Below are 72,089 nucleotides of genomic sequence, written 5' to 3'. Positions count from 1 at the left end.
CAGACAGCCAAAGAAAATTAAAACAGTTGCATAGTTAAATAAGATGATTGACACAATGATAAGGCAGAGAATTGAAGGTTAAGCCCTTTATTTTGTTCTGCTGTTAATCGTGTGTGTGTTTCCCGCAGGCGATCGATGTGTGTCCGGTTGCCCGGCGCTTGGGAACAAATAGTGTTCAGTGATAGAGCTCAGGACAGTTGCCCTGGGTTTTATGAAAGTATTTAGCTGTGCAGGTAATTGAAATGTGTTGTGTGGGTAAAATGTACGATGGCTTAAACCCTTACCTGTACCTCTCTGTCTCCACTCCCAAGGTGCACATGCAGCCTCTTTATCATGCTGGGAAGGTTCCATCAGGTAGAGATGTGCAGGAGGTGGTTAGTGCCATAGGGTGGTAAATTATTTAATTGGTCAAAGTGTAGGTAGAGGGATAGCAATATATATTTTAGGCTTCTGGGGTGATATTTAACGGTTTCCTAAGCATAAGCATCCCTGCACTTAGTAGCATCCATTTAGGGAGGGTATTTAAGTGAGCATTTGTCTCTGAGAGGGGGTTGGTCAGTCCAGTGCATGTTGCTTTTTACATGGTGTTTTTACGGTTGGTGTTATTGTGCACTGTGAATAAGTGCCCACAGCGTGGGTTTGCTCAATCTACTGCCTCTGCCTCTTTATATGGTTGTGACCGCTTTTAAGGTCTTTCTCATAGTTACTCAGTGCCTTCAGTGCTCAGACAATGCCAAAGTTCAGTCCATACAAAATGGTTCTCCCTCAGGTTTTTTATTACACGGTTATGCTCCAGACTCCCAATGGGTAAGTATAGACGATTTTCCTCCTTCTAGCTAAGCAGACCCACTTCACACAGCAGAATGCCAGAAAATGTTCTCCCATTTATTGGGTGGTGCTGTCATCCACTTCCCTGTGCAAAGCAATTTTGGGATATCTAGTGACATGAGCCAGCTAGTAGCACCGCCTTATAACAACCTTTTTTTCCCTTCTATCAAAATTATCGATACAAAGGTAACTCTAATATACTGCAGCCGAGGCCACGTGACGCAAATAGGGAAATTGTTCACTTGTCAGTGGGTCCTCACCTTAAGTAGGGGAGTCATCATGTAAGTCATCTTAACCCTTTTTTTGCACTGGCTGGCCCATGTGGTTCTTGGCCATAAGACAGTTTATTGACCTTGTATCAACAATAAGTCTAGATTTCTAGAAAAACGTCCATGGTATAAAATATAAAGAGCTGATACACCTCTGGTATACTTTTCCAAGTTGAAGCCCAAGCAGTTATTCTGTTGTTGAGAGAATGCCCTTATTTTCCCATTTTGATTCTGAATTTTGGTCCAAGACTGTTATTTGAAACATGAAGTCACTTGTCAGCTCTTTATTCCAGTCTCTTAATAATCACTGGTTCTGACCGCACCAATGTCATGCCGCTTACTGCGGGTACACATGGACACCTTTATGAGCCTGTGTTTAGTGAGGAAAAGGAGATTCTTTTTACCCATTGTCCCGCTGTACTCCTGACTTGTAATATCTCCTGAATATCTGCCTATATCACCTTGATCCCAATCAAATGAGTGTTCCTCAACTTCGATGCAGGAAATATGTGTTGTGAGTCCTAGCAGCCCAACAAGACAACGACATCAATCAATCAATCTTTATTTGTATAGCGCCAAATCACAACAAACGTTATCTCAAGACGCTTTTACAAACATAGGAGGTCTAGACCACTCTATGTCAAATTATGAACAGAGACCCAACTTCAAGACAGGGTAAGACTCAGTCTGACCCCACCTTAATCCACCATGAGCATTGCACATCACAGTATTTAGCTAGTTACAGTGGTGAGGAAAAACGTCCTTTTAACAGGCAGAAACCTCAGGCAGAACCAGACTCATGTTAGACAGCCATCATGCCTCGACTGAGTTGGGTCTAGAAAGACATAGAGGGGAGTAAGAGAGAGAGGTGATAGTGATGAGACGAGTCGTAGAAGCTGTTGCCGCTGGAGTCCAGCACGTCCGTATCAGCTGGAGTCCAGATCGTCCACAGCAGGAGGACGTCTACGGCAGCTCAGAGGAACCTACGAGACATGCATGCACATCACTCTACCTGGCGTATGCCAGCTCTTTACTGTGCATCGCTCTGTGAAGCTTGCTGTCAAAAATGACTGAAACAGGCCCAAAGAAGAAGAAGAGATATGCCTCCAAATTTAACTCTGCGTGGTGCGAGTCATTTACTTAGTTTGCTGCTAGCCATGTAGATATTTACCATGCATTTTGTAAGGTTTGTAGGTCAGATTTCAGCATAGAACACAGCAGTAAAAATGATGTTAGAAAGCATGTCAACTGTGCTAAGCATAAACAAAATGTTGAGGTACAGAGAGAGACACGGCGCGTTGACAGTGACATCACTAAAGCTGGGGTGAAAATGACCATGCTGGTGGCTAAAAACAACATTCCCCTTTCCTTCTGTGATGAATCCAGCAAAACCCTTACTGATATGTTTCCAGATAAGCAATAGCATGGAAATATTTGTCTGGGAGAACAAAAACAACACAGCTTGTAAAGGTAAGATTTTTCTTTTGATCATAAGTGTGGATAACTGTAGTTACATTCATGTATGTAATTGCTAATAGGCAGTATGCTGCTCTAAACTGTATTTGCCTATTTTAAAAGGGAAGATAATGATTGGTCTTCTTTTATAGCTGACTCAATCAAATACACCTCTCGGATCTTATTAAACATTTCCAATCTCACTAAATGCAGTATTTTCTGTTTCTGACCCTTAGCTCAGGAACTAGATGACATGGTTACCAGAATTGCCTACATGCAACACTGGAACTGCTGAGTCTTTTTTGAAAAGCTGTCCTCAGCCCTGATGTGTGTGAACTGACTATTTGGTCCCACAGGAGATTAAAGGGTTTAAATTAAACAATGGCATGATTGCTGTCAACTTTATGCATGTTCTCTGAATAGCAGCATGCTTTTTATGTTTTTATGCTTCTGAAGAAAAAGGAACATTCTGTGGGATAGGCTGATTGCATTCAATTCAGACAATACCAGCTTCATGAAGGGCAAGCACAACTCTGTCATCACCAGACTGCGCAGCAGCAGCCAGCCATATCCAGGACTTTGACTGCATATATCATCTCGTGCAGCTTGCCTCTGATTGTGGTCTAAAGGCGATTAAGCTTCCAGTGGAGGATTTCTTACGTGGTAGGAATTCTGACTTAGTATACAACTACTTTGACAAGAGGTAATTGTTGAGGAAAGTATAATGAACATCTACCTATTTACAGTTGCTGTATTTAAATGATTACACTTACTCAAGGACACAATCAATCAATCTTTATTTGTATATCGCCAAATTACAACAAACGTTATCTCAAGACTCAGAGACCCAACTTCAAGACAAGGGAAAGACTCAGTCTGACCCCACCTTAATCCACCATGAGCATTGCACCTCACAGTATTTAGCTAGTTACAGTGGAGAGGAAAAACTTCCTTTAACAGGCAGAAACCTCGAGCAGAACCAGACTCATGTTAGACACACATCTGCCTCGACTGAGTTGGGTCTGCAAAGAGGGATAGAGGAGAATAAGAGAGAGAGGGAGCGGTGATAGTGATGAGACGAGTAGTAGAAGCTGTTGCCGCTGGAGTCCGGCACCTCCATATCAGCTGGAGTCTGGAGCGTCCATTTAAGAGGTAACTAAACCACACTTCATGAACATTGACAGGGCTGGCGAGGGCGGTGAAGCAAGCATGCATCATACAGACAAACAAATATCAGCGGAGCAGGGCTTAGAGCTCAAGCCTGTAATTTTTCAAAGCCACATATATTTTTGACTATCAAAATAACTGTGTGCCAATCCCCTTATTCTCTGAATTGAGAGAAAAATCAGTTTTTTTGTGGAAATATCCCCATCTGATGTGTGGGAAGATATACACTATATTATCAAAAGTATTCGCTCACCTGCCTTGACTCACATATGAACTTAAGTGCCATCCCATTCCTAACCCATAGGGTTCAATATGATGTCGGTCCACCTTTAGCAGCTATTACAGCGTCAACTCTTCTGGGAAGGCTGTCCACAAGGTTGAGGAGTGTGTTTATAGGAATTTTTGACCATTCTTCCAAAAGCACATTGGTGAGGTCACGAACTGATGTTGGTCGAGAAGGCCTGGCTCTCAGTCTCCACTCTAATTCATCCCAAAGGTGTTCTATCGGGTTCAGGTCAGGACTCTGTGCAGGCCAGTCAAGTTCATCCACACCAGACTCTGTCATCCATGTCTTTATGGACCTTGCTGTGTGCACTGGTGCACAGTCATGTTGGAAGAGGAAGGGGCCCGCTCCAAACTGTTCCCACAAGGTTGGGAGCATGGAATTGTCCAAAATGGTTTGGTATCCTGAGGCATTCAAAGTTCCTTTCACTGGAACTAAGGGGCCAAGCCCAGCTCCTGAAAATCAACCCCACACCATAATTCCTCCTCCACCAAATTTCACACTTGGCACAATGCAGTCCGAAATGTACCGTTCTCCTGGCAACCTCCAAACCCAGACTCGTCCATCAGATTGCCAGATGGAAAAGCGTGATTCATCACTCCAGAGAACGCGTCTCCACTGCTCTATGTTCCAGTGGCGGCGTGCTTTACACCACTGCATCCGATGCTTTGCATCGCACTTGGTGATGTATGGCTTGGATGCAGCTGCCCGGCCATGGAAACCCATTCCATGAAGCTCTCTGCGTACTGTACTTGGGCTAATCTGAAGGCCACATGAAGTTTGGAGCTCTGTAGCAATTGACTGTGCAGAAAGTCGGCGACCTCTTTGCACTATGCGCCTCAGCATCCACTGACCCCTCTCCGTCAGTTTACATGGCCTACCACTTCGTGGCTGAGTTGCTGTTGTTCCCAAACTCTTCCATTGTCTTATAATAAAGCTGACAGTTGACTGTGGAATATTTAGGAGCGAGGAAATTTCACGACTGGATTTGATGCACAGGTGGCATCCTATGACAGTTCCACGCTGGAATTCACTGAGCTCCTGAGAGCGACCCATTCTTTCACAAATGTTTGTAAAACAGTGCATGCCTAGGTGCTTGATTTTATACACCTGTGGCCAGGCCAAGTGATTAGGACACCTGATTCTGATCATTTGGATGGGTGAGCGAATACTTTTGGTAATATAGTGTATGTATCGGACATGATGAAATGAATGTTGGGATTTTATTAGCAAAACCTCATCATGTGGCATCCAAAGGAATGAGCTTCTAGCAAAGAGTGAGTGAATTGATTATTAGCTTGCCAATGCAAGCCATGGTTAGCTCTCCTGTTGCGTTTGTCTGGCAATGTACACTAAAACAAACCATGCTAAAGGAATAATCCAACTTCTAAATCACTAAAGTCACAGTCAATATCAGTCCGTGTAATTCTCGTAGTCCATTTCACTTCTAACAGTGTATAGAGTTGGGTGAAATGTGTTTTGTAGTGATGAAAGCGTGTACCAAATATGTCATCAAGCACCAGGACAGCCGAAAAATGCAGTAGCCAGGATTTAACCTGTAGATGGCAGTCGCTACACACATTTTAAACACAATTTGAGTCATTTTAACTCTCTACATTCAACTGCCAGAATCAAGACCCAAATTGATTAACAGCACTACTTAATACCCATATAAATACGTGTTTAGTTAAAAACAGTCCTGTAGGGGTTTAGATTCTCTTTAGCTTAAGTGCACAGAAAGGCGCATATTCATCTCCTTCTTCTTCTGGTTTGAGTGTGGGTGGCTACCAGCGTTAAATTGCATCACTGCCTTCTACTGCATTGGAGTGTAGAACGGAGTAAACAGAAAGGCACAAGTAGCATTTGCAATAAAACATGCAATAAACACACTGCAATTAATTCAACAAACTGCAATAGACATGTTAATGCTCACAGCCCTAGTTTTAAGATTCATTTTTACTATATTTTGGTAAGGAGGTTTGGTAATTGGTTTCATTTAAGTGAGGGTTTCACAGACTGTTGAAAGTTAACACATTTTTATAACAACCACTTCTTTAAACAGTAGCAAATATAAAGCTATGTACCATTTAGATGGCATTGTTTCTGTATCCAGCTGGATGGGTGCTCCAATAAAGCCAGGGTACATGTTCCTCTTTTGCAGCTGGTCAAATCTCCATGTGTTTCCTCTTGGCAACCCCATGGCCATCCGTCATCAAGCAGTGCAGCGATATTTACTCTGCCTTATGCCTGGCTTGACAGAGTTATCCATGTGTGACCTTGAATTGCCATGTTTCCCTTTATCAGACAGGTGTCTGATATTAACACTTCCTTCTTATTGATCCATGCTTGATATCTCCCTGTTGTTTTAAAGAGCAAGCACTGAAAGCACAATAAAGCATGACTGCATCCGTTAGCTGTGCCTTATGGGTGTATCAGCGGCGTCATCCCTATGTTCCCACAGCCCTAGGTTCCTACATTTCGAGGACATTTTCGAAATGAGGTCTTGTGTACCTACATTTCCCTTCAATTTAAGCCCTATCCTCCCACAAGATTTTTTGGAAGCACTTTATAAAAAATGAATGAATGAATGAATGAGTAATTTCATGGAGCGTTTTAAACATTAACATTTAACGTTTTGAACACCGCAATACGCAAACGTGTTTAACGGATCTCGGCACCTATGTGTCCTCTCCTGAGGTATTGTAGACTGCCCTTGATATTGCGTTTAAATACACTTTATCAATCAATCAATCAATCAATCAGACTTTATTTATAAAGCGCTTTTCATACAATGACATTGTAACACAAATTGCTGCACAAGAAAAACAACTTAAAATAGAATAAATTAAGAAAAAGATCCCAGCCCCAGCCCCGACCCCAAACCCACCCCACAATCCTAAGGTTAACAACACAATATGCAACAAAAGTAATAAAAACAATACAAATAAATAAATAACAAATCTAAATAATTTGCTGAATGAACTGAGGAAACGTTCTCATATTATCTTAATGAGGAAACACTGGAGGTAAAATAAGATGTTAAAACTCAAAACAGGAAATTAAAATCACCAAAGTAAAATACATTTCTAAGCTAATAAAAGACTAAAATATTAAACCATTAAAAGAAAATAAGATGTGAGACTTAAAATAAATAAATAAGTAAATAAATAAATAGAGTAGAATTAAAGTGACTAAATTTGAAATAATAAATAAATAAATAAATAAATAAATAAATAAATAAATAAATAAATAAATAGATAAACTGTTAAGAATAAAAATAAAACTTAGTTAAAAGCAAGACTAAAAAGGTCGGTCTTGAGTTTGCCTTTAAAAATATTTATGCTCTGTGCAGCCCTCAGATCCTCAGGCAGGGTGTTCCACAGGCGTGGGCCGTGATAATAAAAAGCTGCTTCACCGTGGGTTCTAGTTTTTACGTTTGGTACAATTAAAAGTCCACTACCTGAAGACCTGAGGGCTCTCACTGGCTCATATGATAAAAGCAAATCTGATAAATAAGAAGGGCCAAGACCATTAAGAGCTTTAAAAACCAATAAAATAATCTTAAAATCTATTCTAAAAGATACTGTGTTGTAGACCGCTGTCTATTTCATGTTTAAATACACTTTACTGTGTTGTAGACCACTGTGTCTACTTTATGTTTATGTTATTCCTGAGAAAGACAGTACTGGAAAAGGCACCTGCCTGTCGCTGTCCATCGGCGTCGATGCTGAACCTTTCATTAATCAATGCAGTAGAGTGCTGTGAGCTGTCCTCGGTGCAGCTGAAACATTTGAACTCAACAAGCAACCTGTTGCCTTTTATGGGCTGTCTTGGATCAATAAGTGAGAATTTGTTTTTTATTGACAAGTAGGGGAGCAAATATATCAGCTGTTTTACAGTTGTGAATTTGACTATCAGAAGGGCCCCTTGAGGATGTTCTGCCCCCTTTGCGCTGAGAGTCTAGCTCTGCCCCTGCCTGAAATGAAACCAAATATTTAGCCTCTTACAGATCGCCACTTTGTAATAGTGCCAGAACACAGTTACAACAATGCTATGCCTTTGTACTTAAACATTGCACAGAAACTACACAATATTGGTGTACCAATATTGGCGTGATCTAACTTCGCATTGGAGGCACGGCTTGTAAACACACAGCAGGAGCACCCCGTAAAGCGTTAAAGTTGAATCTTTTTGCCAAATATTCAGCTAACCCTTCCCCTTGACATATACAAGATACATGTAGTGCATTCTGATGTCTGGCCTAAATCTGGTAATGTTAGGGACTAAAACAGGGATGCCCTAAAAATATCTTGCGAGTCATTCAATTTAGCAATTTAGCTGCCACCTGGAATTGCCAGGTGATTGACACACCAGGCAGCCAGTCTCTTCAAGTCTAACACAAAAGTCACCATGCATTCATGCTCTAATGCGCAAGCTACTGCAATACTTTTGCAAGCTAAGCATGACCTAGTCAGCCATCCAGCATACAGATATACATACATATATACATCATTACAGGAACTGCGTTAGCTTGGTTTAAATCGTACCTAACAGATCGATCTCAATTTGTTCACGTAAATGAAAAGTCCTCAGTGCAGACCAGGGTTAGTCAGGGAGTTCCACAAGGATCAGTGCTAGGACCAATTCTTTTCACCTTATATATGCTTCCTCTAGGTAACATCATGAGGAAGCACTCTATTAATTTTCATTGTTATGCTGATGACACTCAGCTCTATTTATCAGTGAAGCTAGAAGAAACCAATCAGTTATCTAAATTAGAAGCTTGTCTAAAAGACATAAAGACCTGGATGACCAGAAATTTCTTACTGCTAAACTCAGGAAAAACTGAAGTGATTGTTATCGGCCCCAAACACCTCAGAGAGACTTTTTCTAATAATATAAGTACCTTAGACGGCATTAGTCTGGCATCCAGCACCTCGGCTAGGAATCTAGGAGTCCTATTTGATCAAGATTTATCCTTCAACTCTCAAATTCAGCAAATCTCAAGGTCAGCCTATTTTCACTTGCGCAATATTTCTAAAATTAGACACTTCCTATCTCAGAGCGACGCAGAAAAACTAGTCCATGCATTTGTTACCTCCAGGTTAGATTACTGTAACTCCCTCTTATCAGGCTGCCCCAATAAGTCTCTAAAGACTCTTCAGCTAGTTCAAAACGCTGCAGCTCGAGTACTGACTAAAACTAGGAAGAGAGAGCACATCTCTCCAGTGTTAGCTTCTCTACACTGGCTCCCAATAAAATGTAGAATAGAATTTAAAATCCTTCTTTTAACCTACAAAGCCCTTAAAAATCAGGCACCCTCGTATCTTAAAGAGCTCATAGTGCCCTATTACCCCTCTAGAACTCTACGCTCCCAACGTGCAGGCTTGCTAGTTGTACCTAAAATCTCTAAAAGTAGTATGGGAGGTAGAACCTTCAGTTATCAGGCCCCTCTCCTTTGGAATCATCTACCAGTCAGGGTCCGGGAGGCAGACACCCTCTCCACTTTTAAGAGTAGACTTAAAACTTTCCTTTTTGATAAAGCTTATAGTTAAGCTGGATCAGGCTTGGACCAGCTTTTGTCATGCTGCTATAGGCCTAGACTGCTGGGGGAACTGGCACACTGACACACTGGGATCCTAGCTCACCTCCTCCCCCCCAACCTCTTCATCACTTACTTTAACTCTGCCTGTCCCATTAAAGTTACTAACCATAGACCTTTCTGGAGTCCCTGAGCTCCATTGTCTCGTAGATTCCTCTGAGCTGCCGTAGACGTCCTCCTGCTGTGGACAATCTGGACTCCAGCTGATACGGACGTGCTGGACTCCAGCGGCAACAGCTTCTACGACTCGTCTCATCACTATCACCTCTCTCTCTTACTCCCCTCTATCTGTCTTTCAAGACCCAACTCAGTCGAGGCATGATGGCTGTCTAACATGAGTCTGGTTCTGCCTGAGGTTTCTGCCTGTTAAAAGGAAGTTTTTCCTCACCACTGTAACTAGCTAAATACTGTGAGGTGCAATGCTCATGATGGATTAAGGTGGGGTCAGACTGAGTCTTATCCTGTCTTGGTGTTGGGTCTCTGTTCATAATTTGACATAGAGTGGTCTAGACCTCCTATGTTTGTAAAAGCGTCTTGAGATAACGTTTGTTGTGATTTGGCGCTATACAAATAAAGATTGATTGATTGATTGATTGATATACATAAGAAGGGGTGTAAAAATGAGCGTGAAAGCAGGACCAAGTAACAAAGCAAAAACTTTCCACTTCCATGAGGAATGGGTTGAGGACCTTTTTTTTGTCACCATGTCATATTTTAAGTGTGTTTGCCTTATCTGCCAAGCTAGCATTGCTATTCCAAAGAAGGGAAATGTGTAGAGACACTTTCAAACTGTTCATAAAAACTACGACACTGACTTTCCTCTGAAAAGCGAGCTAAGAAAGAGAAAGGCGAGGGAACTAAATTCACAGTTAAGTCAGACAGCAGCCACTTCTCATGCAGTGAAATTCAAAAGCAAGTGCGGCCACATATATATATATCACTTTGTGTCGTAGGTGGCAGATCATTTTTACTTGGTCATTTTAAAAGTAGCTCGCAAGCCAAAAAAGCGTGGGCACCCTTGGCCTAAAACATTCTTGAAACCTCCCTTGGCTTGAATACTCATTAGAGCCGCCCTAATAATATTGAACATAATTGTTACATAGGGTTTGAAATCTTAATTATGTCTGTACCTCAACAGACCTTCAGGGGGAAGGGGGGAGGAGACAAAGTCACTTCAGTAGGCAACACTCCTGAGGTGAGTAATAGCTAGCATAATTTTAATACAAAAAATCAAATAAGTAAAATCTCACCTCAAGCAATTAATGGATAGACAGCCTGTGTTGGCTATGTCCTCTCAAACATTTTCTCACCTAGAACTTTTAAGCTGTCAGATTGTTTACTGAAAAAAAGTAAATATCTTTGTCTGTGTTAGTTCAATTTTGATTATAACCAATAGTGAGTGGTGCACCATTATATTTATGTCCTTTTATGTGTGCATGTTTAATATAAGAAAAAATGAAATCTGTGAACTTTCTTCTAGTGCAGGGATCAGCAACCTTTAACACTCAAAGAGCCATTTGGACTCGGTTCTCCACAAAAAAGAAAACACCGGGAGCTGCAAATCCTTTTTGACATCAGAAAAAAGGCCCAGCAGAGGATGTACTTCCTGCGTCAGCTCAGGAAGTTCAACCTGCCCCAGGAGCTGCTGATCATGTTCTACACCTCCATCATCCAGTCTGTTCTGTGTACCTCCATCACTGTCTGGTTTGGCTCTGCAACCAAACTAGACAAACACAGACTGCAACGGACTATAAGGACTGCAGAAAAAATCATCGGTGTCGACCTGCCCCCCATCCAGGACTTGTACCGGTCCCGGGCCAGGAAACGGGCAGGTAGCATCACCGCTGACCCCTCACACCCTGGACACAAATTCTTCAAACTCCTCCCCTCCGGCAGGCGCTACAGATATTTCAAATGTTTTTATTGGATTTTTTCAATCAATTACAAGTTATACATTATGCAAAACATTTGCAACCCACCCACCCCACCCCCCTGGGAGACTGGCCAACAAACCAAGAGTAAAAAAGGATAAATAACCAATTACATGAGTAGATAACAGCAAAATAATAACAAATATAATAATAGAGATAGTGAAAATAATGATATACATACATGCACACACATATATAAAATGAATCACAGAAGGAAATTAAGCAAAATACAAGACAAAACGTACTAAAATACAAAAACAAAATAAAAATAAATACAATTTACTAAAAAGTCAGGATTCTACAGCAATTCTGCGTGATTATGGTCAGCTGCTACAGGCTTTAAATTACAGTTCATGTAGTATAAACGTTATTATAATAGTCCAGGAATGGTTTCCATATTTTATGGAATTTATTAACTGAACCCTGAGTGGTGTATCTGAGCTTTTCCAGCTTCAAATGGCTCATTACCTCCTCAACCCATCGGCTGTGCATAGGGGACGAGCTAGATTTCCAATTAAATAGAATTAGACGTCTTGCCAAAAGTGACGAGAAGGCAACAGCGTGGACCTGAGCTTGTGTGAGATTCAGATCTCTCTGAGCAACGCCAAAAACTGCCAAAGTTGGCTCTGGGTCTATGGCTCTGTCACACATGTACGAAAGTGTTTCAAAGACCTTAGCCCAGAATTGCCTCAGATTTGGGCAAGTCCAAAATGAGTGGATAAGGGTCGCTGGATCTCGGTTGCACCGTTGACAGGTTGGGTCAGATTCTGGATAAATTTGGGCAAGCCTACTCTTAGACAGATGCAATCTATGAAATACTTTAAATTGGATCACACTATGTCTGACACATATTGAGGTTTTGTGGATCATTGCAATAGACGATTTCCAGATTTCATCTGAGATCTTCTCGCCAAAGTCATCCTCCCATTTTGACTTAAGGTGATCTAAGGAGGGTGAGGCCACTGACAGTAGAGTATCATAAATCTGAGATATGGAATTGTATTCATCAGGGGCTTTATGAATACAGTCCTCCAACCAGTTGGAAGGAGTTTGAGAAGGGAATGAAGTAAAGTTTTTTTTAACAAAGTCTCTGATTTGGAGATACCTAAAGAAGTGATGTTGTGGAATGCCAAATTTTCTGACAATCTGGGTAAATGACATGAAAATATTGTCTTTGAACAGGTCTGTCACCTTGCTCAGGCCATATCTGGACCACTGCTGAAATGCATTGTCCAACATTGAGGGTGCAAACAGTGGGTTATTGGTAAATGGCATACTGGGGAATGGTTGTCTTAGTCCAAAGTTTGTCCTGCACTGTGTCCAAATTTTTAAGGAGCCCTTAATTACAGGGTTTCCTGCAACCTTCATATTGATAGGTAGAGGAGCACAAACCAAGGATCCTAAGTTCACCGGGCCACTAATGCTCCTTTCCATGTTTGCCCACTCCAAACCGCTCTCATCCTCCGGTACTGAAATCCAGTGAGCTATCTTTTGTGTGTTGGCTGCCCAGTAGTAGAAGATAATATTTGGAAGACCAAATCCCCCTTCCTCCTTGCGACGTTGAAGGAATATCTTCTTTATTCTAGGGGTAGTTTTATTCCACAGAAAAGTGTTAATATTCTTATCTAATTCCTTAAAAAAAGCCCTGGATAGAAAAATGGGTATTGTCTGAAATAAAAATAAAAATCTAGGCACAATTGACATTTTTACAGTGTTAATTCTCCCTGCTAAGGATATGGGGAGGGCGCACCAGCGTTGAAGGTCCGATTTAGCCTTATCAAGAGCAGGTTTAAAATTACTTTTAAAGAGGTCGCAATATTTTCTAGTAACGGTTACTCCAAGATAGGTAAAATTGTCACTGTTTATTTTGAATGGGTAAAGCTCAAATGACATTTGCTGTGCTTGATCATTAACAGGGAAGAGAAGGCTTTTTGCAAAGTTTATCTTATAACCAGATATTTCCCCAAATAGTGATATAATGCTCATTAGAGTTGGAATAGAGACATCTGGGTTAGAAAGATACAATAAAAGGTCATCTGCGTAGAGTGCCAATTTGTGTACCTGCTCTCCTCTTGTAATGCCGTAGACATGTTCCGAATTTCTTATAGTAGCTGCCAAGGGCTCAATGGCAATATTGAACAGAAAAGGGGAGAGGGGGCATCCCTGTCTAGTTCCCCTGTTTAAACGGAAATATTGAGATAACACACCATTGGTGCGAACAGCTGCATGAGGTGATGTGTACAATACTCTTATCCATGAACAGAAGGAGGTGCCAAATCCAAACTTTTCCAACACTTTAAATAAATATTCATATTCTATCCTATCAAATGCTTTATGGGCATCTAGGGCGATCAAAACTTCAGCCGTAGTTGTTGCTTTTGGAGAATAAATAATGTTGTATGTGCGACGAAGATTGCCATATAGTTGCCTTCCAGAGATAAAACCAGATTGATCTGGGTGTATTATCTTTTGGATGACTGTATCCAGTCTGGTTGCTAACAACTTAGTCAAGATCTTATAGTCAACCCCCAGCAGACTTATTGGTCTATAATTTTCGCATTTTAGTGGATCTTTGCCTTTCTTTAAAATGACTGAAATCGTTGCCTCTGTCATTGTGGGGGGCAGAGAACCTCGCTGTATTGCCTCAGCAAATACATCATTTAGCAGAGGGGAAAGTTTGGCTGAATATTTTTTATAAAATTCGATAGGGAACCCGTCGGGGCCTGGGGCTTTACCGCTTTTGATTTTACTGATTGCCCTTTGTATTTCCTCCACCGACAGCGCTCTTTCTAAAGCCCCGCAATCATCAGCATCCAGGGTGGGTAGTGTAATATTTTCAAAAAAATCTTTAGTTTTATCTTCGTTTATGACCTCCGATGCATATAATTGTTCATAGAATTTTTTAAACTGATTGTTGATTTCTCGTTGGTTAATAGTTGTGTTGCCTTCCTCATTCCTAATCTCTGAGATATAAGCCTCTGCTTCTGCCTGTCTGAGTTGGTGAGACAGTAACTTGTGCGCACGCTCCCCAAATTCATAATACTTATAGCGGGACTTTAAATGGAGTTTCTCTGCTCTATCAGTAGATAAAAGATCAAACTCGGTTTGCCATTTCACCCTTTCCCTATACAGATCCGCTGAGGGTGATGCTGCATGTTTTTCATCTATTTCTCTAATCAGGGTAGCTAGTTCATCCAAACGCTGTGCCCTCCTTCTGTTCATGCTTGCTGTATAAGAAATTATTTGTCCTCTAAGATAGGCCTTCATAGCCTCCCATAAATTACCCTTACTGGTGTCTGGTGTGTCATTAGTTTCCAAAAAATAATCTATTTGACTGGATAAAAATGTAACAAACTCCTCATTTGAGAGCAAGAGGGGATTCATCCTCCACATACGTCTAGAGAATTCATTGTCCGGGAAACAAAGTGATAGAGTCACTGCACTATGGTCCGAAATGACAATTTCTCCAAAGTCGCAGGACTTGACTAAAGGCATGAGTCTCTTATCCAATAAGAAGAAATCAATCCTCGAGTATGATTGATGGGCAGTCGAGAAAAATGTATACTGCCTGGAGTTGGGGTTATCCAGTCTCCAGGGATCTACTATCCCATAGGCTTGAAGAAAAGAGTTGATGTATTTTGTCGAGTTAGCCGTGGTTCTATTAGTGGATTTTGAGCGGTCTAGAGTGGGGTTTAACACGCAATTGAAATCTCCGCCCAGGATTAGTTGGTGGTTATGTAGATCAGGTAGCATAGAGAAGAGCTCCCTAAAAAACTCCACACTGTCCCAGTTTGGGGCATAAATGTTTGCTAAAATAACTGGTACATTAAACAATTTTCCCTGCACAATAATAAATCTGCCATTTTTATCAGATATCACTTTAGATTTAATGAATTGGACATTTCTGTTTATAAGTATAGCGGTTCCTCGACTTTTTGCATTGAAGCTAGAATGAAAAACTTGCACAAATCCCCCCCTTTTAAGCCTGTTGTGATCGCAATTCTTCAAGTGTGTCTCTTGTAAATATACCACTTCAGTTTTCAATTTGTTAAGATGTAGGAAAATCTTATTGCGCTTTATAGGATGGTTAGCTCCTCGAACATTCCAACTAGTAAATACAGTTTTAGGTCGGTTTTCTATTCCTGACATATATCAAGTTGTAATATTCCTGCATTTAGCACTGTCGCACCTGTCACACCTGACCTTAAAGCTGAAGATATGGTAGTATTGCTTGCAGATTTAAAATGAAAGCATACACATTGCCAGAAAACAAATAGCTGAACATATAAAACATAAACCCAAAACCAGTCCCCCATCCTTACCAGCATGCCTCTCCCCAACTGAGCGGCTGCTTGCCCGACCAACATCATCGTAGCAACCAGCATACGAACACCTTACTATTGAGTCTGAGCCTCATCCCAACTGTTGTAGATAAATAAAACACCTGGTATCTCTCCACCAGCAGTAACTTTGCCTCCATTCTTTGTGAGTACTTTAAACATACACCAGCAATGTCGGTAAAAGAAAATTGCACCAAGTCAGTGATAACAATGTAAACAAGAGTAGTAGTTACCTAAAGGAGTGCGGTTCCCGGGCTATAAAGACATCCTCCCTGAATAATTACAAAATAAAACAAAAATAAATAAAATGTTCCTCACACACGTTCCCAGCGGAGGGACGGTCCTTGAGTGTTTAATATTGGTCCGTAACAGTTCCTCGTCCGGAGGACAAGGATGACAGTTTGTAGACAGGTGAGGTATAAGAGAGAAACAAAAAAAAAGAAAAGAAGAGGCCGGGCATACCGTCTGACTGGACCGTTGAAGGCTGGATATCAAGTATGAAGAAAAAATAGCACGTCCTTTTTGTCCACTCACTTCATTATATTGGCCGACACAAATGCCTTTGCCTCCTCGGGGTCTTTGAAGGATGTACGAGTGCCGTTCACGGTTATCCGAAGCTCTGCAGGGTACCACAGGCCAGACTTCACCCCCTCACAGCCGCGTAGCATTCCCCTCACCTCACTGAACGCTGCGCGTTGCTCCATCACTGCCTGTGTGTAGTCGGGAAAAATGCGGATTTTATCCCCATCGGATGTTGACACCTGCTTTAGAGCTCTTGCTTTTTCCAAAATTTTCTCGCGTTCCTGGAAGTAATGGCATCGGATTATCCAGGCCCTGGGTGGGAGACCGTCCTCCTGCCTTCTCCGGAGCGTCCGATGCGCACGGTCGAGTACCGGAGCCTCTTCCATGCCGAGAGCCGCTTTCAACATCTGGGCCATGAACTCCACGGCTCGCTTGCCGTCCTCGCGTCCCTCTTTGATGCCAATGATACGCAGGTTACAGCGTCGTGAGCGGGCCTCGAGGTCATCGTTTTGTGCTTTAAGGTTGCTTATCTGTTTTTTCATCGCCGAAAAGTCCTTCTCCAGACGTGTGATAGAGTCCGAGTGGTCACCTGCCGCCCCCTCCAGCGAAGCCACCTGCCTTCCCAGAGTTAGGTTGTCGGCTTTAGCTGCTTCAGTAGCCTGTTGCAGCTCTCTACCCAGCTGGTCCACCCTAGCACTAATCATAGCATTCTGACTCTCGGCCTTTTCTTCAATTTTGGCAAGTAGCTCTTCCTTTAGTTTGTCAATTGCTCGGAGAATAGCAGTTTCCCCGGTCTGCGCGTCTCGTGTGTTAGTATTGCTAGCAAGCGAGCTAGCAATTGCTTCTTGGTTCTTTTTCTTGCTCATTTCTCCCACCTTTGGATTGGAGTCGACTGTAAACTTGACGTAGACGTGTGTGGCTCACAATAAAAAACTGTCCGTTACATAAGCCTGGTGGAAATATAAGTTAAAATTTGACAAATTCAACAGTTTGGATGAGGAGCTCAGCAAGGAAGCGTCCTCATGCCTTCGCCGGAACCGGAACCCTCCGGCAGGCGCTACAGATCACTGTGCGCCAAAACAACCCGCCATAAGAACAGTTTCTTCCCCCCAGGCTGTCACTCTGATGAACACTAAACCATAACAGTGTCATACCTGTCAGATAAATACTCTCTGTAAATATACATGTAGATACACAATGCAACAATTCTCCAAGCAGAATTCCATATTTCTATTTTTTGTATTATTTAACTACTATTTTATAATGTAAAACTACCTCTGCAACTCACCACTGCACTTTATCATATTATTTTAGCCTGTACATATTAGTCAAGCCTATTTGTTGTTTCTTTGTATTTATAGCTAAGGTTATTGTTATTATATTTTTATTTTATTTTTTATTGTAGTTCTTATTCTTATTCCTATTCTTATGCCTTGTACAAAGAGAGCACAGTTTACTAAAGTCAAATTCCTTGTGTGTTCAAGCATACTTGGCGAATAAAGCTGATTCTGATTCTGACATCCAAATGAAGATAACAGTGCATATATTGTTATTCTACCTTTATGCTATGTATAAAAACTATAGTGTGTTGCTTATGAAATCAATGAAGTGCTACAGAGAAAATGACATTTTATTTCTGTATGCAAAGAAAACATTTGGAACATTTTAAACTCTGGGGGGGAAAAAACACACTGGGAAGGTTTATGTCATAAAAAGCCAAACTTAAATTATCCATCTGCAAAACAAAAATGCTGTTTGCCGTCATCCTTCGTGTACCAGAGCGTGTAGCAGAGTGCCGACCTAAATTTAATTATTTTTTTTAAAGCACACTATTTCACTGAACAATATGAAATTCATATTTGCAAAGTATAAGGGCCGATGAGTGAGAACCGCCAGCTGGAATTTCGTAGATTGTGATGCATATTTTGAGCGACAAAAAACTAAACAAATAAAGCTGCTTTTTATTTTAATGTTACAAGTTCACAATAATCTTCAAATTTAGAATTACAATTAAAAAAAAACTAACGAACAAAAATAGAATACACTTAAATTGATTACTCATCATTTATTTTCCAAAGCCACCGGGAGCCACAGCATAAGGATGAAAGAGCCGCAGGTTGCTGACCCCTGCTCTAGTGTGTGATGTAATTAACTTTTAAATTGGTTAGCAATTTAAAACTGCAGGTAGTCTGAGTATGGCCTAAGGCGAATCTGCACACACTTTAGACAGCTTGCTGCAATCTTAGTGCAATTTTTTAAGACTGTAAATAAATATTATAAGGATGATAGTACAAAACTGTGTTATATGTTGGGTTATTTTAAGTTATATTTCTGGCCTTTTTGCCTATATTTGATAGGACAGGAAATGTGGGGAGTAGAGAGTGGGGGAAGACCTGCAGGAAATGGTCGACCTGCCAGGAATCAAACCAGCGACCCCTGCAACAAGGACTGTAGCCTCTGTATGTGGGGCGCTTAGACCGCTAGGCCACCAGCGCTGCTAAAAACTGTGTTATATGTTAAGTGTCATGTGATAACTTTTGTTCACATTCATTAAAATTCAATTTGATCTGACACACATTAGTCAATATGCTCAAGCTATGTGCTCTATACATGCTCAGAGATGGCTGAAGAAGCTAATGTATAATGCAAGCCAGTATGAACATCTCTTTGAAGGCAGTAAATAACACTGTAGAAGAGTCTTTGGCCAAGTGAGAAGTTATCTGTGTAATTAGGAATTTTTGAATTACTTCACGATCTTATAGCAGTATATTTGCCACCCAAAGTTGGTATTTGGAAGCTTTGGAGCACTTGTACAAAAGAGAATGAAAAATGATTTGAATCATGTACATTCAGAAATCCCTTTGCTGCCTCATTTTGATTTTAATATTTTGAATAACAAACAATAACTATCCTTCAATCAGGTATTTAAAAAAAACTGTCCTGTTTATATATTTAGCAGTTTACTTTTAAATCTGCCCGTCACTTTGAGTGGATGATTAATATTTTCCTTCAAAAAGTGTGCATCAATTGTTTCTGGATGAAACTCATCTGTCAACTCTCTTGTCCTAAATAAAATCCTCTCTTTGAAGTATGTGTTTCTTTGCAAACCTGCACATCTACTGAGCTGTGAAGAAAAAACAACCCTGACTGGTTTACCCGCCTATTTTGTTACTTATAACTTTAAAGTTTTAGCAGGGTATAGTTTGTGCAATAAAGCATAAGGATACATTTTTAAAAAAAAAATATTATTTTAAATAATGTCAATTATTCTTTGAAATATTGTGATGTCTGACATATAATGAGAAAGTCCAGTTTGTTTGAGTAGTGAGTGCTCCATTCCTTGGCCCTGGCATGCTCAGAAGAGGTTGGCTTCTGTCATGTTTTCAACCAATCAATGTTAATATTTAAAGATCAATCAATCAATCTTTATTTGTATTGCGCCAAATCACAACAAACATTATCTCAGTGCTTTTACAAACAGAGCAGGTCTAGATCGTACTCTGTTATATTATTTACAAAGGCCTAACATTAAGTTAGGATACTATCCAGTCCCCTCTTACTGACAGGACTTGATCTTATCTCATCTTAATCCACCATGAGTATTGCACCTTGCAGTATTTAGATAATTACAGTGGTGAGGAAAAGCCTCCTGTTAACAGGCAGAAACCTCGAGCAATCTGCCTCGACCAGTGTTATATAGCTCTACTTCCTTTTTTGTAGTTTTCTTGAAGTACTTTTCTAATTGTAACTAAACTAGGGGTGTCAAATTATCCTGTTAATTGCGATGAATTAATTACATTTATATTCAGCGCGTTATGTTTTTTAATCGTGTTCATCAAATTTTGAATCTCTAACTTTACTGTTTCTGTATATGAAATGCCTTTTTTATAAAATCCGTTTTTACGCATGGGGCTTCTTGTGCTTGAGTTGTTGGGGGTGTCAGTCACACCCTGAAGTGGACATTGATTGGCTGTCATTGTGTCTGGGCTTGTTTATCATAAGCTGATAGGCTCCCATTGTAGATGGGAGGGCAAGGTGAGGATCGGTGAGTAGCGGAGAGGAGACAAGAGAATGGAGGAGCATGTGAGAGTTGTAGGTCCAATAAATGGAAAATTTACATGCCAAAATAGCCCCGACGGCACCATTGCCTTCTTTGTAAGAAGGAGTTAGCTTACCACCGAAGCAGCTCAAGTTTAGCCAACCACATAAACGCATAGCACCCAGTCGCGAGGGCAACCACAGCTGACGTTAGCAGCGAAGACGTTAGCAATATAGCTGCAGCGCTACAGAGCAGAGCCCAGCATCAGTGTTGACGACTGTACCCTACAGTGGTGGTATGCTCACTCAGGAGCCTATGAAAAGCTGTCAGCCCTAGTACGCAAGTATCTGGCCTACCTTGTGAGAGACTGTTTAGCCTCGCAGGCCACATAGTGCAAAAGAAAAGGGCAGCCTTGCTCCCAGAAAATGTGACCAAGCTGGTCTGTCTCAGCGACTGGCTGAAGAAGAAGAAATAAGAGGCCTGAGGTCAGCATCGCTGCTATGTCCTCTGTAGCCTACTGGAAGTGATTGCTTGATGTTATTTCAGCACTTTCAGTCCAGCTTCTTCCAGCTGAGACTCATAGCGAAGGTGAAGGCATATCTCCCTCCTAAGGATCTAGAGAGAGTTGTACATGCCTTTATTACGGCTAGGCTTGATTATTGTAATTCTTTGTATGTCGGCTTAGACATGTTGTCTATTCAGCGCCTGCAGCTTGTACAGAATGCGGCAGCTCGCCTCCTGACTGGCAGGAAAAAGAGGGAGCACATCACACCTGTGCTGCGTGCTCTCCACTGGCTCCCAGTCCGTCACAGGATTGATTTTAAAGTTGCACTTTTAACATACAAGGCCCTAAATGGATTGGCACCATCCTACTTGGCTGATCTTCTCCATGCTCACAACCCAACCCGAGCACTGAGGTCAACAAACCAGCTGCTCCTGGATGTGCCTAAAAGTCGCCTTAAAACCCGGGGAGACCGAGCCTTTGCAGCAGCGGCCCCCAAGCTCTGGAATGGCTTGCCACTCCAATTAAGATCGGCCCCAACTGTTGAATGTTTTAAATCTTTGTTGAAGACCCATCTCTTCTCTTTGGCCTTCTCCTCGTGAAGAGGACATTAATATCCTGTTATGTTGTTGTTTATTGTTGTCTTCATGTAATTTTTACTTTTTACCTTGTAAAGCACTTTGGCCAACACTGGTTGTTTTTAAATGTGCTATATAAATAAAGTTGACTTGACTTGACTTGACTTTATTTTGTGATGATGAACAATGTTAATTTTTTATGTGCTAACTTACAGCACTGTGATTGATGGGGCTTATTTATTTTATATTATCGGAAGAAGATGAAAAGCAACAAGTTCAATGTTAAATACTTGTATTGCTCAGAAAAGTATACTTACTGTTTTTTGATGTGTTAACTTGCTGCACTTTATATGGACCTGATGTTTTATTTTATTTTTAGTTTGTAATTATTGGGAGATTGACAAAAGAACACAGCACTTGGGACTAGTCTCAAATACAACAGAATGTAAATGGCTAGGACAGTATCTGTTCAAGTCTGTTAAAAACTATAAATGACTTTATGAAGCCACTTTTTTGTTATCTATCAATCTTTTGATCTGCAACAATAATGTAATGAATTTAAATGAAAATATCTCAAGTTCAGGGATTTTCTCAGCAATTTTTAGGTGAGATTAAAAAGGAGATTAATTAAATCAATTAATTACAGATCATAATTAATTAATCTCTCCATTTTTTTAATCTCTTGACAGCACTAAACTAAACCACTACGGTTTCTTCAATCAAGTTATTTTTATGGAAGTTTCATAAGGTTCAAGCAATTGTCTATGCTAGGTTCTCGCACCTTGACTACCATGTTAGCTCACCATTGACTTTATTTTTGACACTGGAAACAAACATTGATAGAGTTATGTGAAATCCCTGAGGGCTAAAAGGGGAGTGGCTTTGACTCACTCATAGTCGGCCGTCTGTAATCGGCAGGTTTGGGGTTTGGTCCCTGGTCTTGCTGTCCCCATGCAAAAGTGTCTCTAAGCAAGACACTTCAGGTGTGTAAATGGGATTAGTACTGATAGGCAACAGCTACTACAACTACTACTATCCATCACACTATCATTGCGGTCTCTCTCTCTCTCTCTCTCTCTCTCTCTCTCTCTCTCTCTCTCTCTCTCTCTCGGTCGAGGCAGATGGTTGTCTAACATGTGTCTGGTTCTGCTCGAGGTTTCTGCCTGTTAAAGGAAGTTTTTCCTCTGCGCTGTAACTAGCTAAATACTGTGAGGTGCAATGCTCAGGGTGGATTAAGGAGAGATAAGATCGAGTCTTGTCAGTGAGAGGGGAGTGGATTGTATCCTGTCTTGGTGTTGGGTCTCTGTTCATAATTTGACATAGAGTGGTCTAGACCTGCTCTGTTTGTAAAAGTGTCCTGAGATAACGTTTGTTGTGATTTGGGGCGATACAAATAAAGATTGATTGATTGATTGATAAACTCGGTGTATTTACCAATATGTAATCAGTGCTAACACTACATTATGCAGTTTTTGCAGGCTCTAATATGTACAGTTAATATACCTTAGTCTAAAATTATGTGACTAACAAGTCTGTGTCTGTGAACAAAAATCTATAGCTTGTACTTTTTGTGACAATTTCAAAATTGAACTGCCATAAGACTAGGTTGTATCGATTCACTAGACATTGTGTTGTATGGAGTGTGACCTTTCCAAGTGCTCCCACTGATGGAATGAAAGGTACAGAAAGACCTACAATGCAGTAGCACATCTCAGGAGAAATGTCAGTAATTAAAGCCTGGCACCAGGAGAGGTTGCAGGCTAAGTCATACAGCAGAAACAAAGACGAAGACAAAGACGCAAATAGTGGAAAGTGAAGACTGGAGGAGGAGTGGGTAGAGTAAAAGAAACAGGGGGGCAGGATCATAGACTTCTATTCTCAAACATCTAGATTTGTATTAAAGTGTAACTAAACCCCAAACCACTTTTCTTTTTAGCTGAGAACATATTTATATAGGGATTTAGTGGTGCTGTTAATCAATGTGGGTCTTGATCCCAGCAGTTGAGCATAAAGTATTAAAATTCCTCAAATTGTGTTGAAAATGTGTGCAGAGACTGCCATCTGCAGGTCCAAACCTGTCTACTGCAATGGAGTTTTTCTAATGGCTGGCTGAGTTCACCTTGACATCATTTAGCACTATCTATCTATATATTTAGGGATGCAACAAAACACAAAATTCACGGTTCGGTCGATATGTTTTTGTCACGGTTCGGTATGTTTTTGATACAGAAAAAGAGAAATTTCCATGCCAACATTTGTTTCAGCTCAAAAGCACAGTTTTTAAATGAAATTAAATGTATCAGGGGCAGCTATACCTGACACATGTTCTGCTGTGCATGGGGGAGTTGCATGTGTTTGTGTGTGTGTATGCGTGTGTGTGTGTGTTTGTGTGTGTGTGTGTGTGTGTGTGTGTGGGTGTGTTTGTCTGCGCGATACAGAGCACAGAGGAGAATTGTGAACGCACGACCATGTAGAGACAGAAATGACATCCCATCATGTAAATAAGATAAATAACATGAGGCTATTAAATAAAAGAACAAGGTATAGACCTGATCTATGAGTGAGGGAACCTTAAATCACTTCTGCTTTGACTTCAAAGGGGGGGGGCGGGACCCGGCGGGTGCCCCCCCCCCCCATTATAACGGCAGGGAAAACACTGTCCGGTATCAGGCTGAAGTCTTACGCAGCATGCAGTATAAGCCTAAGACCACAAGTAATGCACATACAAACTTTAAAACCACATCACCCAGTCTAGCATCACTACCGGACCACGGAACAACTCTGCTCTGCAACTAAAGAGGACACTCGTGCTTCCCTCTCGTGCGGGTGCGCACTCACACACATATATATGAACATATGAACCCAGCAGACTGGGTCGTAAGGTGAAATATATATTTCCATATGAAGCACAGTTAAAACAAACGTGACCAGTTTGGACTGAATGAATGTGGGAGGAGCGCGCAGTTCAGTGGACCTGCACTCGACAATGCAGCCCGGAGGAGGTAATGCAGATCCACTGAACTTTCAGCACAGAGCGCCTCACCAGAAGTTCATCAAATAAATATAAAATTGCGTATTGTTCAGTTCATAGGGCGTACTGAACCGTGACCACTGTATCCAACGGTTCAATACAGATACACGTATTGTTGCACACCTTATATATATATATAATAGGGATGACCACAATTAATCGATTATCGATTAATTGATTGTTAAGAAATTACTCGGAACACAGATTTTTGTTATCAATGTTCCGTCACGTGGAACAAACATCATGTGGTCTCATATTACACTCATCTATCAGGGAGGTGTTTTCAGTTTAAAGCATGTTTGGATGTGAATCAGCTGTTAAAGGTGTTGCGCACAGCGGAGACGCTCAGCTGGCGGCTGCGGCTGTGCGTCAGGTCTCCATGAGCGCTTTTTTAAAAGAGGATCAATACAAAACTGCTGTCAACAACAACACGGGCACAAAGGTTGACAGCTTTAAACAGGATATTTCCCACCTTTTGGATACGAAGGCAAAAGACAGGTGGGAAATTCTGGTACGCTATGTTTACAGACCAGCAACATCAGAGCCGTCTGAGCTTTTCTGCAGCGGGACTGATTCTGACCCGGTTGCGCTCTCTGCTGACACCTGATCAAATACACATGTTTATTTTTCTCAATAAGAACGAGTAGACAGAAAACTGGACACTGTGAGTCTGAAGTACTTTTCTGTTAGTATTATGAGCCTTCACTTTATAAGATTATGTCCGCGGAGAATATTTTAATGAGCCTGATCGTTGATATTCTGCATGTCAAACGTGTGCCCGTATTCAATACAGTCAGTTGTATGCATTTTGTTGCTGTAGAAAATATAATTTAGGGGTAAAACAACCTATTTGGCATTGTTTTTGAAGTAAGAATAATAATGTTTTTTTTTTATCAATTAATCGATAATTGATTGTTAACATTTCCAAAATCGATCACGGAAAATACTTAAAATGTACATCCCTAATATATATATATATATATATATATATATATATATATATATATATATATATACACTGAACTGAACACACACATGAGAGCCCATGCAGCCTTGTTATTTTTTTTTGCAGCCTTCTGAGTCAATTGTCCAATTACTTTTGGTCCCTTGAAAAAGAGGCAGCTGCGTATTAAAGAGCTGTAATTCCTAAACCCTTGCTCCAATTTGGATGTGAATACTCTCAAATTACAGCTGAGAGTCTGCACTTTAAGCCCATATTGATTATATAATTGTATCCTGAATATGTTTTCGTAAACAGCTAAAATAACAAAACTTGTGTCACTGTCCAAATATTTTTGGGCCTAACTGTATATACAGTATATATATATATATATATATATATATATATATATATATATATATATATATATATATATATATATATCACGATAAGTAGCATTATTGTTGTCATTGCCCAGCCCTACTTACATCAACTTTAGTTTTTTGGTCAGAGTTTCTTCAGATTAGCTAATTCTTGTTTGCTGACCTGCTGCCCCTGTGGGTGATACACTTACTACTGATTGATACAACATCACCTGAAGGAGGTAATGGCCTAAAACAAAACAAGTCATGACCTACCTACCGTGTTGTCTCGTATTAATTTCCCAAAAGGCACAAAACAAAGTCACACTTGTCTTTTTGAAAGCCTATCACATGTGTTAATGAATCTTTGTAATACTTGAGTAATGGCACATGTGAAAGACTTTCATGTGACAAACCAACCAGTCTAGAATCTGGCTGCCAGATTGAAATATTTTTACGCACAGCATCTGTTAGCCTCTGCTTTATATACTGTAAGTAAAGTAGCAGTTTTGCCCTCAAAGCCTGAATGCAAATTGACAGGCAGAAATCATCAGCGCTGTCCTGGCTTCTTCCTATAAGCCTGCCCTGGTCTTCTTTAGCTTCTTTTCCTCTCTCTCTCTCACTTCTTTCCTTCGCTCACTGTCTCTCTCTATCTCTCTCTCTCTCTCTTTCTAGGTCCCTACGTCCCAGGGACAGATGGTGAGTGTCAGCAGCATGCCAGTTCTCATATTTCACTATGGGCCTCTGCCATGGAGAGAGATGTTTCTGCACTGGGTGTGTCTTTTTTAATGCAATGAAGAAGTGGAGAGAAGGAGAATGAGGGAAAAAAATTGGGAAGGAAATATAGCAGATGAGAAGAAAGAGGATGAGAGGGAATGAGATAGGAGAGCCATGCAGGGAAAGATAAGACAGAGAAGGAACAGTGAGATATGTGGGAAGTGAAGAAGTGACAAGAATGGGAAATACATAAAAAAGAAATGCACGGAGAGAGTGAGAGGAGAAGAGAGGATAAGAGGGTGAGGAATAGATGAGAGTCAGAGGGAGGGAGGGGAGGTAAGTAGAGATTTTCTTAGTCTTTCAAGTTGGACGTATCAGACATACTCAGCAAAGCTGATTGGTTTGGTTGCCATGGTGATGTAGTGGGCTTTGAAGGCAGTGAAAGAGGGAGACTCTTGAGTTTTGATATCCTTCAAAACAACAAGCCTCTCAAAAGAACCACCCCATGAAAAACTCCACACAAACAAACAGTAAAAAATGAACTCAAGTTTCTTGAAATAAGAAAAATGTATTAATACGGTGAGGGGATGTCCCTGTTGTGAACCACACAGGTTCATCCTTTAGCTTGTATGCATGTTGGGAGCCTTCAAAAGGTTCAAACCCCCTGTCACATTATGGACTCAGAGAATCGGAATGACCTCAAGGAAAAACTAAGGGCAGCTTTGGAGAGAGTGCAGATGTAATCCTCCCTGACTTTCTCACAGTCTCTCCACCTCATGTGCTGGCTGAGATCAATCCTTGTTGTTAAATCCCTCAAAAATCATTTTTAGCTAACCTCGTTGACTTCTTTGTTTTTGTTTTTTATTTTTAATTCGGCATGTTTCCATCAAAATGCAGAAGCTTAAGATTCAAATGTTAATCCCCAAGATTGTTGTTTATTATGAACTTGAAATGAAACACTAACATATTATTAAACTCTCTACCACAATGTTCTATGAGAGTGTTTTAGTTTTTTTTATTAGTTCAATTTGGTTAATCACACTGCTTCTTCCATTTGACTGTCTTTGATGCTTGTGGGCTTAGCCAATTTTATAAATTAACTTTTTATTATTTTCATAGATATGTAAATAGATACACCACTGACGGGGATACAGGGGATATTACAGGCATGTCCTGCATTCATTTAATTTGTGTCATTAACCTTTTGAAGGTTAATTTTTAAAGTTTATTGCGCTGCACTGGGAGACTTCTGCACAGAGTGGAGTGAGGCTGGGAGTTATAGGCCTAAAATGATCTACTTTTTTTTTATGATCAAGTCCAGAATTTTAAAGAGTGAATTTAGATACCCCACTATGGTAACACTTTATATTAACTACACACTTTTAAGCATTAATTAAGCATTAATTAATACTTAACTCATCATCTGTAAAACATTGTTCATACATTAATACTCATTTATATATCATGTAAAAACACAGTTATAAATGTTTTATTATTCATGAATATGACTCTCTATAATGTGTTATAACTAACTCTTTGTTCATACTTTATAAATGATGGATTCACCAAATACAAATGAGCTATTATGTACATTATAAAGCAGTTATAAACACATTTACAGGTTATGATTCTAACATTTAGTTAGGGTTAGTGAACACCTTATTACATAGCAAATTATGATTAATCAAGGTAGTCACAAAGGACTTATAAGCTGCTTGTTCATGGTTTTGTGAGCTGATCTAAAGTGAGGACTTTTTATGCTTTACAAAGAATTCATTAATGAGATTTAAGACCAGCAGCACCTTAAAACACAGAATCCAAGTTATTGTTCAGTTTTGCAGCTGCATTTTAACTTGTGTTTACAAATGGTTTTATACAGTCAGCGTTTAAATGTTACTGTGTCTTTTTATATATTTGATATGTTATATTTTATTTGAGTTTTTCTACTGTGAGCACTTTAAGTTTGAGAGATTTTCTTTTTCAGTTGCAGAGTATTTTAAGTTCATATGAAGAGTTATTTTGATAAACGTGGTTTTATACAGAGATTGTTTCCTTTTAATGAATACAAGTTTAAGTCCATGTGTTGTGTCTGTTTCCTTATTCTGTTGAATCAATACCTGTGACTTCTGTGTTTTAAGGTGCTGCTGGTCTTAAATCTCATTAATGAATTCTTTGTAAAGCATAAAAAGTCCTCACTTTAGATCAGCTCACAAAACCATGAACAAGCAGCTTATAAGTCCTTTGTGACTACCTTGATTAATCATAATTTGCTATGTAATAAGGTGTTCACTAACCTTTACTAAATGTTAGAATCATAACCTGTAAATGTGTTTATAACTGCTTTATAATGACCATAATAGCTCATTTGTATTTGGTGAATCCATCATTTATCAGAATCAGAATCAGCTTTATTCGCCAAGTATGCTTGAACACACAAGGAATTTGACTTTGGTAAACTGTGCTCTCTTTGTACAAGGCATAAGAATAGGAATAAGAATAAGAACTACAATAAAAAATAAAATGAAAATATAATAACAATAACCTTAGCTATAAATACAAAGAAACAACAAATAGCTTGACTAATATGTACAGGCTAAAATAATATGATAAAGTGCAGTGGTGAGTTGCAGAGGTAGTTTTACATTATAAAATAGAAGTTAAATAATACAAAAAATAGAAATATGGAATTCTGCTTGAGAATTGTTGCATTGTGTATCTACATGTATATTTACAGAGAGTATTGATCTGACAGGTATGACACTGTTATGGTTTAGTGTTCATCAGAGTGACAGCCTGGGGGAAGAAACTGTTCTTATGGCGGGTTGTTTTGGCGCACAGTGATCTGTAGCGCCTGCCGGAGGGGAGGAGTTTGAAGAATTTGTGTCCAGGGTGTGAGGGGTCAGCGGTAATGCTCCCTGCCCGTTTCCTGGCCCGGGACCGGTACAAGTCCTGGATGGGGGGCAGGTCGACACCGATGATTTTCTCTGCAGTCCTTATAGTCCGCTGCAGTCTGTGTTTGTCTAGTTTGGTTGCAGAGCCAAACCAGACAGTGATGGAGGTACACAGAACAGACTGGATGATGGAGGTGTAGAACATGATCAGCAGCTCCTGAGGCAGGTTGAACTTCCTGAGCTGACGCAGGAAGTACATCCTCTGCTGGGCCTTTTTTCTGATTGTGTCTATGTGGGAGGTCCACCTCAGGTCCCGGGAAATAGTGGATCCCAGGAACCTGAAAGAGTCCACAGTAGACCCAGTGCTGTTCAGGATGGTGAGGGGGGGGAGTGGGGGGGGGCTTCTCCTGAAGTCCACTGTCATCTCTACCGTCTTGAGCGGGTTCAGCTCCAGATGGTTCTGACTACACCAGAGGGCCAGCTGTTCCACCTCCTGTCTGTAAGCAGACTCGTCTCCGTCCTGGATGAGACCGATGACGGTGGTGTCGTCTGCAAACTTCAGGAGTTTCACCGAGGGGTCTCCTGAGGTGCAGTCATTGGTGTAGAGGGAGAAGAGCAGTGGGGAGAGAACACATCCCTGTGGGGCGCCAGTGCTGATGGTCCGGGTGCTGGATTTGATGCTCCCCAGCCTCACCTGCTGTCTCCTGTCCGTCAGGAAGTTGGTGATCCACTGACAGATGGAGGCCGGCACTGTGAGCTGGGTGAGTTTCTGGTGCAGGATGTCTGGTATGATGGTATTGAACGCAGAGCTGAAGTCCACAAACAGGATCCTAGCGTAGGTCCTGGGGGAGTCCAGGTGATGCAGGATGTAGTTCAGACCCATATTGACTGCATCCTCCACCGACCTGTTTGCCCGATAGGCAAACTGCAGGGGGTCCAGCAGGGGGCCTGTGATGTCCTTCAGGTGGCTCAACACTAGTCTCTCGAAGGACTTCATGACCACAGACGTCAGGGCGACGGGCCTGTAGTCATTGAGTCCTGTGATGGTGGGTTTCTTTGGGACTGGGATGATGGTGGAGCTTTTGAAGCATGAGGGCACTTCACACAGCTCCAGCGATGTGTTGAAGATCTTTGTGAAGATGGGGGCCAGCTGCTCAGCACAGACTCTCAGGCAGGAGGGGGACACGCCGTCTGGTCCTGGAGCCTTCTTGGTCTTTTGTCTCTGGAAGAGCTGGATTACCTCATCTTCACAGATCGTCAGCGCAGGTGGGGGGTCAGAGGGGGGTGGGGAGGGGCTTGTGGGGGGGCCAGGTAAATCAGAGTGTTCGGGTGTGGGGTGTGAAAACCTGCAGTAGAAGCTGTTCAGGTCGTCAGCTAGTCTTTTGTTACCTTCAGGGTGGGGGGAGGGTCTCCTGTAGCTTGTAACTTCACGCAGGCCTCTCCAAACTTCTGAGGGGTCGTTGGCAGAGAAGCTCTGTTTTAACTTCTCAGTGTAGCTCCTCTTAGCTACCTTGATCCCCCTCGTCAGTTTGTTTCTGGCCTGCTTGAACAGGTCCCGGTCCCCACTCCTGTAGGCCTCTTCTTTGGCCTGACGCAGCTTCCTCAGTTGAGGTGTGAACCAGGGCTTGTTGTTGTTGTATGTGCAGAAGGTCCTGGTCTGCACACACATGTCCTCACAGAAGTTGATGTATGAAGTCACAGTGTCAGTGAGTTCATTGAGGTTTCCTGATGCAGCTTCAAAAACACTCCAATCAGTGCAATCAAAGCAGGCTTGTAACTCCTGCTTTGACTCCTCCGTCCACTTCTTCACAGTCCTAACTACAGGCTTAGCCGTTTTTAACTTCTGCCTGTAGGTCGGGATGAGATGAATCAGACAGTGATCAGATAGTCCTAAAGCTGCACGGGGGACAGAGCGATATGAGTCCTTTATTACTGTGTAGCAGTGGTCCAGAGTGTTAGACTCCCTGGTGGGACACTTAATATGTTGTCTGTATTTAGGTAGTTCGTGGGTTAAATTTGCTCTGTTAAAATCCCCGAGAATGATGAGCAGAGAGTCAGGATGTTTTTTCTCCACGTCTGTAATCTGGTCAGCCAGGTGCTGTAACGCCTCCGTTACGCAGGCCTGAGGTGGGATGTAGACGCCGACCAGAATAAAGGAGGAGAACTCCCGCGGCGAATAGAAGGGTTTGCAGTTTATGAAAAGAGTCTCCAGATTTGGACTGCATGACTTCTTCAACACTGTGGTATCTGTACACCAACCTTCGTTTATGTAGAAACAGATTCCGCCTCCTCTCGCCTTCCCAGAGAGTTCCTTTACGCGGTCCGCTCTGTGGAGCTGAAAGTCCGGTAAGTGCAGCGAGCTGTCTGGGATGTGTTCACTGAGCCAGGTTTCAGTGAAACACAGGGCGGCGGATCTGCAAAAGTCCGTGTTTCTTGAGTTGAGGAGCAGCAGTTCATCCATCTTGTTTGCCAGGGAGCGGACATTCGCCAGGTGAATGGACGGGAGCGCACTGCGTAACCCCCGCTGTCTCAGTCTGACGAGCACGCCTGCTCGCTTGCCCCGGCGCCGGCGTCTCCGGCAAAGACCATAGAGAGCTGCGGCTCCACCAGCAAGAATCTCTGTGTAACTTAAAGGTTCAATGAAAGCCGGTGTAAAAAGTTCGGCAGAGGACTGTCCAATGTTAACAAGTTCTTCTCTGGTAAAAGAAACCAGAGAAGCGGAGCATAAAGATACAAGAAAAGAGAAAAACGCAACAAGTACGAGAGAGCGCAGTACCAGGGCGACCGTCCGTGGCGCCATCTTGGTAATAAAGTATGAACAAAGAGTTAGTTATAACACATTATAGAGTCATATGCATGAATAATAAAACATTTATAACTGTGTTTGTACATGATATATAAATGAGTATTAATGTATGAACAATGCTTTACAGATGATGAGTTAAGTATTAATTAATATTTAAGTAATGCTTAACTAATGCTTAAAAGTGTGTAGTTAATGTAAAGTGTTACCACTACTATGATAAGAATAAATAAGTTAAGGGTTTGATCCACCAGGACTGTGTGGAAAAGAAACACCTACTAAAATTAAATAATTACTGACAGGACTGCACGTGTGAAAATAATACATGTGAAAAGGCAAGGCAAGGCAGCTTTATTTGTATAGTGCATTTCATACACGAGGGCAACTCAATGTGCTTTACATTAAAACATTAAAAGCATTGGAGACATTCAGACAGGCATAAAATAACACATAAAACAGAAAAGAAAAGGAAAATTAGAAATATATTAAAAATTACATTAAAATTTTAATTTAAAGTGGGTTAAAATAATCTAAGATAGGAAGGCAGTGGCAAATAAAAAAGTCTTAGTCTTTGATTTAAAGAGGTGAGAGTTGGAGCAGACCTACAGCTTTCAGGGAGTGTGTTCCAGATATGTGGTGCATAATGACTAAACGCTGCTTCACCATGTTTCCTTCTGACTCTAGGAACTGAAAGCAGACCAGTACCTGATGACCTCAGAGGTCGAGGTGGTTCATAAAGTAGTAGCAGATCAGCAATGTATTTTGGGCCTAAACCATTCAGGTCTTTATAAACCATCAGCAGGATTTTAAAGTCTATTCTCTGACAGACAGGAAGTCAGTGTAGAGATCTAAGAACTGGAGTGATGTGGTCTACTTTTTTGGTCCTTGTTAGGACTCTAGCAGCAGCATTCTGTTTGAGCTGCAGCCGTCTGATGGACTTTTTAGGGAGTCCTGTAAAGACCCCGTTACAGTAGTCTAGTCTGCTAAAGATAAATGCATGGAGGAGTTTTTCTGCATCCTGCTGAGACATGAGTCCTTTAATCCTTGATATATTCTTAAGGTGATAATAGGCTGACTTTGTAATTGTCTTAATGTGGCTGCTGAAATTAAGGTCTGAGTCTAAGACTACACCAAGGTTTCTGGCTTGGTTTGAACATTTCATCATTGCAGATTGGAGCTGAGCAGTAACCTTTAACCTTTCTTCCTAAAGAGATTACATAAGACACAATATAAATAGCAACTTTTTAAAAATACATTTAATGATCTAACAGCATTAACTGTATTGCAGAATTATCATTCACATATACAGTATACTAAGCTAATATACAAATATATATCATTAATATAAGCCTCTGTGGGATGCCATGCATGCCTTTGGCGTGTTGGGTCGTGGAGGATTTTGTTTTTTCCATAATGTATGGATTTTTCACCAGCACTTTTATTAATGCTACTAAGATTACTTTTGTGGGTCTGGTAACCTCGAAGGGGGAATACATTTGGAGATTTGATATTATTGGGAGGTTTGCTATCAGACCTGTATAAGGCCATGAGCTGGAACATTCAGGCATTGTGTAACTGTTATCATTGTGTAACTGTTATGAGGTTCTGAGAATAAGCAATATTAGAACTTCCCAGGTGTTTAAAAGTAGTGCTGGATCACTCCCACCTGGAACCAGATATCTGTTGAGTGTAGATAAGCATGATTTTTTGGCTAGTAACGATAACAGATCTTACAGGAAACTTTGCTGTGTGTGTGTGTGTGTATTTGTGTGTGTGTGTGTGTGTGTGTGTGTGGATCTTGGAAGGGAGCAATAGAATGCTCTTGGGGGATATTGTTCAATGTTGCCAGTGGACCAGGACATTGCCTAATATTGAACTGGTGTTCATGGAGACCATCATGTAAAGTGCCTAGCAAAAGTGTTCACCCCCCCATGAACTTTTACACATTTTGTCATGTTACAAGTACAAAACCTGAATAAAATTTATTGGGATTTGATGTCATAGACCAACACAAAGTAGTACATAATTGTGAAGTGGAAGGAAAATGATATATAGTGTTAAAGATTTTTACAAATAAAAAACTGAAAAGTGTGGCGTGCATAAATATTCACCCCCCTGAGTCAGTATGTTGAACCCCCTTTGTTTCAGGTACAGCTGCAAGTCTTTTGGGGTTTGTCTGTACCAGCTTTGCACATATGGAGACTGCATTTTTTTGCCCATTTTTCTTTAAAAAACAGCTCCAGTTCAGTCAGATTGGATGGAGAGAGTCTGTGAACAGCAATGTTAAAGTCTTGCCACAGATTCTCAACAAGATACAGGTCTGGACTTTGACTGGGCCATTCTAACACATGAATATGCTTTGATCTAAACCGTTCCATTGTAGCTCTTGCTGTTTGTTTAGGTTTGTTGTTCTGCTGGAGGGTGAACCTCCGCCCCAGTCTCAAGTCTTTTGGAGCCTCTAACAGGTTTTCTTCCAGGATGATCCTGTATTTAAGCTCCATCCATCCTCCCATCAGCTTCAAAAGCTTCCCTGTCCCTGCTGAAGAAAAGCCTCCCCACAGCATGATGCTGCCTCCACCATGTTTCACGTTGGGAATGGTGTGTTCGGGATGATGTGCAGTGCTAGCTTTAGGTGATTTACATGTAAGACAAAAAGTTGAATTTTGGTCTCATCTGACCAGAGCACCTTCTCCCACATGTTTGCTGTGTCCCTACATGGCTTGTGGCAAACTTTAAACTTCTTATTGCTTCCTTTCAATGATGGCACTCTTCCATAAAAGCCAGATTTGTTGAGTACAGGACTAATATTTGTCCTGTGGAGAGATCCTCTAACCTGAGCGGTTGATCTCTCCAGCTCCTCCAGAGTGACCGTGGGCCTCTTGGCTGCTTCTCTAATCAATGCTCTCCTTGCCCGTCCTGTCAGCGTAGGAGTAAGGTCATGTCTTGGTAGGTTTGCAGTTGATCCATACACTTTCCATTTTTAGATGATGGATTGAAGAGTGCTCTGTGAGATGTTCAAACCTTGAGATATGTTTTTATAGCCTAACCCTGCTTTAAACGTCTCCACACCTTTAACCCTGACCTGTCTGGTGTGTTCCTTAGTCTTCATGATGCTGTTTGTTCACTGATGTTCTCTACCAAACCTCTGAGGCCTTCACAGAACAGCTGTGTTCATACTGAGAGTGAAGTACATGCAGGTAGACTGTATTGATTAAGCAGGTGCCTTCTGAAGGCAGTTGGTTGCACTTTAGGGGTATCAGAATAAAGGAGGGTGAATACTTAAGCACGCCACACTTTTCAGGTTTTTTATTTGTAAAAAATCTTCAACACCATGTATCATTTTCCTTCCACTTCACAATTATGTGCTACTTTGTGTTGGTCTATCACATCAAATCCCAATCAAATTAATTTAAGTTTGTGTTTGTAACATAACAAATTGTGTAAAAGTTCAAGGGGGTGAATACTTTTGCAAGTACTGTAGCTGAGATTGTGCGATGATGTTGTTAAGTGTTTTAAAGCAGTGTTTTGTTTGCTAATGTTTTTATAAATATTGCAAACAGCTGTTATTTTAAACCTTAACAGGAAAATACTGTTGAAAAGTTTAGCAGGTTCTTAACGTATATTTACACTTTTTATATTATAGGTATATTTGCAGATTGTTACTGTTAATTGTAGCAAAATACTACACTTTGCCGTTAATCAATTTCCTTCAAACAAAATTGACAATATATTTATTTTTCTAAACCTATTGATTTGATAAATCACCCCTTGCATGCCATGTTATAAACAACATGTTTTAATGTGATAAATAAACAGCCTTTGAAACTGCAACTTAAAATGTCAAGACAAATAATCAAACTTCAAAGTGTCTTTTCAAACCATGTCTGTCTTTATTGAAATTGAACATACATACAGGTATGCACTGTATTAGGTATCGCTGTGTGTGTCTGCATGTGTGTGTCTGCGTGTGTGTGTGTGTGTATGTGTGTGTATGTCTGTGTCTGCGTGTGTGTGTATGTGTGTGTATGTCTGTGTCTGCGTGTGTGTGTATGTCTGTGTCTGCGTGTGTGTATCACTGACTACATGAAGTCCCACTCGAAGTCCATTAGTTTTTTTAGGAGACTTGAGACCGGAGGTCTGCCAGAGCTCTTTTTGAACTTCCCTTTGCCCTGTACAGCCTTTGTGTCCCGCTCAGGGTTGATCCCTATGTCCCGCCTGAAAAACAAGAGTGCATGTTCAGAGTTGGGACTATTACAGCAATTCGTTAGAGTTTATCATCACTCTCTCTCTCTCTCTCTCTTAATCTCCTCTAACCCTCTTTCTGGATCTTTCTTGATGTTGGGTCTTTGTTCATAATTTAACATAGAGTGGTCTAGATCTGCTCTGTTTGTAAAAGTGTCTTGAGATAATGTTTGTTGTGATTTGGCACTATAAAGGTTGATTGATTGAGTTCTTCCAAACACTCATAAAAATGATTCAAGCCCTTCTTAGATGTGACACATTTAAGTATTGTTGTCTTTATTTAAAAATATCTAGTTTGAAAGCATACACCTATATATTTAGTCAGCCAAACATAAAATGTATTAATCATATACCCTATGGGATTTATTTAATGTTGATCAACACAAAATAAATGAGTTCGAATGTGGTACCGCCCTCTGCGCATGCGTAATGCCATCGTCGCGGGCAAAACTCATTCATCACTCCTTCTGGCTGCTGGACCATATCATCATAGGAAACCGTCTGCAGGTCGGAGTCCGTTCTTTGGTAAGTATTCGGTTTTTTGTACTGTAGTACTTAAGCCTGTGCCTCGTTACTGGTATTTAAGTACCTTTTACCAAAATACGTGCAGTGTGTTAATGTTTGTGGGGCGAACTTTAATTGTAAAGTCCGAGTTTGCGGGCTAGGTAACTTCCAACATGGCCGCTAGCTAACACGACAGCCTTGACACGAACATGACAGCCGCAAAACTACAATTGAGAAGTGCAAACGAATATTGAGGTGAAAAAACCTGGCCTCACTAATTATGTGACTGTTAGGTATGTGTGTGATAGTGAGCGGGGTGGATTGTAGACGCGACAGTCGGAGATAAAAGCACCACACTCTGTCCGAATCCGTTTCCCTGGGGAGCTGGACGGTTAGTCTCGCCGGCCGAGCCGTGGACCATTGTACTGTATATTATTAACTTCTTATTGTGCGTGTATTGTAAACATGTGTAATAGGGTGGTGAGGGAGAACAGTGGGGTTTATTAAGGGAATACACCAGGTGCATGTCGTTCTGTCTCCGCTGCTTTGCACGTTGACTGCGCGCGCGCGCGCGCGCACACTCCGGCACGTAGCAGGTCCGCCAGACAGCGCGAGTAACTGAGGGCTTCCCGCGCTTCCCACGCCAATTATGAGCCTCTCCTAATTCATACTCGGCTGTAAAACCTGAAACATGTTGACTTGTACCAGAGCTCCGCTCATAATGTCGGTTTGTTGTTATAGTCAAGCTACATATGATCTGGTGTGGACACTTTTTGCTGAGTTTTTTAAAGTTAACCGGTTGTTTAATGCTAATGTTTAATGTTTCAGTGCACGACTGTTCAGTGCAGATTGACGCGTCACTGCTCCGGCATCCCGCAGAAGTAGAAGGCTTGCGTATCCTGCTGGAGCTGAGACAGCCGGAGCCGGAGCGCAACGGAGCGGAGCCGGGGTGAGTGAACACGTTGATTTGATTAGAAACATTTCTGATCCGATGCCTTGACAGAGTGGAGACGGATCTGGTCTACTTTGGCTGTTACACGATGAGCCTAGGAGCCCACCTGTGAGTGGATTTCACATGTTTGTTTGTTCTGTCTTAATCTTAAAAATAAAAACAGATTAGGAGTAGTGTTGAGAAGAAACAGTCAACTTCACAACTGCTACCATTAAACACTTATAGAGTTGGTAAACATCTTAATGTATTTATTTTTATGTTGAATATTAAAGGGTTTTAATTTTACACACACACACTTGATGGATACGGTCCTACTAAAACATACTCTCCATCATCTCCTGCGGTCTCTGTCCCTGTCTCTCTCCCTCAGTAAAGTTTTTGGTTAAGCAATAAATGTACATTGTAGGTTACAGTAAGTCGGTTAATACATACAGGAAGGTTAAAGTTGTTCCTGTTTGTTTTATATTTTAATAAAATGGCAGAATTAAAAATAATTTCATGACTTGATCTTGGTTATGTCTTGCCCATGCACTTTTAGTACGTGGAGTAAGCTACTAAATCACACATACAAAAGTCATGGTAAACAGCAAACTCCAAATCAGTAGAAGTAGCTGCATTCCAGTGTCACGTGTGCTCATGCAAAGACCTAACAACCGATAGAGATTATTTTCAACACATAAATCGGCATCTGAGGTATAATGAAACGGTTCCATCTATGTTTCTAGGATGCTCATTTAAATCTAATGTTTACAGCACATTCAACACACACAAAAACAGGAAACACAACCAACATTCATTGAAAGATTTTAAAGCTAATGTTGTCAGTACAAGAGGTCACTTGCATCAGTCAGACAATTCTCAAGATTGGCCAATAGAGTCTGTGGACACAGTTCATGAATTTGAAACACTGAGTTGTGATGATGCTGCAGAATTAAACCTGCAAATATCTATTGAACAGAAAATTGCTTGCATTTTATTGAAGTTAGAAAATATTATTCACGTTCCAAAGGCAGTTATTGATGAGGTTCTATCTGAACTTCACTACATAGTAAGTACAGCATCTTTGCCTGTCACAAAAGCTATAGTTTCTGATCTATTTCAGAGTCACAAACTACAAGTTCAAGAGTCATTAGCTGATGAGCTGTCCACTGTCGTATGCCAATCTAACCCGTTGGGCATTGCTATTGCAAAGGATGGCCCCCTTGCCACTGCATATAAACAGTACTATACCTCTCACTTTGGTGTTGTAGAGCCAGTTGAATACATACTAGATGCCCAGAAGAATAGAACATTTCAATACATCCCTATATTACAATCTTTGCAACAATTGCTCGCTCATAAAGGTGTTCTTGAGCATCTTGAAAATCTTGTTATTTTAATCTCAAACATAACCCTAATGCATTGCTTTCTTCTACCATTTTCCTGTGTGCCTCCTCAAGATTAGATTAATGGTGTTCCATAATGGCGAGCCCAGCTGTTCTGCGGATCATCTTTAGTGACGAGTCTGACTCAAGAAAACTGACCCTCAATTCTGGAATTCCAGCAACAGTGGAAGAACTGCATTCATTAGTAAAGACATTCTTTCAATTCAAAGAGGACTTCAGGTTGCAGTATATGGATAATGACTTTAACGAGTTCATGAACTTAACTTCAGTGTCTGAGATTAAAAACAAAAGCACACTGAAAGTAGTATACATTCCTGTTTTTTCCCCTGTGGAGCCCTGCATCACTTTGTATACAGTAGACTCATCTGGTGAGCACTCAAGTACCACTTGCCCAGATCCTGAAACTTCTGCTTCGTCAATAGCCTCATCCTGCAGTGATGATACACTGTTCACATCAACCCCACATTCATCCCCGGGAACTCAGCCCTCGAAATTGTCTTCGTGGCCCAAGGTTTTTGTGGTCCCCAAATTCACCTATGATGCAGAGTTTCAGCTACAAGACAAGACTAAAGAGTTTGAGACAAATGGAACATACTTCAACCCTGGCCCAAAGTTAAAAGGAGTCATTCTCGATGGCCTAGCCCAAGAAATGTTGAAATACACAAAATATCCAAAAGACTATCAGTGTGAAGAGGTAGCAGCAGCATTGACGAGAGCTCATCCTTGTTTGGGGCAGCTTGGATCCAAGACAGGATTTTGGGGATGGAAACAGTCACTGAAGTATAAAATGCAAAACTATCGCACAAAGCTGGGGCGACTCGGACATCCTGAAATCTGTGTGAACTCCTTGAAGCACAAACGTGAAGGCCAAGGCAAAGCTGCAGCCAACATCAAGAAAGCCAGAAAGGCAGAAGTTTACTATATACCACTGCACCCAAAAGGCGAAACCACAGAAAGCTTGGAAAGCGAGAGAATTGCTTTGTTGTCAGAAATAAAGAAGCGTGACAATGAAGTTGTGATTAAAGCGAAAATGGAAATAACCTTCTCCCACAGAAGACGAGAGGTTGTAGAGCAGAGGCCCATGATCGAGGAGTTCAAAAACAGATGGCCTGCTCTGTTCCAGCAGAGTGAAGTAAGTTAATTTGTATGTATTGATATTTGTTCTTCTTGATGATTTATTGTTTGACAATGGCAATTTTTAATTTGTCTAAACTATTTATTTTTCTCATTTTTCAGATTAATGCAGAGTTCTTGCGGATCACCACGAAACCACTGCAGTCAAAGTTCATGTCGCAGCTGGACCACTTTTCACACAAGCTGATGCAGATCTTCAAAAGCAAAGGAGGAGTGAAGGGGCGAAGAATCAAAGATGTCCTGGCAAAAATAGATTTGGTTAGTAGAAATGCATATTACAGTTTTGTCTATATGGTAAATAGCCTGAGCCTTTTCCAAAATACTTGACAGTGTTTCCAATTCATTGACCTACTTCACTGGTGTGCAAGGCAACTACCAGCTCATTCGGGGCATTAAGGGGTACGTGCCCTGCTCAGTAATGCCTTGAAGATTCAATGCTCTAGTCTTCATTAGGGGTAAAAGTTTTAACAAGTTTTTATTATTTATTCTTTATTATTTACAGTTTCTGGTCTCAAAATGAATTAGATTTTGGATCGATCTAGTGGTATGATCCGTCTTTGATGTATCGATTCAAAGACACCCCTTGTTACACCCCTAGTCAACTTGCTCCCCTCCCTGTGCCACTGTTGCACCCATATTTAGCTAAATTCTGTGTTGATTTTTCACCCATGCTTTAGTGTGACGACATCGACATCAGGAGGGAGTGCACCCTGAGAAGCCTTGTTATCTACCTCAATGAAGATCCTGACACCTTCTTCAAGGAATATCTGGTAAGTTAATACCAGTTTTCTTTTTTCTTTTTTTGAGTTTGAAATTACTGATAGGTGCAAGAAGTTTTAGATTTGGTTTAGTAGATCCCCTTAAATGGCAGTGGCAAACAGGCTGAGACTCTTTGGAGTAAAACTATCTCTGGCTCAACAAAGAAGCATCCTACAGGTCCGTCTCTATAGGGATGTGGTTGTCTAAAGGATCATATTGCAGCAGTTGCAGTTGCATGTTCATGGCTGCTGGCTGAAGTAATTTACTGCACCAATTTGAAAACATTTTTTTCACTTTTTAATCACGTTGAACCCATGAGATATAATCTATTTCACTTCACATGCAGCATTTAGGAAACACTGCAAATTCATATGAAACGCATTACAGATGCAGGCCACAAAACAATTCATTTTCTGCTTGTTGTGTTTAGCATTTTACTTAACACAAGTGTTCTGTGTTTGTGTTGTTTTTTAGGCCTCCACCACTGAGGATGCAGAAAGGGACATCGCCCTCACAGTCATGGGGATATACATAATCCGTCAAGATGGCGATGGCGAGCCAGAGGATGTGGGAATTGTGATCGAAGGCATCAAAGTCCTGAGCAACGTTGACAGTGTCATCATGGGGGTCATAATGATGTTTGGGCTCATTTATGCCCTTGATCTGAGCTTTCCAGACAACCTCAAGTACACTTTTGAGTTTGTCCAAAAGATCCTAATGAACCTGGATGGGCACAAGCTGAACACAAAGATACAGCAGCTGAAACTCAAGTTGTTTGCATGAGAGGTGAAGACTTGTTGACACTTGTTTCCTTAACAGATCTTTTGGGAGTATTTTTGGTGGGGGGTTTTTTGCCTTCATTTTCAGACCAGTCAATGACAATCCATAACCTACATTTGTGTTTCCCTTGACATTTTGAAACTCAGAATTGACCAGGTTTCACAGAAGCAGGCAAGGGGCTGTTTACTGAACTGATGAATAACACGATGAACATATATGCAGCCACGGGGAGTGGAGAGAGACATTATGTAATTGCTCCTCCCTAATGAACACTGATGGGGGTTTAAGATTGGATGGACAAAGTTTGCCCACTTTACCTCCCCATCCTAACTCTGAGTGTGACTTCTCAAGCGGCCATTCATCTTGAGTCAACTAGCACCTCCATTCCTCTCCTCCCTGTCTAATTTCATCACTCAACTCAGGATGAAATGGACTTGAACACGGTTCAATATATTGGAGTTTTCTTTGATCGTGAATGGCTAGTACTGTTTTCATGTTGTTGTTTTACATATTTAATTACATTTAAAGGACATGTTCTTATAAAAAAAAATCAGAGTCTTGGTGTGTGAATGTTTAGTTTCAAAAAGAAAATGTTTTTGTTGTTTGTTGCCAAAACGTGGTCCAAGGGAATTTTGCATTTGCTGCTTTTTTTTTCTTTAATACTAGCAGCTTTAAAGCTAATGGCAATACTACACTTATGCAGGAATCAAATATGTTTTTGCAGTTTCCTCTGTGTGTGTCTTTGTGGCACTGGGGGAAATAGGATAGCTGGGTGTTCTTTTTCCCCCAGTTACAGAGCAGTTATAGGAGAATCATTTCAAGCAAACGCTCCCTTTTGAATTGTTCTTTAACAAAAGGTCTTGGTGTTTGTATTCAAGTAAAACTGAGTTCATTGTGTTTTGTATTCAAGTAAGTGGGACATCTTTGTGTTTGGTTTCACGTAAAATTGAGTTTTGGAGGACTTTGATATTATGTAAAATTGACATCTTGGTGTTTGTTTTCATGGTAAATTAACATCTTGGTGTTTGTTTTCATGTACAATTGACATCTTGGTGTTTGTTTTCATGTAAAATTTACATCTTGGTGTTTGTTTTCATGTAAAATTAACATCTTGGTGTTTGTTTTCATGTAAAATTAACACCTTGGTGTTTGTTTTCATGTGAAATTAACATTGGTGTTTGTTTTCATGTTAAATTGACATCTTGGTGTTTGTTTACATGTTAAGTTGACATCTTGGCTGTATTCATTCATGATTGTTGAATTGAGGATTTACTGTCCTCCATTAAAAATACCAACCAGGTAATGTCTTTTGTGTTTTTTTGGGGATCTAAGGTGATTTTTTTATCTTGCTTAATATATAATTCATTCCATTGGTTTGAGTTGGACAAAGGTAAATAATTTTCTTTTAGTAACTACAATAATATCATCTTGGCTGTATTTGTTAAAAAATGAGTTGGGCAAATGTAAATAAATAACTCTTAGTTTATTCAATAATTTCATTTTGGCTTTATTTGTTAAAAATGAGTTGGGCAAATGTAAATAAATAACTCTTAGTTTATTCAATAATTTCATTTTGGCTTTATTTGTTAAAAATGAGTTGTACTAATTCATTTTTATTGTATTGCATGGATATACCAAGTTTGAGTTGGGGCTACATATATTGATTGGATGGAAATCCTGCCCTCAATAAAATTGAGTTCGTCCAATGAGTCATTTTTTTGAGTGAACATACAGTGACAAAATTGGAAAATAATACTGAATTTCTCAGATTGACCCCTTTGTTCTTACTTGTTCTGCTGCTGCTCTTTCTTTGATCATCACCATGTTGAATCACAGACACTCTCCCTGCTGTATTTTGGCACAACAAGGGACTATTTCTACTGATCATATCTATGGTGTTAGAAGCACTTTTGCTACAATGGTATTTTGAAGGAAGGTCATTTCATTAAACCATGGCAATATCGTGGCATTTTACAACAAGAAGCAAATTTCTCAAGATCTTTTTTTGTCTTTTTTGCTCTGCTACAATGCACAAAGAATAATTTATCTGTGTCCACTGCATGAAGTAGTCTCACTGCTTGTTGTCCAAAAATATCTACTGCTTTTTACCTTCACATAGCCCTTTTATTCTGCTAACATTTATGTAGTCACATGCAAAATATGACTTATTGTATTTAATTAAGCAAGTTTTCTGTATCGTTGTATTTAATTGCTCGATATTGCCCAGTATTTTATTTTGTGACAAGCTTGCACCCATTATTTGAGATATCCAGGAGAGCTTGAAAGAGATGAACATGTTGTATTAAATCAACAACGCTTTAAAGAAACTCTTATTCTACTTTCACTGCCTCTCTCTATCTTACAAGCACACACACACACACACACACACACACACACACACACACACACACACACACACACACATACTCACACCAACACACACACACACACACCAACACACATGCGATTTCTTTGTCTTTGTTACCGCTCTCCCACAAGCCTCATTGTTATCAAGTAACTATTGTTTTATTTTCTTTATATGCCTTTCTTTCAGGGCCTGTCATTATTTTCCTGAGCATGAAAGTGCCTTTAACCTGCCTGCAACACATTTCATTTTTACTTTCCTGATTGACCAAGGTTTTTTTAATCTTTCTTTTCAAGATTAAATCATTGAAATGGTGCCCCCGCAGAGACAGAGAGAATAGAGGATGCTTTTGAATTATAGATACAAAACTCTTGTTCAATAATGGTGTATAATGCTTACCTTTCTTGTCTTTTGAAAGTGAGTTTGTAAGAGGTTCTTTTTAATAATTGGCCTTCTGCAAAGCCTCTTTGAGAAAACAACCAGAATACTGACGGAATTAAAACTGTCAATGGGGTTGACACCAAACTGTATTTTTTAGGGATGCACCGAAATGAAAATTCTTGGCCGAAACCAAAACCGAAAACCGAAAATGAGGAAACCAAGGCTGGAAACCGAAAACCGAAACACCGAAAGAAATTGTTATGCCAATTATTAGTAGGGAGACCGGGGACAGTTGTAACATTTCACTCCTTGGATTTGAGATTAAGCCATGCATTTTCTGTTTGTGTTGCACAGGCATTTTCTTGGCCATTCATTAGCAGACACTTGAGGCTAGTTTGAATAGCAGTTTGAACACACTGGGTTAAAAGAGCTCAAAGTTATAGACAGAAATGTCAAAAATGTCCCCAGTCTCCCCTACCATGGCTCTGACTGTGTACAGTCATGGCCAAAAGTTTTGAGAATGACACAACTATTAATTTTCACAAAGTCTGCTGTTTCAGTTTTTATAATGGCAATTTGCATATACTCCAGAATGTTATGAGGAGTGATCAGCTCAACTGAAATTAATTGCAAAGTCCCTCTTTGCCTTGAAAATGAACTTTATCACCAAAAACACATTTCCACTGCATTTCAGCCCTGCCACAAAAGGACCAGCTAACATCATTTCAATGACACACAGGTGTCACACACATTAACACAGGTGTGGATGTTTATGAGGACAAGGCTGGCGATCAATCTGTCATGATTGAGTGACTGGACACTTTAAAAGGAAGATGGTGCATGACACCATTGTTCCTCATCTGTTAGCCATGGTTACCTGCAAGGAAACACGTGCAGCCATCGTTGCATTGCACAAAAAGGGCCAAACAGGGAAGTTTATAGCAGCGAGTAAGATTACACCTCAGTCAACCGTCAAGAACTCAAGGAGAGAGGTTCAATTGTTGCCAAACTGGCTCCAGGGCGCCCAAGAAAGTCCAGCAAGCTCCAGGACCGTCTCCTGAAGGTGTTACAGCTGCGGGATCGGGCCACCACCAGTGCAGAGCTTGCTCAGGAATGGCAGCAGGCAGGTGTGAGTGCATCTGCACGCACAGTGAGGCGAAGACTTTTGGAGGAAGGCCTGGTGTCAAGGAGGTCAGCAAAGAAGCCACTTCTCTCCAGTAAAAACATCAGGGACAGACTGATATTCTGCAGAAGGTACAGGGACTGGACTGCTGAGGACTGGGGTAAAGTCATTTTCTCTGATGAATCCCCTTTCCCATTGTTTGGGGCATCTGGAGGAAGGCTTGTTCGGAGAAGACGAGGTGAGCGCTACCATCAGTCCTGTCTCTTGCCAACAGTGGAGCATCCTGAGACCATTCATGTGTGGGGTTGCTTTTCGGTCAAGGGAGTGGGCTCTCTCACAATCTTGCCTAAAAACACAGCCATGAATAAAGAATGGTACCAGAACGTCCTCCCAGAGCAACTTCTCCCAACCATCCAAGGGCAGTTTGGTGATGAAGAATGCCTTTTCCAGCATGATGGAGCACCTTGCCACAAAGCAAAAGTCATAACAAAATGGCTCGGGGAACAAAACATTAAGATTTTGGGCCCTTGGCCAGGAAACTCCCCAGATCTTAATCCCATAGAGAACTTGTGGTCAATCCTCAAGAGGCGGGTGGACAATCAAAAACCCACAAATTCTGACAAACTCCAAGCATTGATTATGTAAGAATGGACCGCCATCAGTCAGGATTTGGTTCAGAAGTTGATTGACAGCATGCCAGGGAGAATTGCAGAGGTCTTGAAAAAGAAGGGTCAACACTGCAAATATTGACTTATTGCATGAATTCTGTGTAATTCTCAATAAAAGCTTTTGATACTTATGAAATGCTTCTAATTGTATTTCATTATACCATAGAAACATCTGACAAAAACACCTAAAAACCCTGAAGCAGCAGACTTTGTGGAAATGTAATATTTGTGTCATTCTCAAAACTTTTGGCCATGACTGTACTAACCTTACTAAAACCAAGGCTCTCATTAAACATATCAGACAACAAGGCTGTTCAGAGAGACGAGTAATTTTTTCTGCGCTCCGGTCTCCTTCCTGCCCTGTGCGCTTCTCAGTCTCCATCTCGGTCTGAGGTGTTGGCGTCTTCTTCCTATTCATTCATTCATTCATTCATAACCTGCATGGCCCTCACATGTGATTGAAAGGAAAAATGAATTGTGGCTTTAGTTTACCATAAACCGGGGTCTTTCTTTTGACAGTTCCTTTTCCTCCAAATAGCTGACTGACAGACATGAAGTGGGTATCTATGGGATCCATTTTTCCTAGGGGGCTGTTCTACAGCATTATAAATGAGTGAAATAACAATGTTAAATGATCAATATACAATAATACCTCCGTATCAAGTCAATATTTATACTTTGGCTCCAGTGTGATAACTTACATTTTGAATCCTTTATTGTTGATTACAGAAAAGGTCTATATATTCAGCGATACATCTTGTGATCATCCTGTGAGCTCTTGCTCTGTTACAGGGAGATGAGGCTGTAAACGCTTCCTTTAGTACATGGGTGTCAAACATACGCCCGAGTAAAACTGCCCCGCCAGAGGCTCCAATGGATGACTACGCAAAGTGAAAGTTTACAGAGAAGACATTTACTTCAATTTTTCAATAAAAGTAACTACTGTTTCAAATTTGTCCTCTAGGGGGCACGTACAATCAAACGGCTGACAGAGTGCACCTGTACAGCACTCCAGGACTTTTTTCCATGAGGGGGGAAAATAATGTTTCCAGTTTGCATAATCTGGTTGAATTTCATTGACTTTTTGGAGCACTTCAAGATCCAATCAACACTAAAGTTTACGTATATGTAGAAGCGGTGGATCCACTATTTTCGAAAGGAGCCTCATATCGTGCACGTGCTTACCATGCATGTGGGTGCGTCATAGGTGAGCTCCTTCACTACTAACACTAGCACTAGACCCCTGCATACAGCACTGTCCAGCACGCAATCTGTTTATGCTGGAGCTGAGGGGTCCATAATAGTCAACTTTACCTCATCATCATTATAATCTCTGTTCTTTTTCTGTAAACATCACACTCTGTGTGTCAGGTGAATGGGTAACCTGTGTGCTTGGTGTGTCTGCAGTAGGTTTCAGGGCTTAAAGGTGACATATCATGCAAAATCGACTTTTTAATGGTTCTCTACCTGAATTATGTGTCCCTGGCATGTCTACAAACCCCCCGAGAATGAAAAAAATCCATTCTGCCCCTGTTTTGATTTCTACACCTTTCTGTAAATGTGTGTGAAACCAGCTGTTTCAGACTTCAGTGTTTTTGTTACACAACAACAATATCCGGTCTGTAACTCGAAGTCAGAGCTCGGAGCTTGTTCAGCCCATAGACTGTATAAAATAATACTGAATCCCTCCTCTGTTTTTCATTACCTGCACAAATGTGTGGTAACAAGGAGCTTAGGAGGGAGGCATGCTAGTTGTAGGCTGTCTTAATAAACACAAAGGTCGGTTTTACTCCCCACGTCTGCAGATTTGAAGATCTAGTGGATGATTTGTATTTATCATTGATAAGTGCTAGCGCTAGTTAGCATAGCGTAGCTGTAGCTGTGTACCAAGACACACGTCGACATACTGACAAATAAAACAACAAGAAACACAGAATCTGTGATCTGTGATCCTGCTACAGGCGCCTCTCCGTCAGGATCAGATTCTGGATCAGATTCAGAGGGTTGAAGTAATGTGATCTCTGAGCAGCCGTGTATATTCAGCCAACATGTAAACATTAGATCAACGTGCTGGAGAGCCGAGGGCACATCCACTTCCTGAGGGGGCGTGGTCAGAGAGAAAACAGAGTGTTCTGAGGAGGACTGAAGAAGAGGGATTTTCAGGCAGACCAAAATCTGATTTCAAAGTGTTTTTTTGAGCATAAACTTTAAAGACATGTTTTGGGGACCTCTTAGACCAATATATATTGATGAAAAAAGCGTGATATGTCACCTTTAAAGAATATCATATTCTGCCTCACAATGAGACTCATCATGGCGAAAAACATAACAGCTGTTTTTGTAGAAAGATTGTTCATTAAATGTGAATATTTTCAGAATGTACTTGTTTGCACGAAAACAAAAGGGAATACTTTAGAGTTGATGTTGTTTATAGGTTATTATGTCATGATTTTACTGGTCCGGTCCACTTGAGATCAAATTGGGCTGTATGTGGCCCCTGAACTGAAATGAGTTTGACACCCCTGCTTTAGGGTCTTTTGACCTTGCTAGGTTTTGTTTCACATGCATCTTCTCAAATCTATTTAGGGTGGCAATTTGCCAAGTGGCTTCTCATATTACTTAAATTCTTCGACATGTAGGTCAAAGCAGTGTCTGCGTATTGTTTTTTATTGTGTGTCACCTTTGCTCCTTTCTCATTTCTTGACACAGGGAAACTGAAATGCTGCCACATGTCAGATTAAAAAGCGTCTCATAATCACTTTTCTGGTTTCCCTCACTACGAATGCTGGTTCCACCCATTTCCACTGCTGAGGTAGTTAGCAGAGCGCAAAGGATGACGGGCATGCATGGGACAATGGTCTCTGTAGTTCTCACTTCCCTTTGCTCTGCTCCACTGGGGCTGAATCCAAAATACACTTATTACCCAGAAGAACTATCATTTCATACTTTGTGTGGCACTTTTTTTCCCCCAGTGAAACTGACATTATTGTTATTTCCCTAATGCAGATACAAAGAAAAACAAACTGAGATGACCCAAGGTGTAGGGTAACTGGAAATACCAGTGAAAAAAGGTAGCAAAAGACATCCTGAGGGCTGGACCTGGCTCCCAACCTATATGGAAAGGAATGGTATAGCTGTGTAGTTGGGAGAATGCAGTAACCTACATTATTGGCACTGTGAGTTTTCTGTGACTCAACTATCAGCAAGTTGTTGTGGAGACCCTCTTGTTTGGTGTCACACTTAAGTTAATAAAGTAAATTGCAAGGAGTTTTATTGAGAAAAAAGGAGATGAAAGGTTTTTTAAAGCAACTTTCAGCCTCTTTTTTATTGCACCTCCTGCCTTAGCTTCTTAAACTTCCTCTGTGATTGGTACACAAACTTGAACCCTGTATGTACACAGTCTTTAATTTTTTAAACATAAATGCAATCAACCACACATCAAGCCATGTGAAATGTGTGCAATCAGTGAACAGTAATGGAGGCCACAGACTGCACCATGCTGACCCCCCCCCACGAACAGATCCATAACATCCCTGCTCTGTCTGTCACACTCCATCATCCCATCCTGAACTCTCTCTTGACTGCAGCTGGCATTATAATGTATAATATACTGTATTATATAATTATCTAGCTATATTACATTTTGTTAAATTACATTACTATTCTAAGTACAACCCATGGTCATATTACATACAAATATTCTTCTATTTATTGCTTAATTTGTCATTACCAACCATAATCACACCATGTCAACCTGTCACTTTCTGAAACATTTTTTAATACTGCCTGTAATTACTGCTATTTAATTTTAAATCCATTTGTAACATTGTATATATCTAAATTGTACTCTAGCTTTATTTATCTATTTTATTGTACTTATTTTTATTTTTATTTTATTTTTTATTTTATTTTATGTTATTTTGTTTTATTTTTGTTTTATTTTTATTTTGTACTTGTTTTGTACTTATTATGTACTTATTGAAACTTCTTTCTTGATTGTACTTATGTCTGGGTTGCTGTAACAACTGAATTTCCCCCCCGGGGGATCAATAAAGTAATATCTTATCTTATCTTATCTTATCTTATCTTATCTTATCTTATCTTAAATGTGCACCTTTAGAAATGTGAAAAACAGTGTGCACTAATTTGCAAACTCCATAACATAAGCACCAGCAAGGACATAACACACACCCTGAACACTCATATACACACACCCAAAATGCACACACACACACACACACACTTCCAAATTCATAAACATCCAGAATGTTGAGGAAAACAAATGAGATAAATACTTGCTCTCTTTCCCTCACACACACACCTGCACACAAACACACACACCTGCTCAGGGGAGATAAGTGCTGAAGCTGTGAACAGAGCCAGCGCTTCTGAGCTTGTAAAGTGGAAAGCTGCAGTGCTGCTTCTCTCACAGCCTGACTGCTCTCAACACTGCATAAAACTCCATCCAGCCATGCAGTCACACAGCACTTAGGCCCCACATGTTGCCTACAGCCATGCTGTAACTTATAAAACGGCAGAAAACAATGAACAAAAAAAAAACTAAAATTACTTTCTAAATAAAACTTCTGATTTTAAATGACAATAAAACTTTCTATGAAAAGAGAAAGAGTTAAAAAGTTACAAAAAGAACCATGAAGAGTATACACTTTAATTAACTTTAAATGTCAGATTCTCTTGTATAAAAATCCAGACTATTTGCCCTGCTATCCGTGTATTAACTCTTTCTATATATCAACTTTTTCTTGTGTTACTTGTCTTACTCTCTTACCTTTGGCTGGTCATCTTAGATAGTTGGTTCAAATTGTTATTTGCCTTTTGTTGTGTTAAGACCAAACATGTTGGCAAAATAACATAAAGTAAAATGATGATGATGATGATGTTGTTATTAGGGGTGAGCCCGACTAAGGATTTGCTTAGTGGAATCTGATTCATCAGATTTTGCCCATAGTGGATGAATAGTGGAATGTTTGTTGTTTTTCCTTATTGACCCAAAGTCTGCATGATGGTGACCGCATGACAATATTACACATAACCCTTTACAATTAAGAGACTCGTAGCTTAAAGTAAAAGGGACAACAGAATATTATAAGTATAAAACTTAGATTTTTTAAATCTATATTACAAAAACAACGAGGTGATGAAGGAGAGAAAACTCAAATAAGACCACCATCCATTAAACATGGAACAACGCTCCACTATAGAATAAGGAATCAGGAGATATTTAAACAGTGTTCACACAGAGGAGAGCAGCACTGCAGAGGGTAGTTTGTCCAACTTAAGGCTAAACATTTGTATAATGTTCAAAATCAAACCTGAACCAGCTAAAGGGTTTTTAAATCTCTTAACAGAACCTTTTAAAACAGTCTTTCATCTCGTCTTTGTCCGCTTGAGTCTTTTCAAATTGTACGTGAGGAAAACCATCGTGTGTACGGGCAGAAGTGCGCTCCTGTCTTTGTTGACTGTAAATCCTGTCTTTGAGAATATCCTCTCTGATGGTGTGGAGGTGGATGGGATGTTGTGGATTGTTTTTGAGGCTTCAGACAGCTTTGGGTATCCCTGCTCGTTCTTTTGGCCCCGTACAGTTTTTGTGTGGTCCGGTAATCCTTGATCTCACAGTCCTCTTCATGAAGCTGCTCCTCATCTTCATCACTAGTTTTAGGATCAACTGAAGTTTTATTTCCTGACATTTTGAGCTACCATGAACGTAGAAAGATTTAAAGACCAGCTGAGGTACGTCTGCTCCACAGCTCCCGCTAAATGGGAGAGTCCACCTTTAATTACCAGGGGAGATTTAATTACCACTTTAAGGAGATTTAACACTTCAAGAGCTGTTCTCAGAATTACATTAAATAAGTCTGTATTTATATCAAAATAGGCTAAATGAGACACTATTTTTACGGGAAACAGGAAAATAATGTACAATTAAAGCCGCAAGCGGCGATGAACGGGCCCTCGCACACCTGCAGCCGCCGCCTACGCGAGCCATCGCCGCCTACGCGAGCCGCCGCCGCCTACGCGAGCCGCCTGATATTAGTTCCCATGTGATGCGAAAGCATGATCGGAGAGTATACGCTGGCTTAGGTGGTGCAAATGTTCCAAGTTTCTGGCAGATTGACAAGAAATCCTCCAAACTTGACAGTGTCCCACGCCCACAATTTCAGTCTGAACAGAATTCCTTTAATCATTTTTACATTTTCACATTGAAATCTGTATGTGTTGATGCGCTGTCTGAAAGTCAGCATTGCCTGTTCTGGCCACTGCCTGATGATTTTTGGAGATTTGGGCATTTGAAAGTCTTAAAAAAACATTTCTTTGATTTATATTTATGTATTAATATGGTTCAGTCAGAGATGATATGAAACAGACAGATTTTTAGAAAGCAGACATTTATTACCAATTTTAAATAGAACTCAAAGGAAATACAAATAAGAGCATTTTAAATATATATATAAAAAATGTAGCCCAAAAAAACAATATAACACATTAATAACAGTAATTAACATGTCCAAGAAATAATATATTACCAACAATTAAGAAACAGCTTATACACAACAGTATTTGTACATTTTGATCTGGGAAGTGGTTCATCAGCAAGGTGCTGGCATCTGATCAGGTGGCCTCATGGTGAGTGACCTTGTCGGTGGGAAAAGCAAATAGACATATTATCAGGATAACTTGTATATTATAATTTCCTAAGCACAAAAGTAACGTCTCCAAAACCAAACATCACGTCTGCTCCAAAATCCAGCAGTCTTTGAACTACAATGTCACAGGAGGAGCAAAACAGAAAGCTAAACAGCAGGAATTGCTCAATCTGGCTGTGATAAACAGCTCAACAGGGACACCTGGTGGCCTTTTTCGGCTACTACCTTACATTTATATTATAATGTGTCATAAGAAAACACTAGAATCACAAATTGGTATATGAATTAAATTTGTAGGAAAGTACCATGTGCACTGTCAGATGGACCTGCTTGTCCTTCTTGGTCATTAATCCAGTCTGCATCCACTGAAGAGGTGAAACATAAAAAGATTCATTGGGCAATGATGTTTTGCATGGAAAGTGTACATTGTTTGTTCAATTGTGTCGTTATTGTTGTGTTGTCACACTGCTTTGTTCAAGTCGTAGGAATAGTTTAATAATACCAAAGTTTGTTCATGTATTGTTTAAGCATTAATTAGTAACTACATGAATACTTTAAACAAGGATAATGAAAGTACTTACTTCCTTCAGCAAATGCTTGGACAAGCATTTTAGTTTCCTCCATTTTGTTTTGTCCTGTAACTCCTGGATGGTGTTGTCCTTAATTTCCAGATGTGCAGCTTGACTCATCACAACAGATTTTTGGTGCTGGATCTCCTTTCTTGCTGTTTAAATGAGTTCTGCAGGGCTTGTTTCTCATTTGCATTTTGATGCTCCGCCTCAACACATGCCACGCCCACAATTTGGACTGAATGGGAGAAAAACTCTAGCAGCAGCTCTCAAAAGTATGCACCCTTATTTTGGCTGCGTTTTTTATGTTCAAAGCTAGGTGGCGCTCTTCCTGTTGAGTTTGGGATATGGGTGCAAGAGGCTTTTTTGTGCGTCCTGATGTCCTGAATATGCATAAAATTTTTCACGCATGTAGCTCAAAATAACCCCTATGGGGAGGGGTTTTTGAAAACTGTAGGGGGCGCTAGTGAGCACATTTTTTCGACTTTTTTGGCCAAACCCATAAAATGTTGCAATTTTTCCCTGGACTGACGAGTGTCTTGGATGAGGTGAAATTACGTGCATATTAAAGTCACAAAAATCCATTTTTGGAGGGGTTTTTTTTATGGCCCGCCCAAAAATTCGCCACGCCCACATCTTTGGTCTGAACGGAATGCCTTTACTTTGTGTTAATCGTCAATGGGTTTACTGTAGAATGTGCCTAGTTTGGACTGAATTGGAGAAAAACTCTAGGAGTAGCTCTCAAAAGTATGCACCCCTATTTTGGCCCCGTTTTTCACATTCAGAGCTGTATGTTCGTTTGATTCTCCGCCTCGACAACTGCCACGCCCACAGTTTTACTGAGGAGGCATATCCGTTTATAACCTGTAATCGTCAATATGTCTGCTATAGATTGCCCTTGGTTTGGACTGAATCGGAGAAGTGCCTTCGGAGAAGATAACGTTTGAACGCACCCTTGTTTTGACCTACATTACCCCATTCTTTATGATCAAAGCTAGGTGGCGCTCTTCCTGTTGAGTTTGGGATATGGGTGCAAGAGGCTTTTTTGTGCGGCATGATGTCCTGAATATGCGTACAATTTTTCAAGCATGTAGCTCAAAATAACCCCTATGGGGAGGGGTTTTCCAAACCTGTAGGGGGCGCCAGTGAGCACATTTTTTCGACTTTTTTTGCGAAATCCATAAAATGTCGCAATTTTTCCATGGACTGACGAGTGAGTTGGATGTCGTGAAATTACGTGCATTTTAAAGTCACAAAAATCAATTTTTTGACGTTTTTTTTTGATGCCCCGCCCCAAAGTCTGCCACGCCCACATCTTTTGTCTAAATGGAATGCCTTTACTTTGTATTAATCCTCAATGGGTTTACTATAGAATGTGCCTAGTTTGGACTGAATCAGAGAAAAACTCTAGGAGAAATGAGCAAAAGTATGCACCCTGATTAGGGCGTTTTTGGGCACTTTTTGGAGCAAATTTGGACTTTCAAAAGTAGGTGGCGCTCTTCCTGTTGAGTTTTGGATATGGGTGTGAGAGGCTTTTTTGTGCGTCCTGGTGCCATTAATATGCGTAAAATTTTTCAAGCATGTAGCTCAAAATAACCCCAATACGAAAGCGATTTTGAAAACTTTAGGGGGCGCTAGCGAGCACATTTTTGCACAAAAAATTTTGAGACCCATAAATTATCAAATTTTTCACCAGGCCCAATGAGTGTGCAAAAATATCCGCGCTTTCATTAAAGTCCAGGTGGCCAAAAGTCCCCTAGAAGTTGCGTAAGAAAGAAGATAAAAAATCCCTAGGGTTTCAATAGGGCCTTCGCCCCCGGTGGCCACCGGCGGTGCTCGGGCCCTAATTAGACACTGAGCACCCCCATGGTTTGAATGGAATGATCCACGTTTCATATGCAAATATTCGACTATGAGATTTGCAGTCGACTAAGACTCGTTAGAACGAATCGTTGAATATTCGACTATTTGGGGTCACCCCTGGTTGTTATTATTGTTTTTTGGTGATAATGAAGTTTCAATGGACACATCCTTCTTTTATTTAGTAAAATAAGAGAAAAAAATAATTTCAAATGAGTAATTTCTGTCCTCCCATGCATTGCTGTGAAAGATGGGAAACCTTTATATGATGCAGAAGTGACTTTTTTTTTAAGTTTCCATAGATTTTACTCTAATTTTCTTGTTCTCTTGTAGTTCTGAAAGATTTTTTCATGTAGAATTATTCCAAACTTTAAACTTCACAAGCTAACTTCATCCCAGTAGTTTATGTAAGAGATAATTTATGGTTAGCAGGTCTTGTCTCACCCTGTCAGGTTGAATGTGTTGGTGCATGATAATCACTGGTGTTCTGTCAAGTCGTGCTTCCTCGTTTGAAAATGCTACCACAGCTCAAATCAGTGACAGAAGATTTGTGAACCATAAATATTAAATTAAGGGAGTTATTTTTATCGTCAATGAATGATCATATTTCATTGTTAATTATCCGGGCAGAGTCTGTCTTCAGGTATCTTTTCAAATTGGAGGGGCCTCTTTTTTTCTCCCATCCTTTATCCTCACAGCATTATGTCCTCATCAGGACAATAGGCTACACTCAATATGCCCTGTCACTGTCAACTCTTTAAATACACTTAGGATAGGCTACATATATTATGTTCTCAAAGCTTCAAGTAAAATGTTGAAAATTATGCTTTGGTTTGATAAAAAAAAAAGCTGACTTCAGGTTATGGTACTGTACAATATTGTCCAGTCTGTTTGCTACAGTTTGGGCAGACAGTAGAGACCATGAATCATTCAACAAAGCTATGTTGACAGCTCTTAGAGGGAGCTGCAAGGCACCCTGGTTTGGTCTGTTTGCTGAGCTAAAACTACACATCACCTTCAGAAGCTCACACAGAGAACCAGTTTAACCCCACGGCCTGCTCACTGGGGGACTACTTCACTCTACTCAAACGGAATATTTCACAGTTAAGAAAACCACTGAGTGAAGCTGTGGTATTCAAGGCAGGGGTTACTCAGGTTAAGAAGTTAAAGCTCCATCCCTGCTACAAGAAAGTATTCTGCTTGGCTTCACTCTAAATCCATGAATTGGATCCAGGATGAGCACAAGTACGACTTTAGAGCCAATAACAACGCTCCTCTTTTGGTCTACACTGTTAAAAGTATGTTCCAACAAAGAGGATCATTTTACACTGCAAAAACTCAAAATCTTACCAAGTGTAATTGTCTCATTTTTAGTCAAAATGTCTTCTCCCACTTGATTTTAGATACATTTACTTAACAAGTAACATTGAGCAAGATAGAGGTACTTGTTTTAAGACAATTGTGGGACCTATAATAATGTCAAGCATTGATAGGGACGCTGACACCCCCCCCACTCTAATGTTTATTTTTGTTATTTTGTTATTTTATACATAATCTGTCTTAATTAATAATTGTGCAGTAGTCAGGTACACAGGCATTTGTGTGTTATCCTTATGTGTAATATGTAATAAGGAGGAGCAAGGCTCAAGCAGGCAGTTTGGGGCAGCTTTGGAGCAGTTTTGGGTCTTTTGGGGATGCGCACGTGCACATGCGCAGTTGAGAGAGAGAACCGAAAATGTTTTATGCTGTACGCAGCTATGCTGCGCCGTTGTACTTGTACCTGTTGAATAATTGTGTGAGTGAGTAAACTACAAAAAACAACCCATGCACGCCTGGAAAATCACTTTTTGTGTCCAAGTGTGTAACACAATGCATCTTAAATATCTTGTTAAGTCAAACAATCTTGAAATGATCTTGTTTTGAGTTGTAATTCAGAAGAAACAAGGTTTATTTTACATTTCAGACATTTTTCAAGCTGAGATCTTATTTGTAGAAGATGGACAATCTTGATTTAAGACAAACCCTTTACTTGATTTAAGTAAATGCATTTTATTGGAGAATCTATCAGAAAACAGCTCCATTGATAAAAGAAAGAAAGAAAGAAAGAAAGAAAGAAAAGTTGTTGTTTTTTAAGGGTGTGTTACAGTTTTCAGGCACTGGTCTTCTAAATCAGATACAAATATACATCATCAAACTACATGTACACAATGAACTTTGTCATCTTATTTCAAGTACAAGATGGTCTTAAACCTAGAGAAGTGCTGCTATAATACAACTCAAATGAAGGTGAATATATCTCAAATGAAGAAGTTGACATGAAATGTATTAGTGCAACAATCTTTTTTCGAGTGAAAAATACTAATTGTTATCATTCCTGTCTCATTCTGAGACACTAAGCTTTAAAATACTGGTTAAATATTGATTAAAATAAATTTTCCCTGTTCATTTTAAGATCACAGTTTTCTATCTTGTCTTATTTTAAGAAATGTTACCTTGCAGATTTTCACTTGTTCTATTGGCAGATTTTTTTGCTTCACCTTGAAATAAGTTTTTTTTGTTTTTGGAGGGGCATTTTTTCTAGTGTAGCAACAGTGTAACTCTTGGTTCCTGATTATATTTAGTGTTTGTTATTTTTGTATGGCAAAAAAAGATTGACTGTAGTCATTGGATAGGTCCTATTTACTGTTGATGTGAATTGAGGTACCGCCAGTGTACATTGAGTCTCAAACACAACTTGCTGGCCCACAGCTAATGCAGATAGGCCTCTTCCCCATCACCAAAGGCAGGGCACACTTGAAAGTTTGCAATGGAGACACCTGGACAACTCTACAAGCAACAACATTTCAACAGCGATAGCTACATCGGTGTCTACAACTTGCAGGAGGACCAGAGTGTGCCTGAAATAATTTGCATCACATCCACCGACTACACATAAGAATTGCCTTCAATAGCCAACATTGTGACACATATCTGAGATATAATTTCTGAAGCACAAGAGAATCACTCAACCAGGAAACGTTGTGAGTAAAATCCATGGACTGTTGTGACATCATGAGAGGTTTCTAGGGCGGTACAAGGTGGGAAAGTGTAAAATCAATCTGAAACAGTCTCAGGTCAGGTTCAACAAAAAGGAGGGGTTTATTCAGCCACAGGTATAATCACACAAAACAAAAAAGGTAACTCAGGTAATTCTTCAAACAAGGTCTCAATGGTAACTTAAAGCATCCCGTAAGAGAAAATAGTTCCTTTTAAAAGTACTCAAAAATGAGTCCATTCAACTTAAAGTCTCTGTTATCAAAAAACAAGGTTCCTTTCAGTCACTCTCCTGTGCTCAGTTCTCAGAGCTCTTTCTCCTCTTCCAGCCGTGTGCTCCCCTCTCCCAGTCTGACTTCCAGCTCCTTTGTCCTGCCTCAATCAAAGCTCTTAAGCACCTGCAGCTGTCCAGGTAGTGGTGGCTGCTGGGAGTTGTAGTGTGCTTACTGGCGGCCATTTTGACTGGTTGCTGATAGCCATGGATTATGGGTGTTTCTCAAAGCTCTAAATGCCCATCCTCGCGTCTCTTCCTCGCGTCTTAGTCCCGCCCACCAGAGATGCGAGGAAATGAAACCAGAGGAGAGAGGAGAGAGGAGATTTGTATTTAGAGAAATGAGACGTCCTCTCCTCTGGAGCGTCACGTGAAGCGACGTCGGTTTGTGATGACGGCTTTAACAGCTGTTTGTGTCTGCAGACATGTTCACTGTAATAACTCTGATCAATATAAACAGTAACAGAGCTCTGTCTCTGTGTTTACCTGTTTAACACACACCTGTTTAACACACATGTTCACTGTAATAACTCTGATCAATATAAACAGTAACAGAGCTCTGTCTCTGTGTTTACATGTTTAACACACACCTGTTTAACACACATGTTCACTGTAATAACTCTGATCAATATAAACAGTAACAGAGCTCTGTCTCTGTGTTTACATGTTTAACACACACCTGCACATGAAGAGAATCTGCTCTCTGTTTATTCTGTCCTGAAGCATCACAGATCGATTCACCGGTAAAATGCCTCATTATTAAATTATTTATTACTTTAAGGGAAAATATAAACCAACTCTTTTCAAAACCCTGTGCTCATTAATGATCAGCCTCATATGAAACTTTATTAACCTGACAGGAAATATAACAAGTGTTTTTACTATCAGACAAACTTTACTGTCAGACTTCTCTTCATGAAGAAAACCAGAACAAACAGGGAAACTAACAGGAGAAATAACTGATCATTAATATATATTCTATCAATGATGTTAGACTCTATTACTCTATTTCATTAGACAGTGAATCTGACAAAAACAATCAGATATAATATAATCCACCCTCTGTTATATTGAATTTATGATTTTGCGTTCAGTATTTTGTTTTTAAAACTCACATCAAACACTTTTTAATCTCAGCTCATCACACACAGACTGTTTAGAAACTGACTTATGTTTATGATCTGTTTCAGGGCACTCTTAGTGACTGTTTTAAGGTCTGTTTCAGGGCACCCTTAGTGACTGTTTTAAGGTCTGTTTCAGGGCACCCTTAGTGACTGTTTTAAGGTCCGTCTTTTCTCTGTTATTAAACTCAGCTGATGTTAAGTTTTGGTTAAGTCCGAGCCGCTGCAGCGTCCTATCAGTGAGAGGTATTCGATAAGGGGGCGTGTCTGTCAGAGAAAAGACTTCTGCAAAGTCTGCTCTCGTGTTTCCTCGATTATCCCTCCTCCGATCAGTCTCCTCGCTCCTCTCTCCTCCAGCAGCGTTTAGAGCTTTGGGACGCAAGTTAAAATGGCACGTCAGTAAGTACTTCCGTTTCGACCGAGGAGCGAGGAGACTGCAGTTTAGAGCTTTGAGATGCACCCTAAATAGCACCCATCCACAACTTGTCCCCTTGTGATGCCGCACTGTATAATATATGGACGTAGTATCCGTGACACCAAGGCTGAACTCAACCTATCTTCTGTTGAGCTAGTGTGAGGTAAAGAGGCAGGCTTTGAGCCACCTCACCAGCAGCTGCAGTGTTCCCGCCTGTCAGTCAAGTCAGCTGTGCCTCCCATCAAGCTAAGCCCGTAATCTTGATATCTTCTATACTGCTGAGTTATGAAAATATTCACTCCACATACAGTGTGTGAGATAGAAAACTTAGATTTTCAGACTACAATCTTTTTTTTTTGTACCAGGCTGTAAATGTGTTTATTTTCACTGTAAAGATCGGCTTTTTTGAATTGGTGTGTATGTGGTTTCCGGTATTTCCGGAGCCAGGCTCAAGAGGACACTCAAGGACTTAACACTTCCGCATTGGCATCAATTCTCGCAGCCAGAGGTTGCCGCTTGGTAAAATCAGACTTTAACAGTGAGAGGGAAAAATGGTGTTAGACAGAGCAGCATCCTCTCCTTCACTAGTGCTAATAAGTTCCTTGGAATCCCTTGTGTATATATTATGTATTTATATATGTATGTTTCTACCTGTCTGTCTCACTGTACAACAGGTTTGTGGGAGGGAGAGGGAGAGGGGGAGGGAGGGATGCTCCTGTTCATGTATGTTTAAGAAAAACAAAAACCATTGTACGAAACTACACTGTGATCTCTCCCTGCTTTTTGAAAAATAAAAATTATTAAAAAAAAAAAAAAAAGGAATCCCTTGTGTATTGATCAGTGGAGGTCATTGACTTACCTTGCTTCTCTAAGGTTGCCTATGCTGATTTCCACTTTTTTCATATATGTATATATATACATATATACATATATATACATATATATATATATATATATATATATATATATATATATATATATATATATATATATATATATATATATATATATATATATATATATATATATATATATACACATATATATACTGTATATACAGTTAGGCCCAAAAATATTTGGACAGTGACACAAGTTTTGTTATTTTAGCTGTTTACGAAAACATATTCAGGATACAATTATATAATCAATATGGGCTTAAAGTGCAGACTCTCAGCTGTAATTTGAGAGTATTCACATCCAAATTGGAGCAAGGGTTTAGGAATTACAGCTCTTTAATACGCAGCCGCCTCTTTTTCAAGGGACCAAAAGTAATTGGACAATTGACTCAGAAGGCTGCAAAAAAAAATAACAAGGCTGCATGGGCTCTTCCCTCATTAACCTGTCATCAATTAAGCAGTTAAAAGGTCTGGAGTTGATTCCAGGTGTGGCGTTTGCATTTGGAAGCTGTTGCTGTGAACACACAACATGCGGTCTAAGGAGCTCTCAATGGAGGTGAAACAGACCATCCTGAGGCTGAAAAAAAAGAAGAAATCCATCAGAGAGATAGCAGAAATGTTAGGAGTGGCCAAATCTACAGTTTGGTACATTCTGAGAAAAAAAGAGTGCACTGGTGAGCTTGGGAACTCAAAAAGGCCTGGACGTCCACGGAAGACAACAGTGGTGGATGATCGCAGAATCCTTTCCATGGTGAAGAAAAACCCCTTCACAACATCCACTCAAGTGAAGAACACTCTCCAGGAAGTAGGTGTATCAGTATCTAAGTCTACCATAAAGAGAAGACTTCATGAGAGTAAATACAAAGGATTCACCACAAGGTGCAAACCATTAATCAGCCTCAAAAATAGAAAGGCCAGAATTGACTTTGCCAAAAAACACCTGAAGAAGCCAGCCCAGTTCTGGAACAGCATTCTTTGGACAGATGAGACTAAGATCAACCTGTACCAGAATGATGGGAAGAAGAAAGTTTGGAGAAGAATTGGAACAGCTCATGATCCAAAGCACACCACATCTTCTGTAAAACATGGTGGAGGCAGTGTGATTGCATGGGCATGCATTGCTTCCAATGGCACTGGATCACTTGTGTTTATTGATGATGTGACAAAAGACAGAAGCAGCCGGATGAATTCTGAAGTGTATAGGGATATACTTTCTGCTCAGATTCAGCCAAATGCAGCAAAGTTGATTGGACGGCGCTTCACAGTACAGATGGACAATGATCCAAAACATACTGCAAAAGCAACCCAGGAGTTTTTTAAAGCAAAGAAGTGGAATATTCTGCAATGGCCGAGTCAATCACCAGATCTCAACCCAATCGAGCATGCATTTCACTTGCTCAAGACAAAACTTAATGCAGAAAGACCCACAAACAAGCAGCAACTGAAGACAGCTGCAGTAAAGGCCTGGCAAAGCATCACAAAGGAGGAAACCCAGCGTTCGGTGATGTCCATGGGTTCCAGACTTCAGGCAGTCATTGCCTGCAAAGGATTCTCAACAAAATATTGAAAAGTAACATTTTACTTAGGGTTATGTTTATTTGTCCAATTACTTCCGAGCCCCTGAAATGAGGAGCGTTTGTATAAAAATAGCTACAATTCCTACATGTTTAATCATATATTTTTGTTCAACCCCTTGAATTAAACCTTAAAGTCTGCACTTCAATTCCATTGTAGTTGTTTCATTTCAAATCCAATGTGGTGGCATGCAGAGCCCAAATCATGAAGATTGTGTCACTGTCCAAATATTTCTGGGCCTAACTGTATATATATCTGGTTTGTACAAAAGTTTTTCCAACAGGATTCAAAATGCAAAACCACAGACTGGGGTTGGAGGCTGAGAAAGAGGGATTTATTTAGTCTAATGAACTGTGTAGAACTAGGGACAGAGGCTGGATGGTTGAGGCTACAGTCTGATGTGGCTGAGGCTGAGGCTGGGCAGTAAGTGGTTAGGCACTGCGGCTCGGGGGAGGGAGGCAATGGGGACAGAAGTTAGGCACAGGACAAATCCACAGGTAACACAGTTATGCTACTTAGATGACAAATCACAGATAAGGAGCCAACAATATCACTGGATGAGAAGAAGCAATCTGACAGCATGTGGGGAGAGCTAATCAGGAGTAGATGGGTAACAGGTGAGTAAGTGGAGGGCCCAGTGCCTGGTAACCACACCCAGCCTCTGAAAAGGAGAACAGGAAAAACAAAAAAAAAACACCACAGAAGGGAGTATTAAAAATCCATATCATGACACGCACAGAGGGACAAAAAGATGGGGACGAAGAGGAGAGATCATACCGATTGCATATTGCATGACCTGATGTTATTTGATTTGTAAAATTATGGACTGGAATCCTCCATGTCTCAAATGTATGTATGTTTTATTCCACACATCAGGAGGTTAAACAGGTTTAGGGGTTTAGTCAAAAATCTGAAAACGATCTTCAATGCATTAAAAATAGGTGCTTTATTTACACAAAGACGCATAACAGCTGTATGAGCACAGAAGGGCAGAGAGATAGAGATTGCACACTAAATAATTTTCCCCCAACTTGATATTACAAAACAAGGACAGCCTCTCCACAGAAAACACATTTACTTTGAAAAGTATTCCAGAAGTGTCACCATACTTTATTTTCTATGCCTGTTTGGGTTTATATAGTCAACCACAGTCTTCGAGATGAAATTCTTCTGCTTGTTTAACCCATGCATCTCCTTCAATTCAACTTCCCAGCAGACTCTTCTGCTCTATATACTATTTCCCCTGAGATTATTAAAACTTCTATGTTGCTGGCATAAATCCATACTGCTTCTGTAAGGCTGCTGGAATACTGTTCTGGGGACCACATAAAGAATACAGAGGAAAAAATAGTGCACAACGGGCACAACCTCATATGCCACAAACAAGACCTCTCCTCCCATATTTGTCAGGCTTCTAATGCCTCTTCTATGAGACAAAACACCTTCATTTTCAAATATATGTATACATAATTCAACTTTAAGTTTCTACAGGGCTAACAGACAGTATATCATCTCAATCTACTCATCTCTTAGCAAATATAAATTTGTGTCACTAGAATCATTTGATCGGAAAATTTCACCCCTGTTGATAAAAACGTAAGCATGTACCTACTGCAAAACATACAATAAATTAAGCAAGCTTATTCAAAACTTTTTGAAATATCTGAAAAATGTTCCTCCTCTGCCACCTTTCGGTGCTCTCAGGTGGTGGGTTTGACAAGAAGTCAAGGTGAGGCAGAAAGAGATGAAGAGAAGGAAGAAGAGAATGAACCTCGTGTGAAAAGAGAGCTGCCAGACACTCTTCCATCCACAGCGGTGGACGACAGCTGTAACACAGTGTGGCAGCTCCCTGTAGAATCCTTCTTATTTAGAGCTTCAGTCTGCTGTGAGCCTAAGGACAGCAGCCTTGTGCTTGAAAGGTCTGCCTATGAAGTACCTCCTATGCTTTAAACATTTCACGAAAGGACCCCTGGTATAAATGTAGGTAAAAAGGATCCTCCTAAACCTCAAAATATATTTTTAAGTATAACCATTTCATCTATTTTGTTCCTCTGAGAAAGTACGTTGTCTCAATTTTCTTACCTTCCTCCTTTTATGTACATAACTGTTTACACATTTCCACCAATTTCAAGACTTATTTAATGAAGCTGTTATAACACAAGTTCAGGAACAGGACCACGCCTCCAAACCCAATCTAAAAAAATCTAATCTTTCCTACAAATATCTAGGAGTACACCTGGACAACAAGTTGGACTGGTCCCTTACCACAGATGCACTCTACAGGAAGGGGCGGAGCCACCTCTTTTTCTTAAGGAGGCTCAGATCTTTAGACATCTGCAGAGAGATGCCTCAGATGTTTTATCAGTCTGTGGTGGTGAGTGTGTTATTCTATGCTGCAGTCTGCTGGGGAAGCAGTATAAAACACAAGGATGTGAGGCGACTGGATAAACTAGTGAGAAGATCTGGCACTGTGATTGGAACCAGGTTGGACTCACTGGAGGCTGTGGTGGAGAGATGCACACAGCAGAAGCTAGAGGCCATTCTAAATTACACAGATCATCCACTTCACAACTTCTTTGTGGTTTACCAGAGAAACAGCAGCAGTGGACGGCTCATCTCTCTGCACTGCAGGACTTAGAGATACAGAAAATCATTCATCCCTGCAGCCATTAGGCTCCATTACTCTCTAACCAATGGGAGATGAGCTGACAGACACCTGGATTACTTGTTTTATGTGATTTTGATCATTTTATCTGACAGACACCTGACTTTCTCCCTTCTGGGATGAATACGGTACATTCTATTCTATTCTATTCTATTCTAATCACCTGCAGCTCACTATCCCCTTTACCTGTGCAATTATCAGCACATATGTATATATAGCTGCCTTACTCATTCTCTCTTGTCCATTTCAGTTCTCACTACCCTCCCCCCATCCTTTCTACTTCCTTCTCCCTGTCCTTTCTTCTTAATACAGGAACAATGGGGGTTACTGAACCAGAGGCATGTCGAGACGTCCCCACTGTGAGTCTCAACCCTCTATTTCTGACTATTCAGATACCTCAACCCTTACTTATCCCTCCTTACTCCTTCGTCCATACCTCCACCCCTACTCATCCCTCCTTTTCTCCAACCCTACTCATCCTCCCTTACCTTGACCCCTGCTCATCCTCCCTTACCTTGAGCACTGCTCATCCTCCCTTACCTTGACCCCTACTCATCCTCCCTTACCTTGAGCACTGCTCATCCTCCCTTACCTTGACCCCTACTCATCCTCCCTTACCTTGACCCCTTCTCATCCTCCCTTACCTCGACCCCTACTCGTCCCTCCTTTTCTCGACCCCTACTAGTCCCTCCTTTCCTCGACTCCTACTCATCCCTACTTATCTCCACTCCTACTCATCCTCCCTTACCTCGACCCCTACTCATCCTCCCTTACCTCGACCCCTACTCATCCTCCCTTACCTCGACCCCTACTCATCCTCCCTTACCTCGACCCCTACTCATCCTCCCTTACCTCGACCCCTACTCATCCTCCCTTACCTTGACCCCTACTCATCCTCCCTTACCTTGACCCCTTCTCATCCTCCCTTACCTCGACCCCTACTCGTCCCTCCTTTTCTCGACCCCTACTAGTCCCTCCTTTCCTCGACTCCTACTCATCCTCCCTTACCTCGACCCCTACTCATCCTCCCTTACCTCTACCCCTACTCATCCTCCCTTACCTTGACCCCTTCTCATCCTCCCTTACCTCGACCCCTACTCGTCCCTCCTTTTCTCGACCCCTACTAGTCCCTCCTTTCCTCGACTCCTACTCATCCTCCCTTACCTCGACCCCTACTCATCCTCCCTTACCTCTACCCCTACTCATCCTCCCTTACCTCGACCCCTACTCATCCTCCCTTACCTCGACCCCTACTCATCCTCCCTTACCTCGACCCCTACTCATCCTCCCTTACCTCGACCCCTACTCATCCTCCCTTACCTTGACCCCTACTCATCCTCCCTTACCTTGACCCCTTCTCATCCTCCCTTACCTTGACCCCTTCTCATCCTCCCTTACCTCGACCCCTACTCGTCCCTCCTTTTCTCGACCCCTACTAGTCCCTCCTTTCCTGGACTCCTACTCATCCCTCCTTATCTCCACTCCTACTCATCCTCCCTTACCTCGACCCCTACTCATCCTCCCTTACCTCGACCCCTACTCATCCTCCCTTACCTCGACCCCTACTCATCCTCCCTTACCTTGACCCCTACTCATCCTCCCGTACCTTGACCCCTGCTCATCCTCCCTTAACTTGACCCTACTCATCCTCCCTTACCTTGACCCCTTCTCATCCTCCCTTACCTCGACCCCTACTCGTCGCTCCTTTTCTCGACCCCTACTAGTCCCTCCTTTCTTCGACTCCTACTCATCCCTCCTTATCTCCACTCCTACTCATCCTCCCTTACCTCGACCCCTACTCATCCTCCCTTACCTCGACCCCTACTCATCCTCCCTTACCTCGACCCCTACTCATCCTCCCTTACCTTGACCCCTGCTCATCCTCCCTTACCTTGAGCACTGCTCATCCTCCCTTACCTTGACCCCTACTCATCCTCCCTTACCTTGAGCACTGCTCATCCTCCCTTACCTTGACCCCTACTCATCCTCCCTTACCTTGACCCCTTCTCATCCTCCCTTACCTCGACCCCTACTCGTCCCTCCTTTTCTCGACCCCTACTAGTCCCTCCTTTCCTCGACTCCTACTCATCCCTCCTTATCTCCACTCCTACTCATCCTCCCTTACCTCGACCCCTACTCATCCTCCCTTACCTCGACCCCTACTCATCCTCCCTTACCTCGACCCCTACTCCTCCTCCCTTACCTCGGCCCCATACTCATCCTCCCTTACCTTGACCCCTACTCATCCTCCCTTACCTTGATCCCTACTCATCCTCCCTTACCTTGACCCCTTCTCATCCTCCCTTACCTCGACCCCTACTCGTCCCTCCTTTTCTCGACCCCTACTAGTCCCTCCTTTCCTCGACTCCTACTCATCCCTCCTTATCTCCACTCCTACTCATCCTCCCTTACCTCGACCCCTACTCATCCTCCCTTACCTCGACCCCTACTCATCCTCCCTTACCTCGACCCCTACTCATCCTCCCTTACCTTGACCCCTGCTCATCCTCCCTTACCTTGAGCACTGCTCATCCTCCCTTACCTTGACCCCTACTCATCCTCCCTTACCTTGAGCACTGCTCATCCTCCCTTACCTTGACCCCTACTCATCCTCCCTTACCTTGACCCCTTCTCATCCTCCCTTACCTCGACCCCTACTCGTCCCTCCTTTTCTCGACCCCTACTAGTCCCTCCTTTCCTCGACTCCTACTCATCCCTCCTTATCTCCACTCCTACTCATCCTCCCTTACCTCGACCCCTACTCATCCTCCCTTACCTCGACCCCTACTCATCCTCCCTTACCTCGACCCCTACTCCTCCTCCCTTACCTCGACCCCTACTCATCCTCCCTTACCTTGACCCCTACTCATCCTCCCTTACCTTGACCCCTACTCATCCTCCCTTACCTTGACCCCTTCTCATCCTCCCTTACCTCGACCCTACTCGTCCCTCCTTTTCTCGACCCCTACTAGTCCCTCCTTTTCTCGACCCCTACTAGTCCCTCCTTTCCTCGACTCCTACTCATCCTCCCTTACCTCGACCCCTACTCATCCTCCCTTACCTCTACCCCTACTCATCCTCCATTACCTCGACCCCTACTCATCCTCCCTTACCTCGACCCCTACTCATCCTCCCTTACCTCGACCCCTACTCATCCTCCCTTACCTCGACCCCTACTCATCCTCCCTTACCTCGACCCCTACTCATCCTCCCTTACCTTGACCCCTTCTCATCCTCCCTTACCTCGACCCCTACTCGTCCCTCCTTTTCTCGACCCCTACTAGTCCCTCCTTTCCTCGACTCCTACTCATCCCTCCTTATCTCCACTCCTACTCATCCTCCCTTACCTCGACCCCTACTCGTCCCTCCTTTTCTCGACCCCTACTAGTCCCTCCTTTCCTCGACTCCTACTCATCCTCCCTTACCTCGACCCCTACTCATCCTCCCTTACCTCTGACCCTACTCATCCTCCCTTACCTCGACCCCTACTTATCCTCCCTTACCTCGACCCCTACTCATCCTCCCTTACCTCGACCCCTACTCATCCTCCCTTACCTCGACCCCTACTCATCCTCCCTTACCTCGACCCCTACTCATCCTCCCTTACCTTGACCCCTACTCATCCTCCCTTACCTTGACCCCTACTCATCCTCCCTTACCTTGACCCCTTCTCATCCTCCCTTACCTCGACCCCTACTCGTCCCTCCTTTTCTCGACCCCTACTAGTCCCTCCTTTCCTCGACTCCTACTCATCCTCCCTTACCTCGACCCCTACTCATCCTCCCTTACCTCTACCCCTACTCATCCTCCCTTACCTCGACCCCTACTCATCCTCCCTTACCTCGACCCCTACTCATCCTCCCTTACCTCGACCCCTACTCATCCTCCCTTACCTCGACCCCTACTCATCCTCCCTTACCTCGACCCCTACTCATCCTCCCTTACCTTGACCCCTACTCATCCTCCCTTACCTTGACCCCTTCTCATCCTCCCTTACCTCGACCCCTACTCGTCCCTCCTTTTCTCGACCCCTACTAGTCCCTCCTTTCCTCGACTCCTACTCATCCCTCCTTATCTCCACTCCTACTCATCCTCCCTTACCTCGACCCCTACTCATCCTCCCTTACCTCGAGACCTACTCATCCTCCCTTACCTTGACCCCTACTCATCCTCCCTTACCTCGACCCCTACTCATCCTCCCTTACCTCGACCCCTACTCATCCTCCCTTACCTTGACCCCTACTCATCCTCCCTTACCTTGACCCCTTCTCATCCTCCCTTACCTCGACCCCTACTCGTCCCTCCTTTTCTCGACCCCTACTAGTCCCTCCTTTCCTCGACTCCTACTCATCCTCCCTTACCTCGACCCCTACTCATCCTCCCTTACCTCTACCCCCACTCATCCTCCCTTACCTCGACCCCTACTCATCCTCCCTTACCTCGACCCCTACTCATCCTCCCTTACCTCGACCCCTACTCATCCTCCCTTACCTCGACCCCTACTCATCCTCCCTTACCTCGACCCCTACTCATCCTCCCTTACCTTGACCCCTACTCATCCTCCCGTACCTTGACCCCTGCTCATCCTCCCTTACCTTGACCCTACTCATCCTTACCTCAACCCCAATCTACAAAAATGACTGATCCCCCACTGTGTCGCTCCTTTAAGCTTTAAAAACCTCTCTTTACATTGAGGTTGTTTTTTTGAAAACTTACCATGATGTCCTATGGTTCATTTTACACTAAACATGCAAAACTATTTCCAATCTCAACATTATTAATCCTTAACTGTGCTGTGCTATCTGAACTCACTTCCTTTGACAAATACTAAAACAAACAGAAACATATTATAACATTCTAGGCCTACATATGAGAAATAAGCAGCATCTGATCATGCAGAGTGTTATTGAATGTTAGTGAAAGTGTTTCTGCTGCTTGATGTGCGTGCTGCCATTACCCTCAACTGAACCTGATACATCAAAAGCAACTGCTGCAGTTGGAAGCTGCTGTGGAGTCTTTAATCCTATTTGGCGAGATGAAAAACACCATCCTACTAAAATATCCAAGCAGGGAAAAGTAAATAGATGCAGAGAGAAATGGAAGAGAGGTGGAATGATGGAAGGAGCAGGAAAGGAAGACAATATTTTAAAGTTAAACACAAGATACTTTGCTTGTCCTTGTAATAGTAATTACACTAAAACTTGCAGCCTCAGTTACTGAGTACTGCCTGGATTGCAAAAGGGCTTTAAGATGTCTTGTTAACACCCCTGCCCAAAGAACACAGGGGAAGAGAGGAAGTTTATTAAGTGTTTCAACTGTTTTTCTCTCTGCCACAGTTTTGGTGACCTGCTGTTTACATCCTATCTAGACCTTTTTCTCTCTAACATCTTGTTTGACACATACACCCCATGTATCCTTGGAGATTACATCAGATCTGCACATGACGTCTTTAGCAATCTGGCCCACAGGGACTTTCTGTGTGATTGTGTTGAAATATTGTAAATACTATCTAATCCTGACATGGATTTATCCAAGTGGAGTAATTTTGTAAATCAGTCTCAGTTCTACCCTCCCCCTATCCTTTCTACTTCCCTCTCCTTTCTTCTTAATACAGGTATCTTCTCCATTTAAGAAAAAATAAATTTTTTTTATTTTAAGGTCATGATGGACAACTTACTGAAACACTTCAAATAATGAAATAACTTTTTTTCCATTCTCCCAAATCGCGTTTCTTCTGGAAAAGCTGAGATGTCTCTGCTGGAGTTCACCGATGGTTTCATTTGCCTCCTATACCAAGACCTCCAACTCTATGACTTCAAACTTCATTTTTCATTTACGGCCACTCTGCTCTCTCAAACTCTCCATGGAGACAGCCAGTAGCACATGCAAAATCCTCATTTAAGTGCGGTCTGTTCCACTTTTGCACCTGATATCAATTGAGCACGCAATCACAAGTAGATCCCCCACAACACGCCCCCAAATAGCACGTGCAATTGTTTTGTTTGCACACTCAATTTAGCGCTCATTATTTGGGATCTTAGTAGAGTAAGGCCCAAAGTGCCTTAAGATTTCATGTCACATTCACGCTTTCCCACACACATTCACTCAGGGATATCAGTGGCCATAAGCACTGGTCAACCCTATTCGCTTGCCTCAGGTTAAGCGTTCACACTTCAGCAAGTAGATGCATAGGATAATGGTTGAACTTCTGACCTTCCATTTAAGATTTAGATGACCAACTCTACTGCTGAGCCGTGGGGGAACCCCATAAGGTAAAACTGTCTGTTTTCTGTTCTGAATTGAAAGTTGTGCTATGAACCAACCTGTGTTATGACCAACCATCTTAATGAGGACACTTTCATAACCTCTGTGTACAATCTTTGAAAACTGTTTACATACTAACTTATTCTTACAACAATAAGATAATACGTTTAGCCTTTTGGAGAACACTACAACTCAATTGACC

At 41.3% G+C, this 72,089-nt stretch overlaps 1 protein-coding gene and 1 long non-coding RNA gene across 2 annotated transcripts; one reads left to right on the top strand and one right to left on the bottom strand.

The window, feature by feature from the left end:
* The first annotated feature begins 39,419 nt into the window (after positions 1 to 39,419).
* LOC117829272 lies at positions 39,420 to 43,063 on the top strand. Its single transcript, XM_034706904.1, has 4 exons — positions 39,420 to 40,475; positions 40,580 to 40,735; positions 41,155 to 41,247; positions 41,711 to 43,063. The coding sequence occupies exons 1-4, from the start codon at positions 39,420 to 39,422 to the stop codon at positions 42,017 to 42,019; spliced, it is 1,614 nt and encodes a 537-aa protein (XP_034562795.1). The 3' UTR covers positions 42,020 to 43,063.
* A 9,886-nt stretch (positions 43,064 to 52,949) lies between these two features.
* Positions 52,950 to 53,935, bottom strand: LOC117807176. The gene is made up of 3 exons (XR_004629923.1): positions 53,800 to 53,935; positions 53,524 to 53,583; positions 52,950 to 53,207 (listed from the first exon to the last, which is right to left on the bottom strand). It is a non-coding gene; the product is annotated as an uncharacterized LOC117807176 (long non-coding RNA).
* Positions 53,936 to 72,089: the final 18,154 nt, after the last annotated feature.

The sequence above is a fragment of the Notolabrus celidotus genome, chromosome 2 (assembly GCF_009762535.1).
Source record: "Notolabrus celidotus isolate fNotCel1 chromosome 2, fNotCel1.pri, whole genome shotgun sequence".
Classification (NCBI taxonomy): domain Eukaryota; kingdom Metazoa; phylum Chordata; class Actinopteri; order Labriformes; family Labridae; genus Notolabrus; species Notolabrus celidotus.
This window is presented reverse-complemented; position numbering and strand designations above follow the sequence as displayed.

Bases quoted from the DNA above. Each gene is read 5' to 3' on its own strand.
- LOC117829272 (XM_034706904.1), top strand. From the start codon at position 39,420: ATGGCGAGCCCAGCTGTTCTGCGGATCATCTTTAGTGACGAGTCTGAC. The intron at 40,476-40,579 runs GTAAGTTAATTT...CTCATTTTTCAG, and splicing joins CTCTGTTCCAGCAGAGTGAA to ATTAATGCAGAGTTCTTGCG. The intron at 41,248-41,710 runs GTAAGTTAATAC...GTTGTTTTTTAG, and splicing joins CCTTCTTCAAGGAATATCTG to GCCTCCACCACTGAGGATGC.